Source organism: Ananas comosus, linkage group 23 (genome assembly GCF_001540865.1).
Source record: "Ananas comosus cultivar F153 linkage group 23, ASM154086v1, whole genome shotgun sequence".
Lineage (NCBI taxonomy): Eukaryota > Viridiplantae > Streptophyta > Magnoliopsida > Poales > Bromeliaceae > Ananas > Ananas comosus.
In genome coordinates this window covers 2,486,969-2,547,916 of record NC_033643.1, presented here as the reverse complement: position 1 = coordinate 2,547,916, position 60,948 = coordinate 2,486,969, and the positions used below count along the sequence as shown (strand labels likewise).

At 37.1% G+C, this 60,948-nt stretch overlaps 11 protein-coding genes across 11 annotated transcripts in view; 6 read left to right on the top strand and 5 right to left on the bottom strand.

Moving 5' to 3' along the window:
• LOC109728211 (AP-1 complex subunit sigma-2) lies at nt 326-3,518 on the top strand. The gene is made up of 7 exons (XM_020258574.1): nt 326-483; nt 1,545-1,631; nt 2,212-2,303; nt 2,419-2,527; nt 2,615-2,650; nt 2,740-2,826; nt 3,146-3,518. Exons 1-7 carry the CDS (start codon nt 481-483, stop codon nt 3,215-3,217), a joined length of 486 nt encoding a protein of 161 aa, XP_020114163.1. The 5' UTR covers nt 326-480; the 3' UTR covers nt 3,218-3,518.
• On the bottom strand, nt 3,727-8,160 carry LOC109728209 (rhomboid-like protein 20). The gene is made up of 8 exons (XM_020258572.1): nt 8,118-8,160; nt 7,891-7,991; nt 6,243-6,383; nt 5,924-5,990; nt 5,665-5,816; nt 5,472-5,573; nt 4,838-4,963; nt 3,727-4,320 (listed from the first exon to the last, which is right to left on the bottom strand). Exons 1-8 carry the CDS (start codon nt 8,140-8,142, stop codon nt 4,150-4,152), a joined length of 885 nt encoding a protein of 294 aa, XP_020114161.1. The 5' UTR covers nt 8,143-8,160; the 3' UTR covers nt 3,727-4,149.
• LOC109728208 (F-box protein At2g32560-like) lies at nt 8,786-11,822 on the bottom strand. Its single transcript, XM_020258571.1, has 5 exons — nt 10,686-11,822; nt 10,479-10,558; nt 10,082-10,260; nt 9,755-9,829; nt 8,786-9,482 (listed from the first exon to the last, which is right to left on the bottom strand). Exons 1-5 carry the CDS (start codon nt 11,310-11,312, stop codon nt 9,295-9,297), a joined length of 1,149 nt encoding a protein of 382 aa, XP_020114160.1. The 5' UTR covers nt 11,313-11,822; the 3' UTR covers nt 8,786-9,294.
• Nucleotides 20,405-21,413, top strand: LOC109728210 (protein MIZU-KUSSEI 1-like). Its single transcript, XM_020258573.1, has one exon. The coding sequence runs from the start codon at nt 20,557-20,559 to the stop codon at nt 21,367-21,369; it is 813 nt and encodes a 270-aa protein (XP_020114162.1). The 5' UTR covers nt 20,405-20,556; the 3' UTR covers nt 21,370-21,413.
• LOC109728207 lies at nt 21,821-27,039 on the bottom strand. Its single transcript, XM_020258569.1, has 9 exons — nt 26,819-27,039; nt 26,645-26,736; nt 26,447-26,518; nt 25,926-26,032; nt 25,724-25,779; nt 25,028-25,178; nt 24,280-24,363; nt 23,393-23,698; nt 21,821-22,854 (listed from the first exon to the last, which is right to left on the bottom strand). Exons 1-9 carry the CDS (start codon nt 26,963-26,965, stop codon nt 22,004-22,006), a joined length of 1,866 nt encoding a protein of 621 aa, XP_020114158.1. The 5' UTR covers nt 26,966-27,039; the 3' UTR covers nt 21,821-22,003.
• Nucleotides 27,759-28,570, top strand: LOC109727915 (acyl carrier protein 1, mitochondrial). Its single transcript, XM_020258128.1, has 2 exons — nt 27,759-28,024; nt 28,128-28,570. The coding sequence occupies exons 1-2, from the start codon at nt 27,800-27,802 to the stop codon at nt 28,302-28,304; spliced, it is 402 nt and encodes a 133-aa protein (XP_020113717.1). The 5' UTR covers nt 27,759-27,799; the 3' UTR covers nt 28,305-28,570.
• LOC109727914 (peptidyl-prolyl cis-trans isomerase CYP22) lies at nt 30,926-34,083 on the bottom strand. The gene is made up of 7 exons (XM_020258127.1): nt 33,743-34,083; nt 33,630-33,653; nt 32,814-32,901; nt 32,237-32,329; nt 31,778-31,810; nt 31,501-31,557; nt 30,926-31,291 (listed from the first exon to the last, which is right to left on the bottom strand). The coding sequence occupies exons 1-7, from the start codon at nt 33,985-33,987 to the stop codon at nt 31,181-31,183; spliced, it is 651 nt and encodes a 216-aa protein (XP_020113716.1). The 5' UTR covers nt 33,988-34,083; the 3' UTR covers nt 30,926-31,180.
• On the top strand, nt 35,228-39,603 carry LOC109727913 (putative disease resistance protein RGA1). The gene is made up of 2 exons (XM_020258126.1): nt 35,228-39,147; nt 39,279-39,603. Exon 1 carries the CDS (start codon nt 35,759-35,761, stop codon nt 39,113-39,115), a length of 3,357 nt encoding a protein of 1,118 aa, XP_020113715.1. The 5' UTR covers nt 35,228-35,758; the 3' UTR covers nt 39,116-39,147; nt 39,279-39,603.
• On the top strand, nt 41,812-45,488 carry LOC109728457 (putative disease resistance protein RGA4). Its single transcript, XM_020258875.1, has one exon. The coding sequence runs from the start codon at nt 41,852-41,854 to the stop codon at nt 45,200-45,202; it is 3,351 nt and encodes a 1,116-aa protein (XP_020114464.1). The 5' UTR covers nt 41,812-41,851; the 3' UTR covers nt 45,203-45,488.
• Nucleotides 46,517-53,262, bottom strand: LOC109728445 (transcription factor TGA2.3-like). Its single transcript, XM_020258858.1, has 11 exons — nt 52,914-53,262; nt 51,439-51,539; nt 51,044-51,117; nt 50,450-50,647; nt 49,609-49,683; nt 49,469-49,528; nt 48,891-48,968; nt 48,736-48,787; nt 47,782-48,053; nt 47,398-47,646; nt 46,517-47,095 (listed from the first exon to the last, which is right to left on the bottom strand). Exons 1-11 carry the CDS (start codon nt 53,030-53,032, stop codon nt 46,949-46,951), a joined length of 1,425 nt encoding a protein of 474 aa, XP_020114447.1. The 5' UTR covers nt 53,033-53,262; the 3' UTR covers nt 46,517-46,948.
• LOC109728446 (somatic embryogenesis receptor kinase 2-like) overlaps nt 59,188-60,948 on the top strand; it is a 3,070-nt gene continuing 1,309 nt past the window's right edge. Inside the window, exons 1-2 of the mRNA XM_020258859.1 lie at nt 59,188-59,482; nt 60,237-60,308. Of these exons, the coding sequence (XP_020114448.1) occupies nt 59,241-59,482; nt 60,237-60,308 (314 nt within the window). The 5' untranslated portion in view covers nt 59,188-59,240. The remainder of the gene's footprint in view (nt 59,483-60,236; nt 60,309-60,948) is intronic.

The following is a 60,948-nucleotide window of genomic DNA, read 5'->3' as shown; positions in this document are numbered from 1 at the left end:
ATGCGCTTGATTTATGGGTGATACGAGTGTTCATATTCTCACATGTGAGTAAATACTACGCTTACAAATACATTTTACAATAATTTTCAAACTTATTTCTATGGCTGTATATAATTGTTAAGAGAATATCAATTACGAGGTGATTATTGTAATTCACAAGATAAAGAATAAACCTAACTACTAAAGTTTAAATATATTAAATTATTGTAGAAATTGTTTGTAAGAATATCATTTTCCATTCACAGGCTTGATCACGGGGGTAATTTTTTTTAAAAAATTATATTAAAAAAAAGAAACTTGGGCCGGGCCAAACCGGCCCGACGTGGCCCAGTCACTGCACCGGTCACTCGGCTCTCTTCAGTTTCCTCCCGTCTCTTCCCCGAGTGATATATAAACGGGAACGAGCCCGATTTCTCCTTCGACTTGTCGAGTTCACGAACGCAAGGATTCGGGGCGGATCGCGAACCGCAGCGGCAAATCATGGTAATAATCCGATCTACCTTTTGTTCCTGGAATTTTTGCTATTTCTCGATTCGAATTGTTGAAAGGTTTGTGACCAGATCTGATCATAGTTGATCTTGCGTCAAATTGGATCTCATTTTCATGCATTACGAGCAAGAATTTGGTAGCGGGATCCCGATGTTTTGAGGTTTGGGAATCGGGATTTGTTATTTGTGCTGATTTCGTAAGATCTTGCTCGGGGTCCGGTCGGTGTTTATAAGGTTTAGATCTTGGAGTGGAGTAATGATTGAGGAGTAATTGGTTTGATTCGATTTAGGGCATCTAAGTTTGGGTGCAAAGTGTGCCTTGATTTGGGGTTTAATGGGGGAAATTTATTTGGTTTAGGGTTATTCATCTTTATGGTGTTGAAGGTGTTTGTGAAGTTCCGATATTGCGGTTGAATTTGTGAGTTAAATGGTTAGGAGAGTTAATGGTTAGGAGTTAGGTCCAAAGGAATTAAAACAAATTTTCTTTGTTCGAATGAGTACATGAATTTTCGGGTTTGGGAGTTTTATTGATCATAGGGCTGTGCATGTTCCTAGCTATCATTGTCTTCTTGTGAATTATCTTTTAAGATTTCGCAGCTGCTTCTGGATTGCTTTTAATCAAAATGGTAGAACTACGAAATTCACGCTAGCTGTAACACAATTTGGTGGGATGATAGGATGATAGGATGATAGAGAGTTGTGACCATTTAAAATGTAGAGAATTGTCTTGTGGTCTCGTCTGATTGAGTTATTGAGTTATGCTTACTATTTTGTTTCGACATTTCTGAATTGACAGTTAATTGGTATCTATTTCTCGTTGGTGGTTTTCATCTGTCTTTGTCTTTGGACTTAAAAGCATTATCTAAATTATTTCAGATGCTGCAAACCAAAATTAGTATATATTTCATTTGTTCGTCCATGCTCGGTAATGTGAGGAAAGTATTTTTGATTAAACTTTGGAAAAACAATTGTTTTCTTAAATTTTTAGCTTGGTTAGAGCTTTGAAGCTATCTTCAAATTTTATAAGATCATAATTATATCTTTCTCCTTCTGTAGATCCATTTTGTGATTCTAATTAGCAGGCAAGGAAAGGTGAGATTGACAAAATGGTACTCTCCTTATGCACAAAAGGAACGATTAAAGGTAAACACTGAAATGTAATCTTCTATTTCCTTTTGATGCTTTGATACTAATGCCTTGATATGCTATCACATATGGCAAACAGAGTCCAGCGTATAGAGCTCTCTCTCTCTCTTATTTCTTGGAGTCATGCTTGTTGTCCTTGCAGGAAATAGGAATTTATAAATGTATATTATACTTCTTAAGTAAAACATCTAGTCATGATGTTCTTTTATCATCTTCCTATTACCATCAAAACTTTAGTTATTTAAATAGTTGAAAGGTTTGCATCATAGAATACAGCTTTAGTTTTCTGGAACTGATTATAGAGGAGGATTTTATAGCTAATACCAAAAAGGTGTAGTATAAGGTTTGAGTCATTTGACTAACATTCGTCTACTTGCCATTGCATTATCTTAGGAGTATGAAAACTTTGTAACTAGATAGAAGATCGGTGATGTTTGGTTTATTTTGTTTGGTTGCTCCGAGTCAAAAAGAAGGGAATAAGAAGAAATGTGTAGCTTCAGTTTGGTGCTGCTGACTATTGTTTTTTATTGTTATTTACTGACTGATTGGAACTAAATGCATTATCCATCTTGAATAGGTCATTCGAGAATTGAGTGGAGTCATCCTAACACGGGGCCCAAAACTCTGCAACGTTGTCGAGTGGAGAGGATACAAAGTTGTTTATAGAAGGTACTAGATTTAACAAAAGAAGTAATGCTGCCGCTTAAGGTGCATGGTGAATATGTTTAACTTACGATAAAAAAAGCCATTATCACCGAAACCATCTAAGAAATATTATTTACAGGTATGCCAGCCTTTATTTCTGCATGTGCATTGATGCAGACGACAATGAGCTGGAGGTCCTTGAAATCATTCATCATTTTGTTGAGATATTGGACCGCTATTTCGGCAGTGTAAGCTAAATGACACTTTATCATCTGTTTGTTGAATGTAGTATCAACCACATTTCTCTACTGAAACTCTCGCCCCTTTCTTTCCAGGTTTGCGAGCTGGATTTAATCTTCAATTTCCATAAGGTATTTCAGCTATACACCCGTGTGTGTACATCTATCAATCATGCTTGTTTTAGATTCTTTTTTCTCATTTCTTCCGTTTATGTGGCTAGGCCTTCTATATATTGGATGAGATTTTAATTGCTGGTGAACTCCAAGAGTCGAGCAAGAAAACAGTTGCACGACTTATAGCTGCACAGGTAAAATAGTACCTCACAGATTAAAATAGTGTTTGCATGCGTTCTCGTGATATTTATTAACAATCCGATAACTTCTCATTTTGTTGCCATTGCTATCTCCCACCATTAGCACGGAGCTCCCAGTGTTCTTTAGAAGAACATAGACAAATGTTTGAACAATCAAACATAAATACGTGACTCCATGTTGAGATATTCTGATCTCAACATAATTTCTCGTAGAGCCACCACACATAACGCAATTCACATAACATGCAGATCACATCTACATTAGCTCGACATGGTGCGACATTGTTCTGAAGCAATTGAATTTGTTTCGCAGGATTCGCTGGTAGAAACTGCAAAAGAGCAGGCTAGTTCAATCAGCAATATGATTGCTCAGGCCACAAAGTAGAAGCGCTACAAAAACACTCCTTTTGTGCTCTGTTCGTCAATTTAATTTCTTGTTGCATTATGTGCTGGCTTTGTTGTATTTCTTTCGGCCTTCATGTTGTGTTATCAGATAACTTCTTCAGGGGAATCCGTTATTGCGTTGTTTGCTGCATTCTAATAGGAGATTTTTCGTATTTAAGAATCACTCATAATGTACAAAAGGTTTATCTCATCTTCCTCTGCGGACAATCATACTATGTTACGCACTCTTCATGCTAGCTACAATTTATTTTCATGTTGTGGGGACGTTTCTGTTGGTTGAAGATTGCATGGTTAGGTGACTAATGATAATGTTGTTTCTTGGAAATTCATTTTTGGTTTGCAGATTTCTCACAGCAGAAACTAATGAATATGAGCAAGAATTTATTCCCTTCAATTTTTGAAAATAATAATAAAAAAAGGGCTTCGTTGATGGGAAGTAACAGCTGTTGATGGTGGCAGCTGTTGATGTCCTTTGGTAAATTTTAGTATAGTGAAAAACAGTCTCCTTCCTCTTCTTCAATTTTTCATGATATAAGTGATACAAATATAGGCGACAATGGAATAGTAAATTGGAAAGAGAACCCCAGGATCAAATCCTAAATACTGCACATGTACGGAGTGAAAACATAACATTTGGACGCGAGCCCTGTAGAATCTAAAACCCTCTCCAAAGGCATTTTACAATTTGAAATCTTTGTTGCTTGCGACGAATGAACTTTCACATCACTTAAACAGGGGAGCTGTAATGCAGAGATCAGATCAATAATAAGTGAGTATTTGAATCAATGAGTAGGTTATCTCAGCTGTACTGTTTCCGTGCCTCGTGATTTACAAGCTCAACTCCTGATTCGAATCAGCAGGAGTATTACAACGACTGTGCTCCAGGCGGAAAGTTGGTAGCCACATTGGCTACTACCGCGACTGCGCTTCAAGCAGAATGTTTGTAGCCACACTGACGTCGTTCCTCGACTGCATCAGGGCCAGCCTAGCTGAATCTATATCAAATCCCATGGAAACTAGCGTAGCAATAGAACTTTCCGGAGGCTCTGGGATGGCATCATGTGTAGTAGATGGATAATTTCCCTGGTCAGAACAAAGGTGTAAAAAATCTTGAAGCTAATCAGGAGTTTTTGAGTTTCTTTTATTTAATAGAATCACAAAGTTGATAAATAAAAAGAGTAACATCAACTATAAAAAGACGCGCGCTTATCTTTACTTGTTTGGTAAATTCATTAACATTATCAAAAGCTCCCTACTTCCATGGATCAACTACACGTTATGTTTGTTCAGTTTTTGTGTTCATCTGATCCAACATCGAGTCTCAATAACATCTTGAGCTACTTGGATCTTTTCAATGCTGCTGTGAGGTTTTCCTAGGTTTTTCACACTCATTTTATTCATCTAATAGGGTATTTGAGGTTCATCCCAATACCAAACTAAATTTTATACGAGACAAAGCTGAAATGAAGAGCTAGGCTAGCATGCTTCCTGAGAACAATGGAGTAGGTACTTTGAAATGTATCTGGTTGTTTTCTCAGCCAAATTAAAAAATAGCAAAATAATAGACTTATTCAGAAGAAAAATGTGAATAGATACTTGCCTCCACTTGACGACCCGGATAAGAAGGCATATTTCCAATAGTGCCCCCACCCGATGATGCTTGAGAAGAATTGTTTGACGAGGGCCATGACAATCGTGAGAAGATTGATGTAGCAACGTCCGGAAACTGCAGAGTTTTTGAACTTTCTATCATGACATGGTTGGTTAAAACTAAGAACAAAGTTATAAAGGGGATGTAATATACAGAATAGAAACAAGACTATGTAACAAGGCTTGTAAACTATGTTTTTAAAAATTGAAAATTTGCTCAAACTTGATAATTCATGGTCTTGGTTGATCATCTAGGCTGTTGCATTTTCTTGTAATGGAAAAAGAAAAACAAAAAGGAACATTATGTCCTACTTGAAGTCCTTAATCTTAGCCATGATAATGTTGGAGGATCACCAAAGACGAACTTTTCTACTAATCCCTTTGTTTCCCACTGATTCTCTCTCAGGCCCTAACTGATTCTCCATTTAGTTATTTGCATGTTTGCAAACAAAACTGTCATATCCCAAAAACCAAAATTCTAGTTTGTTAAAAGCAAAGTAACAGGAAAAAAAAAAAAAAATTGCATGTAAGCATGATCATACATACAACCTTCCTAAATAAGTTTGAGGTATCCAGATTGTAACCTTTAGTTTTCGGATGCCAAATAAGTTTAGACGATACAAGGATCCAGCAAGAATGCCACAAATGCCAGGGAGAATCGATTGCTTCCAGGAAGAAAAGAGAAGCTAAAGATAAACATGCAAATAGATAAGTTGCAATAGACATGAAAGATCTAACACAAGCTAAAGACAAACAAGTAAACATATTAGTATTGACCTGAAGACCAGCCAAATATATGAATGACTTGTCACTTAAGTGTAGTCCAAATATTCGAAACCGTAAGGATATTGGAATATCAAAGAAGAAAGGAACATAGGATGCAAATATAAGACCATACGGTCCAGACGCTAGTGGATTTAGGGATGGATCTGCATGAGGACAATCAAGATGTTAGATGAAAAGCGATAGCCACCTCGTCAAATATGAACACCTAGCAAAAATCTCCCCATCAAAGCAGCTAAAAGGTTTTCCATACCTTTGAGATATCCCAGAGCTAGGATCTGAAACAATAAAGAAACTACAACAGAAAAGAGTATGAATACCTGCATGTTCAAAGTTTGAACAACAGTATTAGAGAAACTTACTTTTATATGGATCTAAATATCATACACATATACGCAATTTACAGGAAGTTGCCGTGTTAAGAGAGAGGCAAACTATGGACAAAAAATTGAGATAAAGAATTGAGATAAAGAAGTTACCAGAGTGACTAGAACAATATCTAACAACAAATCTAATAGAACCTCCTAGCTAAATAGCATTGACCATATAATATTGGCGTAGGATGTACTTACCGAGTATTTATTAGAACCAATTTGTCTCTCAAACACCCTGAAGTAATAGAGAAGACAGAGTCCGAATATCAACTCAGGAGTTGATTTAAAAGCAAACACCGAAGAAATGAGCTTCCAAATTCGTAACTTTTGATAAACATCCTGCCATAAGATGAAATGTATACTTAACCTTTTATCTGGTAGAACTACAGAACTCTAGAGAGCTAAATACAGCAGTCAATATGAGACAAAGAAAACAAACTATTTTATATCTCAGAGGAAAATTTAAAACACGCTCATTGCTTCATTCAAGTTCCTGATTTAGTTATACCTATATATGTTAAGTAGCAAGATTAACAAATCAGCCAGTTGAACTAACAAATTGAATGTTATAACAATCAAATATCACAAGTCAGTAAGCTTCCACTTTTAGGCTTTAGCAATCAATTATCAAAGAGAACAAACATTAACTTAATCATTTCTTCGAGACCACATTTTGCATCAGGTCCCCTTGGACATTAAAAACCTACAGTAAACCCCCCCTCAATCTCTGTGTTGTTATCACTTGATCCTCTTTTGTAACTTGATCATCCACAAACATGAGAAGAATTCCATATATCAGCATGTTGTTCATAGAAAAGTAATACGTAGGCTCAGTTCCTTCTTTTCACAGGTTTTTTACATTCCAGAGATAAATTGGAAATACGGAAACATTCCTAACTCGGGATTGTAGGAATAAGCTTCCATTATGGGAATACAACATTTCTTCCAACTTGCATTTCAACAAGGTGCAGGAATATCACTCTCATCCCAACTACGGTATACTGCATTCTTTATTGATGGGGAACCTTAACCTTTTCACTCATTCAACCACCCAAAAATCAACTTAACAGCATCCCCAGCCACATTCCTCTCCCTGATGTTCACCACCATGCGCCCGTGACCGTGAAACTTTTGGTTTCAACAAGCTTGGCTATGATGTGCTCTCTGAAGCACATGTAGTATAACCCATAATCTATCTGGCTCCACAGACTTCTCCACTCTGCCATTCCTCCAACCCTAACACTCAGAATGCCGTATGCGGGCTTACAGTCCCACACCCCTTGCAGTCTGCTAGTCCATGCTCTCACCACCCTAAGCTCTCGCAGACAGCTGTCGCAGCAACTCTACCAAATCCCAAGCCCTGCTAATCTACAGTACCCACATGCTCCATTGACATTAGCAATCAACACCCACAAACCTGTTCCCATCGGAACCACGTCTCCGCTAGATTTACTTACACCGCAGATCATACATTCTCGGAACTCGTTTACTACTTCTTGCCCCCTAATCCGTGAAACTTCCTCTTCTTGTTTTGTCAACAACAACAACCTACGTGATCCAACCCTGGCCAACAATGGCGCATTTGCATAGACTCAATTTTACATAGAGTGACCGATCATTACAATGAATTTCACATTAATCTTCTTATTCCTCATCAAGCACACTCTCTCAATCAAGCCTCTTCATGAATCAAGATTCCAGCATCCAATAATCTAATTATAATGCAAACACTTCAATCTACATCCCGAAACACAAGTAAATCCGAATAAAAACAATTTTTTTTAAAAAAAAGAGAAAAATCAATCACAATAATCTAACAAAATGATGAGGATTGGATCGAGAAAACCTCGTAGGACAATCCGAGCTTGAGGGATCGGCCCTGGATCCCGAAGGGCACGGTGAAGAGCGCGGTGGCGACGACTAGGGTTTTGGCGACGGGCGCATTGTCTGAAAAAAGAAACAAAAAAAAAAAAACACAAAAAGAGGGGGTGAAATTATCAGAAGAAACAAAAAAAAAACAAAAAACAAAAAAAAAGAGAACGAAAGCTCGTCGCGATCGGCGTAGCGGCGTACGGAAACCGGAGGGCCCGCCGTTCATCTCCGACGGCGAGCCGAGCCGAGCCGAGCCGAGCCGAGCCGGGNGTCCAACTTTTTTTTTTTTGTTTTTTTTTTCGGTGTTCGTGAAGCTTCTACAAGGAAGAAGGAAAAGGATGAGTCCAATACCCGAGAAAGGAAGTTGTTGTAGTTGTTGTTGTTGTTGGAGTTGAAATCAGGCGTCGGATTTAGAGGTGAGAGGCATCGTCGTCCGTTGGATCTGCGCCTCCTCCACTTCATTTTGTAGGCAAATGTGTTTTAGGTGGAATTTTAGTATACAGTAAATACTATGCATTTTATTATTATTATTATTTTTTAGCACGTTATCCGTTTCGGTTATTCTATTTAAAAATAAACTTACCTGAAAATATAAATTAATTAGAATTTGACATCGGAACTTCGAATACCAACCACTAAGCCCTTAGCTGTGGGTTGCATGTTGGCTCCATAGTTGTACAATTAATTGTTGTAAAAAAAAAAATTTATGACATTCATGTGATGATTTTTTTCCCGATCGTACACAGCTATCGATCACTAGCGCAAATTAATTGCGACTGCAGCTTAACAGAAAAGGAACAAACAGATGCGAAAATTATATAAAAAAGAAGAAGAACACAACAAGGATCTGTGATCGGTAAGTTAGAACATGAATTTGACAAGCAACCACCTCTGTTGTGGAGTAGAATCAAATAACAATTTCCATCTGAATTGTACAATTTGACATGATCTGATCCTTTCTTACTATGCGTCAATCGCAGCATAGATCTGAGTTTCACAAATGTATATAGTCAAACAAGAATTGGAGCTTAATATTTGTTCATTACATACTTGAGATCAGAAAATGACTAGTAAAGCGAAAATACTACTGAATCATGTGGAAACTAAAATAAATATTTACATTGAATCAGAATGGTTTACTCAGCTACATGCAGATCTCACGAAATGAGTAAATTCATCATATCTACCGGCCTATTAAAAATATTTAGGCTGCGGGCGTCTACCAAAATTTCTTCTGTGTTCTAAATCATGAGAGAGAAGGTACCGGATGCGTAGGCACATACCGAAGCGCTGCGGTGTGAATGATCGATAAGGCGCAATCGAAAACTACGCATTAAAAGCTATTTTAGGGTTGGGCAGAGTAGTGGTAATAAGATGGCTATTCCAAGACTTCACATGGCCAAAATCTTTTCCAAATGGAAATTTCATCTTTTCTTTGGAGTTTTCTGATTCCCCCATAAAAACCATCTGTTTCCTCCCCTTTCTCTCGATGGCTTTTCCGACTTATATCTTTCTTCCTCCATTTTGAACCAGGAGCATATTGCTTGAACTCTAAGATAATGGTATCTGAAAATAGAAAAAAAGGCAAACAATGAGTTTGAAATAGACATAAAAAGCGAGACTAATTTTACAAGCTGATGACTGAAAAAAAAACAACATATTACATGCTCTTATAAATTATTAAGGAGTTCATAAACTACTCAGCAGCATAGAAAAGATTCGCAAATTCTTAGTAAAACCATCAATAGGATAAACTCTGATCATTCTACAAGTTCAAGTTATCTTAATGTAATCATCTAAATAGAAGTATAGACCTAAATTTGATTGAAGGTTCTTACCGTCTTTATGACAGCAACAGTGATGCTCACGTTCATCGCATGATTCCAGATGACCAATGACTCCGTACCACCATCCTACCAGGCAAAATAAAGCATAATTAGGTTATATGTTTATTATTCTAGTGATTCAGCAACATAATATTATATATAAACATTTACAGAACCAACTCTGATTCATAATTACGAAGAAAACAGCGCAGAAATTCCATAATTGTAACAAGAGGAAAGTTCAAAAGTAGCAGCACATCGAAAAGGTTAAAAAAAAGAAAAAAAAGAAAAAAAGAAGACAGAAATCAAATATTTGTATTCCTGTTTCAACGCGCATACCATATGGGAATTCTTTGCTTTTCCTCCACTGAATCTCGAAGTGATCCCCTGGTCTCAGGTCATTCAAACAATCAGAAACATGAAGATCGTGCGGAGAAGTATCAACCGGTGAAGCTCGTATCCTGCTCCACTCTATTCCTTCCTCCATTTTAACAGGCTTTCGCCCATGCGGCGGGTACCTACAGAAAGGGCAATTATTTATTAACACGTAGGCGACGGTGCCCAATCAATTTAAACCTACAAAAATGCTCAACTACATCTATATCTAGGTGACCGACTCCGACACTTATGGCTGATATATTTATGCATGGGAATAAGTAGCAAGTTATTTTATCTGCGAAAAATCCAACATTAAACAGGAATTTATTCATGCTAGTATAAGGATCTCCTCATGTACCTTGCATAGAAGGTGTCTGTTTGCCGATCGTAACTTAGTTGAGCATCGTAACACGACAACACAAAGCCGACATGGCCGTTCTGTTCAAGAACAAAGTATTAAAACATTACAATAACAAAAACACCACTAGATAATGATTCTATCATTACAACAATGATATATTATATCAAAAAAGAGAGGGAAATTTGGGTAAAAGAGTTCGGCAACCTCGCGATTGTAGACCTGAGCAGGGAACCAAAGTTTGCCGCTCTCGAGCGCCAAATACCAGAACATTATCGAGTCGATCGGCGAAGGATTCGTCGCGGCCGGCCTATCACTACTACTGGAATCAAGCAGAGGCTTAATCCAGGAAAGAGGCCAAATGCAAGAAATAGACTCAATCAAGCTCTTTGGTCTCAATCTCCTCTCAACTCCTTGTAAATAGTTCTTCCTGCAACTAACATAGCATTCCCACTCTCTCTTAGCCGATCGGCCGAGCACTCGGCCCCACTTCTCCCTCATGTGCCTCTCCCACAGGTGATCACTCCAGCACCTCTCCTTGAAATTTCTACAAACACCTGCCATGCTGCACAAAGCAGCTGGGGGGAGCTTCTCCAGAACACACTCCAGGGCCAACTCAGGCAAATCCAGTATTGAGCTCTCCACTCCAACCTCAGCCACATTCTCCACTCTCTGAACACACCTCATTTTGGCACACACAGCAGCTGGTGAGAACCCAAGGGGACTCCTCACCCAGTGCCACAGAGAATGAGCAAGCTCTTGGACAAGCAAGAAGATGAGGAGCATCAGCTCATGAGCCCATTTGGGGAGTGTGAGGGAGAGGGGGAAAAGCATCAGAGATTCCTGAGGAGAGCCCAGTTTGGCTCAAAAAAGCCCCTACAATGATAAGAAATGGATTCTTTTGTTTGGTGTTTTTTACTGACACAGAAAGTATGAGCAGAAGGTTTTATTTGCTGCTTGCTGAATCATGCAGTGAGCACAATTGAGCATGCCTTATTTCTGAAGCACATGGGTGTGTCTCTGACAGAATCACAGAGAGGGTTTCTTAGAGAGGGGGATGTGGGTGGCTGTGTGGAGATTAAATTAGGTGTAACTAATGCCAGTTTTGTGTCAGAAGATCACAAATGTGAATAATATTTAATAAAGGGAGTAGCAAACAATGAGGTTCACAGGGGATCTTGAAGAGCAAAGCAGGGAAATAGGAGGAAGTGGGCCCCATTCAGCTCATTTTGAATCTTCAACATGGGAGCATCCAGCTACAGTTGCCTTATTATTATTGTTTCTCATCCAAGAAAGTAGAAAAAAAAATGTGTGAGAAGAGAGAAGGAGAAAACAAGAAGAATTTTTCTGGAAAAAAAAAACAAGAGAAAAAAAAAGGGAAAAAAGAAGAAGCAGAAGAAGAAGAAGAATGAGTCCTAAAGTTGAAGGTTCACATGGAGAATAGAGTGTGGATTGGAGAATGAAGAGCCAATTAGGAGACAACCACCTGTTTCCTGCAGAACTCCCCACCAAACTCCTACCCTCCCCAAACCTACCAAGAAGGTAAAAAAGACACATCGATATTGACCATAATTTATGGTGTTAACTTTGATCATATTTGGCTAAGAATCTGATAGTTGATATTTAATATTTCAAAGTCGAAGCCTAATAATTTTATATTTTTTATTTAACTTTATTTCTAATATGAATGAAATAGATAGCTCACTACTATCTTTCTCTCAATAATAATAATAATAATAATAATATATCAATCTGATATAAATTGCGTACGCTACATATACAGGTACATCAGTACCATCTGTAAGCCAGAGATTTACCCAACAACTAATAATTATGTCATTCGTCTCATCTTGTATTTCAATCCTATCATCTATTTACATCTATCTAAAAAATTTGGCTTACATGGCCGCTTATAATGAGAATAATTATCCAACTTCTAACTAACCATGGATTGGTTTTTAAACCCATGGGTAAGTAATTTGACAACAGGCAACTATCACCATATAAAAAAAAATGTTCATTTTTTTGGATTATATTTCGCTAAACAACAAGTAAGATTAGTTATAGTCAGGATTGGAAGGTGAATCTAAAGATTGACAAATTAGCAGCCAAACATCCATCATGTTTAGGTATAAAGTTCGGTAAGCTAACTACTAAACTGAATCGATATCTACCGAAGATTGCATACTTTTTTTTTTTTGGGAAAACTTCAAAAAACCCCCCTGTGGTTTCGTAGTTTCTCACTTTGCCCCATGTAGTTTAAAATGTATCAATTTGTCCCACTGTGGTTTTGTTTTTCTCTCTTTCTTATCAATTTCATTATTTCTTTTTCTTTAAATCAGTAATAAAGTTAAAATTAAAGGGTACTAAAGTGAATATTTGATAAATCTAGATAGATATCTGAAGTTTTTTGTATATAATTTAACGAAATATTAACGAAAAGCTACCGAAAAGATAAAAACGAAACCACAGGGGAGCAAATTGATACACTTTAAACCACAGGGGGGCAAAGTGAGAAACTACGAAACCACAGGGGGTTTTTTTTGAAGTTTTTCCTTTTTTTTTTCCAAATTTTTATTTCCTTTGAGAGTTGCGTAAACGTTAGCATATGTTGTGAGTTTGCTAGGTTAGGACTCAATAGAATTGTTGGGTCTAATTCCAAAATGAAATAAGATGAAGTAAAATAAATATAAAAACAAAAAAGAAGATTATAAAAAAAAAAAAAAAATTCTTGAATCAATCATCTTAGCCTCATGATTCAGCAGCAATTAGGCAAGACCCCACTAAGTAGCTGGCCCTGAGGTCTCATTTGTGATGTCAAATCTTCCTCAGTGAAATTACAAAAATACCCCTATAGAAATCTATTTACATATATAACCCAAAAAGAAAATGGAAATTGTTATGCATGTCCTCCAAATCCAATGTGCATATGTACACACACTGTGGAAGTTCAATGTTCAAATGTTTAAAAATATCTTTTTATCTTTTTCTTTCATTTTTTGTGAGAGTACCCAATGAATTTAGAAATACAAACTTCAAATTTAAGCTTTATATGGTTGCGGATACCGTACTACTAGATCATTAGTATAGTTTGATATAGATATATTATTGAAATATAAAATGACACCCCAATAATCCTACATCAGATAAAAAAGATATTTTGATTGAGAATATAAGAGGCTACACACTCTAAGAATAATAACTAAACTTAAATATTTTAGACCGGCGGTTTAAAACTCAACGAGTTATTATTGTCAGTGGGTCGAGTTGTTATATTTGGTATCAAAGCCATTGCTATTAAGTCGGATCGTTATATTTTGTATTAGAACTAAATACCAGTTAGAAATGTAAAAACTAAGTGCTATGTGAGTTTGGTCCCGAAGATGACGTTTGAGACCAAACGGAAAGAGTTGGTAATACACCAATAATTTCAAATCAGATGAAAAAGAGGTTCAAATTAAAAATATAAGTCTACTCAAGTTGGATGTAGATATTCTGCGCTGCTGGTCTAAGGTACAGTGAGTTATCATCGTTAGCGGCTCGGATTGTTACACATACAATTGAAAGCTCAATTTCCTATTGATGCACTCCTCTTTAAAGGACAATTTTGAATTTAAATCAAGTACCCTACTCAATTAATTTTTATAAATGACTGTCCAACTCAGATAGCAGTACCTTTCTATAGTTGAGTAAACTACAATTTTGAGAGGCATAAAAATATTCCAAATTTTACAAATTAGTAGATAGATGTATATATCAGAAGATATACACCTGTTGAAGCCCTATAGAGTGAGCTGAGAATCTGCTGTGATTGCTTGATAATAAAAATATGAATTGTTGAGAATCATTGTTATTGCTTGATTAAAGATGATGGGGATTTTTAGGGCCTATATTTTTTGTGCACACAGGAGGCAGAAGAGATTCTAGAGCTTGCAATTGACTTCATTGTAGTTTTCTTGTGATTGTAGGAGCAGCACACAAAAAATATCTTTGTAGAAAATTGAAGGTTAAATAAAAAATTAATTTACGAAGCCACCAGTAGTTTAGTGGTAAAGTATTCAGAAGCCAACGTCGAAATTAAAAATTTGGGTCTTGGGAAGGATCAAATTTGTGGGCTGACTGACTGTCTGCTCTCGTTTTTAGATCTTTCACTAAAATCAATAACAGCAGAAGTTTCAAATTTGATTCGAATTTTTTTCTTCAAATGTCGCGCTACTATTTTTCAGAGTAGAAATACTGTTGTAGGAATCAGCACAAATTGTCACTGATTATGATTGAGAATGACCCTTGGGTATGGGAATATTAGGTCACAATCTCAACCTAGGGCACATTATTGGCCGCAAAAGGAAGTAGAACCAATAATGCTAACAACAAAGAATGTCAAAACTGTCATAAATAGGGGTATCATGATTTATGGTCACAAAAGTTTTTTCAATATTTGGCCATAATTATTTTAGAAATATTTAAAGTTCTTGGGCTAACTTATAAATGGTAGTCCTTATTTGCTTCATTACTACATTAGCAGGAGAAATTTAAGTTCCTAAGAAGAAAAAAGAAACAATAGGATCCTGATAACCATCATCTTGCTCTTATAGTTTTTTTTTTATTTAAAATTCAATTTCTAAATTCTTCATCTTTACGCACAGATCCGACAAAATTATCGTAACAAATAAAAGTTTAAACAAATCTGTTAGAAGTTCGCAAAGATGGTTAATATATTTGGAGTGGCCAACAAAGATCATGGAGGCCTTGTATGATCGAATTATAAAGTGTAAGTACTATTCAATGAAATATAATCTACATAGCACAGATAATATATATATATCTTCAGCAAATTCTCTCTACTATATATGGAAGTAGAATAACTACATTATATCGTTTCTTCTTTTAGGCCCCAGAATCTCAATTCTCTCGTAACCACTATATCGGGAGTACTGTTAGAGATTATTGTTGTTGAAAGTAAAAGAATAAGAAGCTAACGCTTTAACTATAGAGTGTAAAAGGTGTTGAAAATTGGAGCAAGTTCTCTTTAAATGTGGGCCATTAATGCAACACATGCCCAAGGAAAATGATGAGAGTGAAGAGATGTTGTTGGGGTTAAAAAAAGGATGGTAAGGGGCCAATGTGCTGAGGGATCAAGCTCTGTATATAAAGTTTAAAGTTATGCTTTGATTTGATGTGGTTGGTCTCAATAGTGGGGTGGCAAGGAGTGACACCATGAAAAGCATGTCTTCCTCAGTCAGTGCAGCAGCCCCATAAAAGAGAAAGGAAATGGCTCACTCTTAAAAAGAGTCTAATAAGCCCCATAAAAGAGGAGTTGGCAAGTTGCAACATGGTTAATGCATGACATGAAGGATGAAGGGGACTTCCAACTCATAGGTGATGTATGAGTGGGCATGTGGATGATAATTTAGTTTTGGATCTTCTGTTATCAAAAATATTTATCTCATAAGAAAAAATTAATGTAGGCTTATAGTCAGAATGAGTCACGCCGGATATATATGTCGGTAGGAGATGTAACAAAAAAGGTAAAGAAATGGAAGTGTAATCCATGATCTAATCATATTGATTTAACACGAAATGATTCAGAAATAGTGCTAACATAAAAAATAGTCATTAGATGGACTCTCTCTCTCTTCCTGCTAATCGCTTATATCAAATTTGCTAGGAATGATTCATGTCCAAGTCCAATGGATATAGTTTAGGGGAAAAGAATTATACATGTTAATTTGGAGAGACTTCAATCAAAACAGAGGAACATAGAGTAAAGTGGTTAGTATAGTAGAGAGCATCATATTAACAAATATTGGTACATATATAGATATGGAAAATATTATTTTTCAAAAATAAGTGGCCCAATTCGAAAACCTTTTCTACCGACTCAAATGAAAATTTAGTGGGGACAGATACTAGCGCAAGACCTTTCTATCTATCATTTATTACAATCAAATACAAATTTCAAAAAAAAATATAAATAGTGAATGAAATAGTCTCACATTAAAAATTCCCCACCCCCACCCCCCCAGTAATTGCAATTTTAAAAGAATATATATATATATATATATATATATATATATATATATATATATATATATATATATATATAGAGTTAGGCTTCTATACTTTCGAAAATACGGAGGCCTCCATACTTATAAATTATTTTCAATGATGGGACGTCCGATTCGGCGATCGGTTCCATTAAACATGATTTACGTTATTGGAATTATCTAGAAACCAAATCTCATAATTTTTTGGCTTCGCTTGCCTAGTGAACGAGTAACCTCAAAATGAACGGTTGAAAATAAAAATCTCATAAAAACAGTGATAAATGACTCAAATTTTAAATTGGAAGTATTGTTCTTGTTCTTGATGTTAAGTAGAATTTTCTATTAAAGTTTCATGTAATTTGGATACTTTTACACCGTTGAACTTAAAAAAGTGCCACATCGGCCGTTAAAATAGTCATTTTTGAGACCCTGTGATCGCTTGGTAAATGATGTCGAAAAATTATAAAATTTGGTTTTTAAATAGTTCCAATAGTATAGATTATGCCTAACGGAGCCGATCGTCGAATTGGATGTCCTATCATCGAAAACAACTTACAAGTACGGAGGCCTTCGTACTTTCGAAAGCACGGGAGACGTACTCTCTCTCTCTCTCTCTCTCTCTCTCTCTCTCTAGCACTTGATGCTACCAAGTTTTCCGCCGTTAGATCTACCCTTTGGATCATTTTCACTCGTTAGATCATACTATTCAACCAACCACCCACTCAACTCTAGAGGGCCCACATCATTTTAACAGCACATTTCTTAATCCAATAGCAAAAAACTTGGTAGCACCAATGACTTTGTGCTATTAATAGCACAGTAACCTAGTTATATATATATATATAATTAGGTTACTGTACTATCTATAGTACCGGAGTTTCGGTACTATAGTCTTGTTTTTGAATTTAGGATGTTCAAATTAACGATTCACACCGTTAAATATGATTTAGGGTATATGAAATTCTTAGGAATAAAATTTTAGTTTTTTTGACATTGTTTACTTAGTAAATAAATTATGTCAAAATGGACGGTAGAAATTGAATAATCTTTAAAATTTGAGCATAGGACTTTTAAATTCAAGATTAAGAATGTTAACCTTAATCTAGATAGTTTAAAGTATTTTCTATCAAAATTTGAAGAAATTTAGATTTTTCTACACCATTAAACTCCAAACTCGCCATAGTAGCCATTAAAAATTGACAATTTTGAAATGGTTTGATCATAAAGTAAACTATGTCGAAAAAATATAAAATTTTGTTTCTAAAAACTTTAAATATCCTAGATCAGTTTTAACGGTGTGGATCGTTGATTTGAATACCCTAAGATCGAAAACGAGACTATAGTACCAGAGCTCCGATACTCCAGATAATATAGGAGACTAGCTCTATATATATATATATATATATATATATATATATATATATGTATATATATATATATATAGAGTCCGGCTGGAATACTATCGATAGTACTAAGGATTTGATGCTATCGAGTTTTCCACCGTTAGATTTAACTCTCTGATTATTTTTACCCGTTAGATTATACTATTCAACCAACCACTCACTCAACCCTAGGGGGTCCACATCATCCTAACCACCCATTTCTCAATCTAAGGGCTAAAAAATCAATAGCACCAATAGCTTGATGCTATTGATAGTATTCCAGCCTAGTTATATATATATATATATATAGAGCATGACTGCTGTGCTCTCAGGAGGACGGAGGCCTCCGTGCTCCTAAGCTGTTTTCGATGATGGAATTTCCGTATTGATGATCGGCTCCGTTAGACTTGATCTAGCGTATTTGAAGTTTTTAGAAAATAATTTTTAGAATTTTTCGATATCATTTACCTAACAATCGAAATGATTCAAAATCAATAATTTTTAACGGCTGAAAATAAAAATTCTAGAAAAAGTGGTGATATAGCACTAAAATTTTCGATCAGAAATATTGATCTTGTTTTAGATAGTATAAAGAATTTTGTATCAAAATTTTCATCTGATTTGAATACTTCTACACCGTTAAGCTTGAAAACGGTAGATATCAACCCTTAAAAATTATTGATTTTGAATCCTTTCGTTCACTAGGTAAATGATGTCAAAAAATTACAAAAATTATTTTCTAGAAATTTCAAATACCTTAGATCAAGTCTAACGGAACCGATCATCAATTCGAAAATTCCATCATCGAAAACGGCTCAAGAGTACGGAGGCCTCCGTGCTCCTGAGAGCACAGCAGCCCTACTCTCTCTCTCTCTATATATATATATATATATCTTACCAGAAAAGTCATCAAAATTACATTTTTTCCATTTTCCCATTTTCTTTTGGCAAGAATTTTGAGTTCATATGGTATACATAAGTGAATTTTGACTTCTAAGGGGTACATATTATTCAATTTGTTCGAGCTAAAAACATGTTATTGTATCACTTGCAAAAAGCTTAATCATTGATAACTATAATCATAAAAAGATAAATTGTGTTGTTTTTGTTAAGTAGCTTGGCACATCATTTTCCATTGCTTTCTATTTTATAATTATTCAATGCATACCCACTGTTCTTAGAGCAAGTGACAAAGGACTTAGTGGTTGGAATCCGAGGTCCCAAGTTCGAATCCTAATTGATTCATATTTCTGGCTAAGTTTATTTCTAAATAAAATAAATGAAGCAGGTAGCGTGCTACCTATTTCTCAAAAAAAATAAAATAAAATTATTCAACGCGTAAACTATTGCAACGTGGAAATTAGAATTATAAATATTTTCGATAAGGTGATTTTAGATATAGGTACATGAACTTGACTATTTAATATATCCAATGGCATCATAAAAAACTAGAATAATAAGTATCGTTATATCCATCAATAAATAATTTACGTCATGGAAATGATAATGTGGAACCACGATGTGCAAGCCTTACTTAAAATGTCATAGTTATAAATAGTTGGATTTGTACCATTTAATGTGATCTGAATTTGATAGTAGTTTAATTTATGAGGCCCATTTTACATTCAAATTGGACATAGATAAACATACATTACTTAGAGAGAATAATAATTAAATATTAAAATTTATTTTACCTAGCCATAGTTACCTCTTCCAGCAAAGAATCAGTGCTTCAGTGACAGGTTATGATCCTGCATATAAAGTGACAAATATTGCAATTTTTAATTATATACAACTAAATATAAATTTTTAGTTATGGCACCCTCACTTATGTGCATCTAAAAAGGATATACCATATATAGATATAAACGCAACTGCTAAATATTCAACTGCATATATCTCAAACATGCATAATCAAATTAGGTCTAAGTTTGGAATTTATGTTACTTCATATAAAGACAATGGTATTCATATCTCGAAAAGCTTAAAAAATATCTTAAAGCATTTTAGACACAATGCATAATCCAAAACTAAGGACATGTTTTATTCATAAAATTAAAATGACGAACCATCGAAAATTACTTAGTTTATTATTGAAATAGTAATCGTAATAAATAATTTAGATATCTAGAATTTTGAAATAAGATTTTGATTGAGAGAGAAAATGATGAAGGAAATGAAAGAGGAGACCGGAATCAAATAAATTCATTCCTCTAAAACGGACAACAACTATCGAAATTAGTAAATTTTATTTCGATTGGAGAATCAGAATCTAAATTAAGTTATCCAAACAAACCCCAACTGCTTCTGTTTAGTGTCACCAATATAGAGAAATTTTCAAAGATAGGGAGAGTACTTTTCCAAGCTGTAGTTACTGCTCATCCACTACTCATCTCTAGCCCCAGAAAACATATATATTCCAAGGAAAAAAAAAANATTTGAGGAGATGTATCATATCAGTTGCATCAGCAAGCAAATTCAAAACACACTCTCTCTCTCTCTCTCTCTCTCTCTCTCTCTCTCTCTCTCTCTCCATTTTTATTTTCTCTCTCTTGTGCTCTACGTGCACTCCACAACCCTCTCTTTCATAAGAGAAACCCCTAACCATGCAAATGCACCACCACCACCACCACCACCACCACCACCACCATGTCCATGTCCCTCCCTCCACTCTCCCCTCACACTCCGACGAGCCCGTCCCCCTCGTCCCGTCCTCCTCCGTCCCCTCGCACCCCTCGCCCCGAGATCACCCTCACGCCGCCGCCCTCGTCCTCCCGGAACAAGAAGCGGCGCAAGTCGCTCCGCACCGCCCTCCGCTCGCTCTTCCGCTCCCTCCCGATCTTCACCCCGGCCGCGGCCTGCCGCTTCCCGTCCGTCGGCGCCGCCCTCGCCTCCCACCCCGGCCGCGCCGACGGCCACATACACGGCGCCAGCCGCACCACCGGCACCCTCTTCGGCCACCGCAAGGCCCGCATCACCCTCGCCATCCAGGACTCCCCCGGCACCGTCCCCCTCCTCCTCCTCGAGCTCGCCACCCCCACCGGGAAGTTCATGCAGGAGATGGGCTCCGGCGAGCACATCCGCATCGCACTCGAATGCGAAAAGGTAGCCGAGCATAAGAAATCCACGACGACGACTACGACGGAGCGGCGGCGGCAGCTTCTGGAGGAGCCGCTGTGGACGGCGTACGTGAACGGGCGGAAGATTGGGTACGCGGTGCGGCGGGAGCCGACGGAGGACGATCTGACGGTGATGCAGCTGCTGCACACGGTGTCGGTCGGCGCAGGGGTGCTGCCGAGCGACGTCGTCATGGATCCGGCCACCGCAGGCGACGGCGACCTGGCATACATGCGCGCGCACTTCGACCGCGTCGTAGGGAGCAGGGATTCCGAGTCCTTCTACATGCTCAACCCCGACGGCACCACCGGGCCGGAGCTCAGCATCTTCTTCATTAGGATCTGAGATTTCTTTTCTTTCTTCATCTTTTGTACCTTCTTTTTCTTTTTTCTGGAGAAGTGTATGTAGGTTTCGGGTGAACAAAATCAAAATAGAGTGCATTTAACTCTGAAATGGAGATGCAGTTCCAAAGACCATACAGAAGGAGAACCAAAACAGATCTAAAATAAAGTGTTTTTAAGTGATTTGAAAAGAACATAACAATCCCGCATGTAGAAATGGCCACGACTCATTTGAAAAGACTAGAGCCATATTCTGTATAGATAATCGCATTAACAACAAAAGTAATCATCTTAAACAAGAGATTTGACAATCAACATAGAATCTAATCTAATTTACTCAAAAAATTAAAAAATATATATATAACCTACGATGATATTCTAGCAAGGTAGTTTGAATACCAAATAACTACTCTCTAATTTAAACCAAAAATGCTCGATCTCAAAACGTGAATCACCTTTCTGCCACGTCATAACTGAAATTCTTGTTACATCTTCCTCGGATCCCAATTGGATGTATTATCTGCTGCTACGGGAGTCTCCTGAGAGATTATTGATCGTCATCGCTGTCGTTGAAATTTTCCAGTTACGTAAAATGCCTCAGTATGCCCAACAAACAATGGTATTTTCCGGTTAATTAGCTAAACACCACTTCTCAAAGTCGTCACGATGGATACTAACTCTTCCTTGCTCACCTTCACCCATGCGCCATTGATAAGCAATCTACCTTCAATGGGGTCCGGCGATTGTCGCAAATTGATTATATGAACTTTCTCAGGGGATGGCCTTAACTTTTTAGCAGCTCTTCCATTGCTCAGCAGCGGCTCGTCATGAGAATCAGAATCACCCCCATCATTGTCATGGTGATTATCAACTAATTGCAAATCATCTGTCGGAATTGTTTTCTCTTCTAATCTATTGTCATCTACCAGATCAAGAATGGGGAGAACTGCAGTGGAGCTGAATGAGCAGGGCACCATCCCGATAGGACACGGAACCCACGACTTTGCAACGGTCCATATACTCGCTTCACCTGTATCGCAATTCAATGAACCTAAATTTTTTAACCTTCTTTTCTCTAATCGTTGCTTGAGGAATTCGAGCTTCTCTGCTGCTTTCTTGATTGAATCATCTTCTTTTAACAGCATAGGGTCTTCAGTGGGCCAATTCTGCAATCTTAGCAAAATGAGCTTCTTAAGCTTTTCTTTTTGAGTATCGTCTTCAATCATGTCAAGAAGCATTGATACTGAATCTGCAAGATACTCGTCGCCAAGGAATGACAAAGTAAGACACTTTCTGAGGAGCTTTTGAAGAGAAAATTTCGGGACGGCATTTTTGTCCGAAGAGAGGGCTCCATTCTCATTAATGAGGGATATATCGCCAGAATCCTTTGATGCTTTAAGTTTTGTAACAAGCCAACTAACGAGGAAGCATAAGTGGTTTACTTGAGATGGCTCTGTCTGATATTGGAATGGAAGTACATGACTCCCCTCTGCAGAAGTGAGAAGAAATAAAGCTATGAAGCTATCCATCTTCGCAAAATTAAGAGAAAAAAGGAGATATTTACATATACATTCCCTGCAAAAGAATATCTATTTACATGCATATCTCTGCAAAATCTGGATTTTCATGCGTGACCTTTCAAAAATGTGTTTCCATGTGCTTACAAAAGTAACCACCCTCTCGGAAAATCTTTTGCTAATGAGAAAAAGAAGTTCCATCTTGAATTAGATTACTTTCTAGCTAAATATGAGGGTAACTTTTTGACAGAAACTGCACTTCAATGGCTAGTTTACATGGGCATATATGTAAATAGATGATAAGGCAGGGATGTATATGTAAAAGCCAAGATGAAATGGTCGAAACCGAAAAAGGATAAAAGTACATAACAATAACATATAAATTGGGAGACTAGTCATGAAAGGTCAAATGGAAATAACGTTAGGCTGCTCAGAACACAAAAAGGGATACAAGTACACAAGTAAATGGACGAATTAGCAAATAGGAGAGGGTTAGAATGCGAAAAATACCATTCTTAGATCTCAAGGATTCTATGGCCTCGATCTTTTCAAGGACCACCTTCAGTAAACTAAGCAGTAACCTCGGTTCCTTGCTTGAGAGTTTAGTAATGATAGTTTTCAGAGTATTATTTGAAATCGCGAGGAACCTTGAATCACCATTATCTGGATTCTCTGAATGTTGCATGGGGCCGGCACCAAAGAAATCAGGTGCTTGAGACTGGAACAGCTCCAACAGAACAGAAACGACTTCCAAGGAATATGTAGCATAAAGTCGAGTGATGATTTTCACTGTCCTAGAAATCTGCTTCCCAGAACCTGCAACATGGGGATCGCAAAATTAATATCCACCATAGATGTTATGTAATACCAAATTTGCTGGCTAATATTCAAATTAGGATAGAAGCATTAAAAGGGTGGGATAAACAACCGCAAAAAAAGATGTCCAATAAGGAATAAGGATGGTAACTAGAATTGGTTTACGAATAGAATCCTAATTTTAATCAAGAATCCAGTTCTAGCCCTTTTTAAATTTGCATTCTTTGATTATATATCTTAAGAAAGATTCCACAGCCATTGAAATGTACGAGTTACAGAAAAACAGGGTCGAGCCATACCATTATGCCACTTAAACCAGATACAGTCTGATTACTCTTATATTATATCTACTAGTGGTAAATAGATCCATAAGGATATGCGATCCATAAGGATATGCACAGAGAAAAATATTAATTCTCTACTACTCTATCAAAAATTTAAAATGCATTAGATTTCTAGCGACTTCAAAAGAAGATCAGGTATTAAAGCATGCCACGGGATGTTAAACTATTTTGGTATGTACACTCAGAAATTTTTGGAGCAGAAACAAGTTAACTAGAAACTGCTGTTAGCATTAGTACCGCTTGATCTAGAAGAATGCAACCTTCCAGCTACTTGGGAAGAAAGTTTATTACATGGTACAAGCAAACCAGACCTCTTTGTACCTACAAAAGTGAAAGAATTCAATCATAGGAAATTAACAATAGTACACAAACAAGCAAATGAAGATTTGCTAGCAAGAAATGAAGCTGAAACATGCCTAGAACCACACCTTTAGAGGGGGAAAAAAAAAAAAAAGGAAAGAAAAATGTTTCATTAAGATATTCCAAACACTGTCAATAATTCATGGTAGCTTCCCGATACTAAGTGTCTAGAGTTTTGCTGACGCCTAACAAACAGACTTTAACATGAAACCAAAAACCATCTTCGAGACTCGAGAGATAGAATCTTGATCCGTCCTAATGTTGTCATACAAGAAATATAGAAACCTTCTATTTCCAAAGTGCAAAGAAGTATCTCTGTCTACACTTTTCAACTTTCGAGTTATCTTGGAATTATCTTCTTTCATATTAGAACATATGACGTACAATCATAAGGCGGCATGAATCAATTATCAAAAAACAGCAAAGGCTATTATGCATTGCACCAAATTTTTTTTTTTACTATTTTTTTGCTCTATAGGAAGTTAATTTCACCATTTGTCTAAAGCTACCTAAGCACCTCTTAAACGTTCTTTATTTCTCCATTATGGCACTGAGTATGTTACAAAAAAAAAGTTTAAACATCACAAAACTGGTCTTTTTCCTGAAATATGGTTTATGTACTTACGATTGCCTTTGATTTCTAAACTCGATTTTTTCACATTCTTGATCTTCAAATAGTAAGCCATCTCACGCAATCTTGTTCTTATCTCTACCCTTACATCCGGAATTGCATTTTTCTGGGGCTCCCAGTAATTTGATTTCAACCAATCAAGTGCCTGAGCAATAATTGCAAATAATGACGTGGATAGATTATTAAAATTACCCAAAGAAACATTAAGAAAAAATAATTAATACTATACACAGAAAAAAAGTAAATTGATCTTTTATGAGCAAAAGATCAAAAAGCACCAGCAAATCGAAAGGTTTCGACCAAGATTTAGCTTGCTCATTTAAGAAATGCAATGCGTCAACATACAATAACAAGATAACTGTTTTGAATGCAATAGTAGAATTAATATAAGGGCCTAATACATCAGAAAAGTATAAAGATCAAAATCAACTTGATCTTCAAGTGAACAACACAAAGAAGTCTAAGGAAACAAATCAAACAATCAATGAAATAAGGGCTGAATATTGACACCCAAAAGCATCGAAACAAAGAACTAAATGAGCAACACAAACCCCATTTTATCAAATAATACTGACAAATTAACTATGTCAAGATGGAGAAGGAAAAGAATAACAATTCTACCATTCCAGGGTAAAATTATACATTGATATCATCATGCATGGGTTAATTAGGGTTGAAAAACTAATTTACCTTCATACTGGCCAAACGCACCAACCGCAGTGAAGGAAGATCACGGTGTGAACTCTCTAAATCATTCAAACCGAGAATAAAATGTTATACAAACCAAGATTAATTAAAACTGACTAAAGTCTGATTTGGAATCATAGAATATGGACAATTCATATTATTTTTAACGGAAAATATTATATATGCAAAAATGAAGTTCACTAACCATGACGAATGTCGACCAATACTCGTGGTATACCAACTGCATCAGCTAACTCAGATATTGAGCGCCCTGTTTTCTTATGTGCATGCTCCACATAACAATTTACAAGCCTTAAAACCAAAAAAGGAAAAAAAAGCTTGATTAGATTGGTGCCCTTTGCAGCAGATAAAAACACATTACAACGGACTGAATTAAAACAGTACTATAAACCAAACAAAAGGTTCAAAGACTAAATTACAGGATCTCAAGAGTCAAAAGTACAGGGACTATCAATAATTACATTTCACCTAAAATAACTATAAATCTTCACATAAATACATAATATAATTAGAATGTAGCAAATGAATAAGAAAAGTATCTACCTATGTATGCAAAAGGACACAGATTTACCATTAATAGCTTCAAATTTTTACCACTAAATGAACATCAAATGAAATAACTACAGGTAGATGTTCTAAGGAAAAGGAAAAGATAATGCGACGAAACTGATAAAAAAAAAAAAAAAAAAAAAACCCCACACCAACCTCATAATTGCCATGCTATAGAGGCTCGCTAGCATCTCCTCTGATGTTAGAGCATCATCTACTGGCCCCTTTCTACAAAACCCAACAGGGGGAGATGAAAAAAAGGATTTTTGAATCAATCTAGGATCACAAAATCACTTACCAACAACTGAATCAATCAAAAATACTCAAAACAAAGAATATTGATCAACTTCGTACCTAAAAAAGGGATCCTTTTGCTGAGCCTCGACGAACGCGGCAGTGACATCGATCGGGATCGGAAGGGAACCCCTACTCCGCCATGCCGAGATCTTCAGAAACCACAAAACGAAGAAAAGGTGAGGATACCTCGGACTAGGATATAGGGTTAGGGTTTAAGGACAAAACTCTTACACGGCGGAGCGCGGCGGCAACGGAGTCGGGTGAGGAGGAGAAGAGGTGCTCTCGGACGAAGTCCCATTGGTCCCAGCTCGACCATGGCACGAGCTTGTATCCCGAGGAGAGCTCTCCCTCGGAGCCCATCACCTCGAGCTCCTCCATTGTCAACGAGGAGAGGAGAGGAGAGGGGAGGGGGACCTTAAACCCTAGGCTTGGCTCGGAAGAGGAAGAGGCCGATTCAAGCCCCAAACCCTTTTTTCTAATTTAAATTTTTTTTTAATCTTTTTTTATTTTGTTTTAAATATTTTTGACTCGTCACCAGTAGGCCCTGGATCCGAAAGGCCCTAAACCCGGCCCATTTTGCCTGCAACTGAAGATAAGCCTCTAATCTAGTGGGCTTTACGGGTCCGGCCTAGTCATGCGGGCTAAGCAGTGCTCGATCCAAAATCCGACCCGTTTGACACTCCTCCTCGAGGCTCGGTCCATTTGGTGCAACGTTACTACGGTCTACGGAAGTGAAAATGTTTGGATACCCCCTCAACTATAGGCAAATCTGAGAAACCTCCTCGGGCTTAGTTTTAAAGTAAAATATGTAGAACTTACCACAACTATACTTTTTTGGACCCGACTATCTAATCTTTAAAATATTAATTTATCATCTAATCTTTTAATTTATTTAATTTGAGCTAATTAGTAATTTTTCTTACTTTTACAGTTTGGTTAGTATATTAAACATAATTTAAAGGTTTTGTTAATTTATTAGCTTAAATTATGTATCAAAAAATCGTAAAATTATTTAAATTAAATAAATAAAGTGAAAATTTGGATGCTAAAATAAAATAAAAAAAATTTGGGGTGGCGAGTTAGAGGAATTCTGTGCAATTTCATTACTTTGTAGGGTTATATAGGCAATTAAACCTATTCCGTCCTATTTACTGAGTTTAAAATCTAAAAAGTGAGATTTTTGGAAGGAAACGAAGGGCGAAGACGACGACAATGGCGGCCGCGCTGAGACCGGCGATCCTCCGACACCTACGCATCCCCGTCCAAACCCAAACCCTAGATCGCTACCGACCCCTCCTCCTCTCGCCCTTCGACCCCCTCCGCTTCTCTCCGCTCCGATCCATGTCCTCCCATGGCGACGAGCACCTCACGAAGGAGGAGGTCGTGGAGCGCGTCCTCGACGTCGTCAAGAGCTTCCCCAAGGTCGACCCCTCCAAGGTCCCGCCAATCCAAACCCTAACCCTGATATCTCCCCTTCTTCTCCTTCGTCGTCGTTATCGCTCTCCCCCCTCACCGTTTTCGATCGATCGATCGATCGCAGGTGACCCCCGAGGTCCACTTCCAGAGGGATCTGGGACTGGATAGCTTGGACAACGTGGAGATCGTCGTGGCGCTGGAGGAGGAGTTCAAGCTCGAGATCCCCGACAAGGAGGCCGTGCTGATCGACTCCTGTGACCTCGCCATCGAGTACGTCGCGAATCACCCCATGGCGGCTTGATCCCGAAATCGAGAACGATGGGTGCGTTTTCGTTTTCCTTGTAATTTGTTTCATCTCCTTTTGTTAGGACTCGATGATCTTCGTGTTTACCAGGTCCTCTTTTCCGAGAATTGAACCTTGGAATGGATCGAAAATAACCACCTTATTTACAGAACAAAAGCGCTTGAAGCTGTAGAATTGCATAAAGTTTGAATTTTTGCAACAGTACTGTGATGTTGATCTTAGTTTGCGGCATCAATGTGGGATTTGTTGTTGTTGTTGTCTCTTCTTGTTTCAGTATCTTTTCAGCTTACTCTACATTTCAGCTTCTCTGGTTCTTTAGCACTTTTAGTGTGCCTTGAAGTATATGGAGTGTATTAGAGTTCCCTTTGCTCACATTGCTCACAGGAGGAATAGAAATTTGATTCCTTTAGTTACTATGTAACCTAATTTTCTTGTGACTTAGTTTTTCATCGAACATAATGACAAGCTAGTCATTATATCTTCCTAGTAGTTCGGAATCTGCTGTATCGTCCATGGCAATGTTAATCTTCTTGGAAAGTGAAAATGTTCGTTCTGTTGTTCAACTAATCGAACCTGATACTACCTTTCAACTTGATATGTCGGACTTCTGTTTTATTTATAGGGAGCTTTTGGTAATAACCGAGGAGCATTGTCGAGATAAGTTTGGTCATTTGCGAGGGGCCACTTGGTCTGGTCCTCTCGATAGTCGTTTTATTTGCCTAAATAGTGGAGAATCGAATTTGTGCTGAACTTAGCCAAGCCTTGCCTAAACCTTTTCATGGATAAGTACATTAGCAAATAATCATAATACTAGATATGCCAATTCTTCTTCGTCGTATCAGTTTTTCCTCTTTGTTGATGTATGTTCCATTATGCACCTTTTATCTTACAACTCTGATCATATTTCTCTCCTTCCGTATCAGCCTTATATTCTTATCACATCTTCCTCTTTAACCTGGTCCCCTTTGCCATGCTCTTAACTCTGAAAGAGAGGAGGTTTATAGTTTAACTTAAACAGACAATAGGCAATCTTTCTAGGCAATCTTTCTAATCTGTTACAATTCATTGAATTTGTTACTGTTTTCAAGGTACAATTAGCCTTAAAACAGAAAAGGTGGTTCTGTAAGTGATCCCTGTTAATTAGCAATCTACTGAACCTGTGATACTGTTTCAATTTTGCTGCCAGTTTGCGCTAAACCTGATGAATAGTGAAAGCAAAAAATCACCTTGTATGCCATGATCACTAGCCTTACTAGTGCTGGAAATATTGTTTTGAAATTGGATCACTTTATAGAGGTCTTGGAGGGCTTTTCGAATTCAGTACCCACAATATATTGAAGGAAGAATCTGGTTAACTCTCTTGAACTTTATCTTCTTGCGATTTTACTTTGTTGAAATATTAGATAGAAGTAAATATTCAAGTTGAGTCTCTCTTGAAAGGCTTCATTTGTTTTCCTCGAAGCAGACTGCAGATGGATGTTTTCCTCCAATATTTTTAGCTTATGATATAAAAAATAAGGCTGCAATAATGCTCCTCCCTTCCGTCGACTCTTTAATAACATGATATTTATCCACCTGGATATGTAGCTTGCAGCGGTTTTCACTACTTGTTTTCCCCCGTCTTTTGATGATCACGATTTCTATTACTGGTGGATTATGTAGCCTTATTGGATCTTTGCGTTGCTTTGATCCTTGCTTTCGCAAGCCAGAGGATTTCATGATCCTTCATTCTTTCATGCTTTCGTTGTTGGTTATTCCATAGTTGAACCAAAAAACTATTATTGTGTTATGGTGATCTCAGTTGTTCCTAACAGCATAGTTTTATTAGGCCATGAAGAACTTCAGAGTGCCCAAATTATTATACATGATGAATACTTGGATTATTTTTTTTTTCTGATTCTGAAATAGCCGGATATTACTCTGATCAAAGCTCTTTTTTGCCAGATGTCAACAAGGAACAAGGAAGCTATGATTTTGTTTAAAATTAAGGTATCTTGCATAGGGTTATTCCTACAAAAAGTGTTATTTCGTTGAACTCAAAAGTAAGAACTAGGGGATTAATAACCTCTTGTTAACGATTTAACACTTTATATACAGAAAAAGTCAAAAAAAACTGACCAGCTAACGTATTATGAGGGAGAAATCAGTTTGAGTTGGTGGTCTTGTGCTTTTGCATCGATCGCATCAGCAAATGGGTTGATGCATTGTCCTATATAAGATTTTGGCATTTTGCTAAGATTTATCCTTTGGGTTGTCATATTTCTAAAACCTCTTCTTCATAATGATTTTGATGAAGAAAAGATTCTTATCATCTATGAATTGGAAGCCCATTTTCATATGTTTGAAAGTGATGGTACTTTGTGTTGTATTATTTTTGCAGCAATTTGATGCATAAGAAAAACCTCCAAGTATTTCACCTTCCCAAAGTTAATGGGATGGATTTTCACTTTGGATTCCGTAATGATGTTTTCAGATCACTCATCCACACACACAAATCCCAAATGATGTTTTCAGATCACTCATCCACACACACAAATCCCAAAAGTCTGGTTTACTTTCGCAGCAGCCTCTAACAGGTAGAGGGTGAGTAATGCATAAAAGCAGAAAGACGGACGGCGTACAGCAGATGAAAATCCAATTTGGATCTCTTAAAAATGAAGTCACAGATCGACCAAAATCCCTAATACAAAAATATAGGGTCATGCAGTCTATCATTACTTGTCTCGGTGAAAGATAACTTTCAACTCAGCTTCACCGTCGGAATGTTATCATCTACAGTTCTACTGTTAAGTTGTACAAGTGATAAATCAGTCAATAAATGTAACTCAGTGAAACCAAATAACGAAAAGCGATGGTTTTACACATGCCGCGTTCTACATCTCGCCACATTCAGCTATTACACAAGCAAGTTTCGGCCGATTGTTGGGTCCAGTCGCCACATTCTCAATCTTTCTGACAACAAGAAGTCCTTCCCCCAAAACCCTCTACAGTAAATTTTGATCACATAGCCATTAAAATGCAAAAACATTGATATAGTAAGACATGTTTAACGAGAAGTGATATCAACTCATTAAGATATAATTTAAAAGTAATAACCGTAATGAGAACATTCAAAATCTACATAGATCATAAAATTTCACAAAAATAGAAAGTAGTCTTGGCTATCACTAAAAATCTAAAAAAGCAAACTTACCCCAAAGACCACATGCTTATTATCTAGCCACTCGCACTTTGCACATGTTACAAAAAACTGCAGAAAACGATGAAAGGAGAAACAAATTACATAAAGGAAAGAGTAAAGATATGAACACATGATAATAAAATTAGGACAAAACTAATTCTTCAACAATGTTGTTGTTTTACCAGCTTAAAGCCCGAACAGATTGAATTAGCAACACTGAAAAGACATTGTTGTCCTACAGACACCCAATTGCAACATTTACTAGAATTATAATCAGCTAATAGTATACCTGACATCCATTAGAGTTTGGCCCACTATTTGCCTGCCAATAAGAAATAAAACATTAGAATTAAAGAGTACATTAAAAAAAAAAACATGAAAAGTGTTAAGACGGTAAATAACTGGAGCAGTCAATAGAATAAAGAGTAAAGGCTACGATTGTCGTCCTAGAGTAACATATCATGTCTGCACATGCACTGTTTCCCTTCCACTTTTTTTTTTTTTTTGCAATCAATACACAATTCCGATGTAGCAAGAACTGATGTTTTCAAGGCAATAAGCTGTGGATTGAATTCCATCTTCTTTCTTCCACATCCCATAAAAATGGGACTGGAAACTATCTTTATGTTTCTATAATGAAATGAAATGTAAATAGATGGGAGAGAAGTGGGACTTAGAAAAGATATAGAGATCCAAAAAGGATGGGAAGCATCAAATTGAACACTGTTTAACAATGGTTTTCACATACCATAGAAAGTAGACCAGGTCCAGTATGCTTTGCAATGAAGTTCTCATCCTCAAACTTACTGCCATAGATACTTACACAGCCACTGCCATCGCCCTGAAAAGTGAAAATCCAACAATTAAAGCAATGTAGCTGGTATCTACCATCTGAAGGCATACTTGTCAGTTCCTTGTTTTCAGATGCAAATTCCTGCAACATTGAATCCAAGATAGAAAACCTGTTTCCGAACTATGGTAGATGGCAGTTCCTTAGATTGATTATAAAAAAAGATTGAAGCGAATGCCTACCAAGTATCTTATATGGTGTGTGTTTGAGCTTATTATAAAATTGAACAAGTACTAAAAAGAAACTTAGAATCATCATGCATTAGCAATTCATGCACGATAATGCAGGAATCATACATATGTTGCACTATGAAGTTAAAACAATAACAGCAGAACCTTAATAAATGGTATATACATTGTCAAAGAAGAGAATTTGATGAACCGTATGATGATATACACAATCACCCTAAAGCTTCAGGATTAGGTATGTTAAAAGCACAAAATTTTTCCAAATGTAAAAAAGATGATAAACAAACCTTTAGGAAATCACCCGCTTGAATCATGAAATCTTTTATAACTCGATGAAACTGACATCCCTTATAACCAATTGGTACTCCACCCTTTCTGCAAATCACGTATCATGTTCTTTTAAGAAGAGCATTTCACAAAACTACAATACATCTGCTTTTAGGAAAATACGAGATATTACATTTCTTTTATTCTTCAATGTCCATAAAATTTATAAGCCGTCGACAATTTGGCTGTCGACAATTTGGCCCAAATTTCAATTAATTCATTTCTAACGCTGATATTGGCTTAACTGCCGATACCAATGGACCAAATACAACATGTAGATAGTTAAACTTCTAGCCATCTGTTCCACATGCTTACTTATGTCTCCACTTTCACAGATCAACAGGATCTGATCTGGGAAAGATATTTAACTAATACCTTTCACAAGATACATTTTGAGATCATTCCCTAATACCATATGCATGAGTTAAAACTTTGTTTGGGATGTAATAACTAATAATCTCCACCAAATAGCCAAACCAAGGAACTATAACTGCAGCATCATACACAGAACAAAATAATCCTCATTTTTCAGTCCAAAGAACTCAAAGAGTTAAAAGGCCTTTCACTCTAAATCTCTCCAACTTAAGCAATTCACCAATTTCATCTCTTCCATCTTTGTTAAGAATCCTAGTATCTAACCCTAACATCCAAATATCAAAAAGGAGCAGTAGTAGTAAACATTTGCAATCAATACTTAAAATTTATCAAACAAAAAACCTATATTAAAAAAAAAAAAGGTAGAGTTTTCATAGCAAAGAGGATCCAATTCCCCGTACCTGTACTCGCCCGTACAAAACTGCCTACAATACAAAGGAAACAAAACTAGGGTTAGTGTTTCCCATTTCCCTCGATACAGAGCAGGAAGAGGGCGAGAGTAGCGATCCGATACCTGAAGTTCTCGGCGGTCTTGGGGGCGAAATCGGCGAAGAGCTCCATCTTGATGCGCCCGGCGGGGATGGTGCCGATGGTGACGTCGAAGAAGACGATCGGGTTCTTAGGGTTCGGCGGCCGCTGGTGCCACTCCACCGCCACCGCAGGAGGAGGCGGCGGCAGCGGCGGAGCGGGAACCGCCGCGGCGGTGGCGGCGCCGCCGCCGGCGCCGCCGCTATTGTTGGTTCCCGCGGCGGAGGCCATGGGGGAGACGAGAGCGAGGGTTTTCGGGGCTTTTGTGAGTGCGTGTTGAGCGCCAAAGCTCTCCCGTAACGACGATTCTAGGGTTTTGATGGCAAAAGTACGTAAAAATGTACAGCGAAACCCCTAAAAGTCAACTGATTTAAAATACACCCCCGATCTAGGAATTCTTTTAAATAAACCCTTGAAAATTTTACAATTTATTAAATGCTCCTATTAAAATTTTATTTGTTCAAATAACTTTATTTTATCCAACTAAGCATCTGTGTGAAAGAACAACAGGAAGAGAGTAAGTTGACTAAATAAAATTTTGGAAGAATTATTTGATTAATTAAAATTTTTGAAAGATTATTTAAAAAGCCCCTATCTACTTTTTTTTGTAAACAGACAACCATTTTACCTAAATTCGTTCAGAAATTTCTAAATTAAAATTTTGTTAAATCGTAGTCCAATTAAATCCTATTTTATTTTATTATTTAATAAAAACACAAAATTTTATTTTAATGTGTTTATTTTTTAAAAAAATTATACACATTTATATAGTAAAAAAGATATTATAATGAATTCAAAGAGAAATAATTTGCGATTTTTCATAACGTATATTAACTATAAATGAAATCTCATCAAATTCGCCTCAAATTATGCAACGCGAATTTTGCGCGTCTATTGGCTAATATTTTATAAAAAAACAAAAAACATAAATATAATTTTTGTTTTCGTCTTTCATTTACGTAGATCAATTCTCAACCACATAAACTATTTGCATGCCTTATTTTCCTTTTTTTTAATTCTTACTGATACTTAATACCCACCAACTATAATTTTTTTGCCACAAATTAAGAAAGATCTTGTGTTCCTTAGCTCAGATTAATTTTCCTAATTGTTTGTTGTGGTTGCGTATTTCTAACCGCTTGAGTTTTTTAGACTAATGATTAGCGTCAACGATCTGATAACTGGTATAGAGTCAGACGTCATGAGTCCGATTTTCACATTTTGTACAGGTGCTGGAAAAGGGGTTGTTGACTTAAAAAAGGCTAACATCCTGTCCTGTGACGGTAAGCCAGGTTAGGCGAGTCACGTACGAAATTGTGTAAGTGGCATGAGGTTGGGTTGGGCCGAGTCACAATCGAAATCCATGATGCTCTGTATCTGTACACTTTAAGTAAATTTATTGTGTATTTCTAACGGCTCGAACTTTTGAAATTAATGGTTAGAGCTAACGGTCCGACAATTTAGTAGTCGTCGATGTGATTTAGACCCTTTGGAAGAATCAGTTGGGATGATTTTGCACTATTTGCCTTTCCTCTTTACAAATTGTTTGTAGCAGCATTGGTTATGGAGAATTACTATTACTATCATACAATAAAAATGGACCTCTCTAAGGACTTGTTTTTAACAAGTGAAGGTAGATCCCCAGCCGACAAATAGATCCTTCTTTTTCCACAGCTGACTGGGACCATCACCATGACTCTCCACACAGCACATGCATGGAAACTACCAAGCAATTCAATAAATGATATATATATATATTTTTAATGCAAAGCATCTTGACTGAACAGGACAAGTCTTTTTTGTTTTTGTTTTTGTTTTTCTTTTCCTTCTCTTTTGATCTTTTATGGTTTTGTCTGTAACATGCTGCAGCAGCAGCAGCAGCTAGTAACCAAGTAGAGATGCCACAGGATGGAGCTTCCAATCCTATCCTTTCCAGTACTCTTGTTTGAGTTCTTCGCCTCGTGCTTGGCAGACTGATACCGGATTGATCGATTGATCGATCATGGCCGCAGCCACGGTCTTGTCCGCATTCCTGCAGGTTCTTTTCGAGAAGCTGTCGACCGTGGTTCTCGACGAGCTCAGGCTGCTTCGAGGCGTCGGCGGGCAGCTGAAGGACGTGTCGGACACCCTGTCGACGATACGAGCGACAGTCGAAGACGCGGAGGAGAAGCAATTTAAAGACAAAGTGGTGAGTTGCTGGCTCTCGCGGCTTAAGGATGTTGCCTATGAGATGGACGAGCTTCTGGACGAGTATGTGACCGAAGACCTGCGACTGAAGTTGCAGCAACAAAGGCAGGAGAGAAGCTACTTGCGCTGTCTTTGCCTGCACAATCGTTTATTCGACTACAAGATAGCCAGACGAATAAGAAAAGTTCAGGAGAAGTTAGGTAGGCTCGTGAAGGAGCGCGACATAGTTGGCCTGCAAATGTTTTGCAGGACGAGCCAGCTGGAAATCACGGAGCGTACAAAGAGCAGTTCGTTAGTGGACGATTCGAGAGTTTTCGGCAGGGAAGAAGACAGGGAGAAGATCGTAAGAATCTTGTTGAAGCCAAATAAGTCCGCGTCTACCGGCCTTTCGATTCTCCCAATTGTCGGCATGGGGGGGTTAGGAAAGACCACTCTGACTCAACTTGTGTACAACGATGATCGGATAAAAAGGCGTTTCTCGCTGAGAATGTGGGTGCATGTGGCTGAGACTTTCGACGAGATAAAGCTAACTAGAGAGACGCTCGAATCGGCTTCTGCAAGCGGGTTTTCTTCTTCGACCACAAACCTGAACTTACTGCAAGAAGATCTTTGTACCAAAGTAAAGGGTAAAGGGTTTCTGCTCGTCCTGGATGATGTGTGGAATGAGGATCCTAACAAATGGCGAACTTTTTACAACGCCTTGGTCGCCGGTGGAAAAGGAAGTAGGATTATCGTGACAACCCAGAACGAGAACGTCGGGAGAATGATGGAGGCAATGCCGCCGTACCATCTGACGGAGTTATCAGACGACGACTGCTGGAAATTGTTCAGGAATCATGCATTTGTATGTGGTGACTCTACAGCATATCCGAAGTTGGAAGAGATAGGAAAGGAGATTGTGAAAAAGTTGAAGGGGCTACCGCTTGCCGCCAAAGCAGTCGGGTGCCTGCTATACTCGAAAGTGGATGAAGAACATTGGATGAACATCTTAAAGAGCCAGATTTGGGACCTACCACCAGATAAAAATAACATCTTACCAGCTCTAAGACTGAGTTACAAGCACTTACCCCCACATCTAAAGCAGTGCTTTGCATTTTGTTCCGTCTTTCATAAAGATCATGAATATCGGAAGGAGAGTTTGGTGCAAATTTGGATGGCGCTCGGCTTCATTCAGACTCGAGGAAAGGAACGGATGGAGGACGTCGGGAACAGCTACTTCGACGATTTGGTAAGTAGATCCTTCTTCCAATTTCACAAAGGGAAATATGTGATGAATTACGCAATCCACGGTCTAGCGCAGTCCTTCTCCCTTGATGATTGTCTTAGGTTAGAGGATCTTGTGAGAAACAACAATATTGCAAGGGTTAAACATCTCTCATTCTCTTGTGACAATTCCAAGCATACTTCATTTGAATCTTTCTATGAGTTTCGGGGAATACGAACGCTTTTATTACTACATGGATACAAATCTCCCACCAGTCCTCTCCCTAATGATCTGCTCTATAAACTGAAATACCTACGCGTGCTGACGCTGCACCGTCGAGATATTAGTGAGCTGCCAGATTCTATTGGGAACTTGAAACATCTTCGATTTTTAGATCTATCTGGGACAGGAATCAGAAAGCTGCCCGCGTCAATTAGCAAACTGTACAACTTGCAAACACTGAAGCTAAGAAACTGTGAATTACTAGATGAGATAGAGAATGGCGTGACCAGGCTCGTTAACCTGCGACATCTAGAAGCGCACACAAGGTTGGTCACTCCGATAACCAATATAGGGAGCTTAACATGTCTCCAACAGCTGGAGGAATTTGTCATTCGCAAGGATAAAGGATACAAGATAAGCGAGCTAAAGAATATGTCGGATCTCGGAGGGCATCTTTGTATCAGAAATCTTGAGCATGTAAGCTGCAAGGACGAGGCGACTGATGCGATGTTAAGCGGAAAGGAGTACCTTACCGGCCTAGACCTTGTGTGGTCAGATGAAACGCATAGTAGGACAGACGCAGAACATCTACATGATCATGTGCTCGAAGTCCTGCAACCTCACAATGGACTTAAGGAGCTGAAAATCAAGGGCTTTGCAGGTGCGAAGTTTCCAACGTGGTTGGTTACTCTACGCTATCTTCATACAATCAACTTATTTGATTGTGAAAGATGCGAATCCTTCCCACCTCTCGGACAACTACCTTTACTCAAAAACTTGGAAATAGGAGGGTTGCATGCTGTGGCTCGAATTGGTCGAGAGTTTTCGGGTGATGGAGGTGTCAAGGGGTTCCCGTCATTGAAAGAATTAGTACTTGCTGACATGCCCAATCTCAGAGAATGGATATGTGAAGATGAAGGCGAGTTTTTCCCTCGCCTCACTGACCTTGAAGTGCAAAACTGCCTGGCGCTAAGAGAGTTGCCGCATCTTCCTCTGACGTTGAAAAGGCTCAGAATATCTGAAGCAGGACTTCATGTTCTTCCAAATGTTCGTGTTTCAGACTCGTTGCCCTCATCATCTCTATCGTCCTTGTACATTGATTTCTGCCCGAATCTTGAGTCCTTGGAGGGAGGACTATTAATGCAACAATTGAGAGTTATCAAGAATTTGACAATTGGGAATTGTGAAAAACTTGCATGTCTTCCCGTAGAAGGGTTTGGAACTCTCGCCTCGCTCAGAAGACTTCATATTTACAACTGCCCGAGGCTCAAACAGTTTGAAAAGACAGGAAGTTTGTTGCCTTGCTTGCTCAAAGAACTCCAGATCAGATCATGCTCCAAGCTAATTAACTCTATACTTCTAGAGCTCCATGACCTCTCCTCTATTGCGAACCTCACTATAGCTGATTGCGACGACCTTTACCAGTTTCCAGAGGAAGGCCTGTCGGCTACGATCGAATTCCTATCGATATCTAATTGCAAGAACCTCCAAAACATACCTGCTCGTCTGAAAGAACTCTCTTCTCTTAAAACGTTTACTATCTTTAACTGTCCTCAGGTACCATGCTTGCCAACTGAGGGCCTTCCCGAAAGGTTGCAAGAATTATACATCAAAGACTGCCCTCTGTTGACAGATCGCTGCCAGGTAAATATAGGAGCAGACTGGCCCAAAATTGCTCATATCCCCAATATTGATGTCGATGAGGAGGGCATTGTGCCAGAGAGGAGTATATACAGAAGAAGATGACCTTCTACACTATCATCATGCCTATTTAAACGGTTTGTACGCCGACTGTCCTCCTACTGCTACTTAGGACTGTACACTCTCTCTCTCTCTCTCTCTCTCTCTCTCTCTCTCTATTTATGTATTTATTTACCCATCTTTAATTGTTTTTCCAAACTTTACGTAGGTGGGTCGGATCAGTTAATGTTGAATCCAGCTGATGTTGTGATTGGCATGTTCAAAAATGCGTCTTGACCTGGAATTAGTGCTATTGTTTCTTCAAATTGGCATCCGTTCGAGCTTCGAATTAGCCTTGTCTTCAGACAGATAAACTTACTAGACAGTATAAACGATAGCTTGCTTGTGATGTATATTCTTTTAATTGCAGTATATATGTATAAGAATTACTGTAAAGCGGTTCATTCGCGTAACAGCTCGGAATGCAAACAATGTACTTATATTATGCTATTGCTTTTACATGATGTTCAAGTACTCATCATTGTTGGCATCCAGTGAGTAGCGGAGTTTGCAGATGCTGAACTATTGCAGGATACTTTACCAAAGCCTACTTCAATACTTTCTATCTATAATGCTTGGGAATTTAGTTTTGAAATTAGATTGAGCAAAATCCACTTGTTTACATTTTATTCCTTTTTCCACCTAAGAATATTTTAAGAAATTTACATTCACTAAGATGTATGATTGAACAAGCTTATTTTCCCTTGTGCTCTCAATGATCTTTCTCCAAATTTTCCTTTGTCTCGAATATTCAAAAGTTGAAGCATCCGACAAACTGAACTATTTGGTAAACTTTATTTGAAGTTGTTTTTTTTTTTTTTTTTTGACTTGTCACTTTTGCTAGGCCCCAATTTTAAGTATTGATATTTAAAGAGAAGCTTATGTTGTAGTGTTGCTGTCAATCTATTTTCTGTTACTTCTTTTAAATTTTCTTCCTGTATGGCTGATTTTTATCTGTTTACACCTTTGGTGCACTGCTAACCATTAACATTTTTTTTCTTTTTAATTATATGTTGAATCAATGAGGCAAGCTTGTATTTTGCAACATGGAGGTAATATTGGAACTAGAAAAGAAATAGCAGTTAATTTAAGAGAAGTTCAAGATATCGGATCGTTGGCACTAACCATTAATTCAAATTAGAAATACGCAATCAATTCACTTAAAGCGTACAGATATAGCGCCCACGGGTCTCGATTGTGACTCGGCCCACCTGGCCTCACGCCACTTTGAACATAACTCAGCCCAACCCAGCCTCATGCCATTTCGAACATGACTCGGCCCACATGGCCTCCCGTCATAGGGCAGGATGCTGGTCCATTTAAGCCAATAATCCCCCCTCCAGCACCTGCACACATTTGCAGCATGCGGGAATCGAACCCGTGACCTCTGTCTGTAATAACACTTGTCGGATCGTTGGCGTTAACCATTAATCCCTAAAACTCGAGCTGTTAGAAATACGCAACTAATTCACTTAAAGCGTACAGATATAGCGCCCACGGATCTCGACATGACTCGGCCCAACCCAATCTCACGCCGTTTCGAACATGACTCGGCCCACATGGCCTCCCGTCATAGGGCAGGATGCTGGTCCATTTAAGCCAATAATCCCCCCTCCAGCACCTGCACACATTTGCAGCATGCGGGAATCGAACCCGTGACCTCTGTCTGTAATAACACTTGTCGGATCGTTGGCGTTAACCATTAATCCCTAAAACTCGAGCTGTTAGAAATACGCAACTAATTCACTTAAAGCGTACAGATATAGCGCCCACGGATCTCGACATGACTCGGCCCAACCCAATCTCACGCCGTTTCGAACATGACTCGGCCCACATGGCCTCCCACCACAGGGCAGGATGTTAGTCCATTTAAGCCAACACAAGAATCCTAATAAGTATCTAGTGAAGTCCCTTATAAGCAGAATTCACTGCAGGTGCCAGAGAATCTTCTCAAGAGAATCTTGTTGGATTGGCAGAATTATTACTGCTCAGATGTAGTGGTTTATTTTTTAACACAGATGTCTACAAGAGCTATGTAAAATGTTACTTGAATGAATAGAATTACTCATGTGCTTGATTTTTTCTCTCTCGCTTGATTCTCTTTCACTCTTATCATAATTAGATAGAAACAGTAATTCCTATCTTCTGAAAGATTTATATATTTTGGATGTACTGTCATATTGGTTTGATGGTTTAATGGTTTCAAATGTTAATTTGCAGTTAGCTACATACACCTTAAAGTTTTGTGACTTGGAACAAACGCAGCAATGTTTGTTAACATTTTAATTCTTTGAACTCGGACCAAAAGTTACAGATTTAATTCCAAACTCAATATAAATATGACCAACCAAATCTTTGAAAGAGACTGCATTGTATTTTCTCCTATATTTAATGCCTCAAAGAGTGTTCTCTTTTTCTCTCCACAAATAATTGCAAATACTAGGCTAGAACTAGACAATGCACATATGAATTGTTGACTCCATTGCCTTTTTTAAAATCAGTCACCTTGTCAACAAAGCACAGCTGTAGTTGGGCCATCAATGTTCCTTTCACACTTGACTCTTATCTCGTTTTATTTAAAAAACAATTAGGAAACTTCTCAATACAAACTAGCCTAAAAGGACAGGTTCTTGTCAAACAAACTATGGAAATTTTAGAGAGAAATGTCATAGAAAGAACTCACATTTCTGAACCTTTGGCCTTTTATCCTGTAGTCCAAAAAAGATAGTAAAAATCAAGATCATGGCAGGAACAGCAGTTTTGTCCGCCTTCTTGCCGGTTCTTTTCGAGAAACTGTCGACTGCTGCCCTCGACGAGCTCAGACTGCTTCGAGGCGTCGACGATGATTTGCGGAACCTCTTGGCCACTCTGTCCATGATACAAGCTCTTGTTGAAGATGCAGAGGAGAAGCAGTTCAAGGATAGAGCAATCAGAAGTTGGCTGTCGAAGCTGAAGGAAGTTGCGTACGAGATTGACGAGCTACTTGATGAGTACACGGCCGAAGCACTGCGGTTGAAGTTGAAAGGACAAAGGCATGTAAGTGGCTTCTTCTACTGTCTTTTCTTGCGAAACGGTCTATTTAACCACAAAATAGCGAAGCAAATAAAAGCAATTCAGGATAAGTTAGATAAGCACGCGAAGGATCGAGATGTTCTCGGTCTGCAGATGTTCGGTTCTACGAACCGAGTAGAAACCACAGAGCGAACAAAGAGTAGTTCATTAGTAGATGACTCGAGAGTTTTCGGCAGGGAAGAAGATAAAGAGAAAATCATAAGCATCTTGCTATCACACAACAAGTCCACTCAAATTGGGCTGTCTGTTCTTCCTATTGTCGGCATGGCTGGCCTAGGGAAGACTACTATAACACAACTTGTCTACAATGATGTTAGGATAAGAGAGAACTTTCAACTAAGAATGTGGGTGCATGTCTCAGAGAATTTCGATGAGATAAAACTGACCAAAGAGACCCTCGAATCGGCTTCTGCGAGCGGGTTTTCTTGTGCGACCACGAACATGAACTTACTTCAGGAAGATCTCTATAACAAAGTAAAAGGGAAAAGGTTTCTTCTTGTCCTGGATGATGTGTGGAATATGGACTTCACCAAATGGCATACATACTGCAACGCGTTGGTCATCGGTGGAAGGGGAAGCAAAATTGTAGTAACAACACAGAATGAGAACGTCGGGAGGATGATGGGCGCACTGCCTCCGTACCATTTAAAGGAGTTATCAGATGAAGATTGCTGGAAACTGTTCAAGAATTATGCATTTGTAGATGGCAACTCTACTGCATATCCGAACTTGGAAGAGATAGGAAAGGAGATTGTGAAGAAGTTGAAAGGATTACCACTTGCAGCAAAAGCACTTGGGTGCCTGCTCTACTCAAAAGTGGACGAAGAATACTGGACGAACATCTTAAAGAGCGAAATCTGGGAGCTGCCGCCAGATAAGAATAACATCTTACCTGCTCTAAGGCTAAGCTATAAGCACTTACCCCCACATTTGAAGCAATGTTTTGCATTCTGTTCTGTCTTCCCTAAAGATTACGTGTTTGAAAGAGAAAAGTTGGTGCAAGTATGGATGGCGCTCGGCTTTCTGCAAACTCGAGGAAAGGAACGAATGGAGGAAGTGGGGAACAACTACTTCGATGATTTGCTGAGCAGGTCCTTCTTCCAATTTCACAAAGGAAAATACACGATGCAATATGCAATCCATGGTCTAGCACAATCCGTCGCCCTCGATGACTGCCTAAGGTTAGAGGATCTTGCAAGAGGCAGCAATACTGCAAGGGTTAAGCATCTCTCATTCTCTTGTGATAATTCCAAGCAGACTTCATTCCAGGATTTTTACGAGTTTCGGGGAGTACGGACACTTCTATTACTACGTGGATCCAAATCTAAGACTGCTTCTCCCCCTAATGATTTATTCAACAAATTGAGATACCTACGCGTGTTAGAGCTACACCGTCGAGATATCAGCGAGCTGCCGGATTCTATAGGAAATTTGAAGCAACTTCGGTATTTGAACCTCTCTGGTACTGGGATCAGAAAATTGCCTTCATCAATTAGCAAGCTATACAACTTGCAAGCATTAAAACTGAGACATTGCGGCGAACTAGATGAAATACCAAAAGGTGTGACCAAGCTTGTAAACCTTCGACACCTTGAGGCGAGTACCAGGTTGATCACAGCCATTGCCAAAATAGGGAGACTAACAAATCTTCAAGAGTTAGAGGAATACGTCGTTCGCAGAGACAACGGGTTCAAGATAAGCGAGCTGAAAAAAATGTCGGAGCTCAGAGGACGTCTGTGCATTACGAATCTTGAGGAGGTAAATGGCAAGGATGAGAGCAGTGAAGCTATGTTGGGTGGGAAGGAGTACCTTACTACTCTAGACCTTGCATGGTCAGAAAATCGGAGTGTGACTTTGAAAGAAGAACATTTGGATGAGCAAGTGCTCGAAAGCCTTCAACCGCACACCAGACTAAAGGAGCTAACAATCAAGGGCTTCGCGGGTTGTAAGTTTCCAAGCTGGTTGGATAATCCATGTGGTCTACATACTATTCATCTGTTGGATTGCAAAAGATGCGAAACCCTCCCGCCCCTGGGGCAGCTACCTTCACTCAAGTGCTTAGACATAGGAGGGCTGGATGCTGTGGCTGAAATTGGCCAAGAGTTTTCGGGTAATGGAGCTATTGAGGGCTTTCCATCATTGAAGGAACTAGTACTCGACGACATGTTGAATCTCAAAGAATGGATCTACCAAGGAAAGGACGAGTTTTTTCCTTGCCTCACCGACCTCGAAGTCCGAAACTGCCCGGTTCTAAGAGAGTTGCCACGGCTTCCTCCGACACTGGAAAGAATCTGGATATCTGAAACAGGAATACACGCACTTCCAACTATTCATGCTTCGAGTTCATCATCACTATCATCGTTACAAATACACGAGTGCGCACAACTCAAATCCTTAGAGCAAGGACTGTTAACCCAGCAATTGAGTGCTCTCAAGAATGTGACCATCACAGATTGTGAAGAGCTTGTTTCTCTGCCAGAAGAAGGCTTCAGATCCCTGACCTTGCTCGCAAGCCTTCATATCTACAATTGCCCAAACCTCGCTCCTCTTGCAAAACACAAGGGAGGTACACTGCCCGGTAGTCTCGAAGACCTCCAAATCAGATCATGCTCCAAACTTATCAACTCCCTACTTCCAGAGCTGAAGAACCTTCCCTTCCTTGCGCATCTAAAAATAGCGAATTGCAATGACCTTCTCTTCTTTCCTGAGCAAGGATTGCCGATTGCGCTCCAAATCTTAGGGATCTCTCATTGCAAGAACCTTCAGCACTTGCCTGATTATTTGAGTGAGCTCTCTTCACTCAAAACTCTATCTATCCTCAGCTGTCCTCAGATACCATACCTGCCAGTGTCAGGCCTTCCTGCAAGTTTGCGAGAATTGTACATCAAAGACTGTCCTATGTTAACCGCGCGTTGTCAACAGAATGCAGGAGCAGACTGGCCCAAAATTTCTCATATACCCAACATTCAAGTCAGAGAGGAGGGATTCTTGCCAGAGATGACAGCAAGGAGAAGAAGATGATTCTCATTGCGGCCATCTACTGTTAAAGCCAATTATGTACTCTTCCTTTTATGAATTTCCCAAGCCAAATGATGCTCACTAAGATTATATATGCATGCCTTATTTGGTGATAGTACAGATATATGTTCTAACTAGTATTAGATGATCAAAGAATTGAGATATATGAATGTAATAGTTTAAAGTAAGGATTTAAGTGTCTATCGGTAGGGGCTGTATCTATTATGTCGCATCGTGCCAACAAAATATCGACATAATACAGCCTCTGTACTGATTGCACAGTTCAAAACTCTTTTTTTTAATATTGGCAAGTAACTTTCTCTATAAAATTTAAAAAAAAAAATTACAAAGAAATATAATAAGCAATTAGAATATTTAGTTGCTAAAAAAAATAAATATTTTATGCCACCATATGTCGTCACACATTTTTTTTTTTTTAACTGGCACATACCTTACCAACAAGTTTTTGGCACGATCTCATATTACGGCACTTAAATCCTTAGTTTAAAGTGAGCAAGACAGAAAACTAATTGAGGTTCCACAAATGGCAAAATAGGATAAAATACAAAAAAATGAGAAAACAAGTTTAAGATGTGAAATAACAAAAATAGAGAATAAAAGAGGAAAAAAATACTTCTCGGGCATGCATTACGCATGCAGCTCACGCACAAAAGAGAATGAGAAGGGAACTCGCATTCAAGAACAAAACTTACTCCATGTAGATATAAAAGCACTAATAAATTGTGATAGTATTTGAAAGATAACCATCAGCACATGTTTTTAACATTTTAGATAATTTATAAAAGGAAAAAAATGTACAAAAACGCCCTGAATATTCGCTCTTCTGTAAATAGGCACCTGAAGTTTCAATTTTTGTAATTATACCCCTTAAAGTTTATTAAATAGTTAAATAGACCTCTTTTCTTCAATTAAAGTTATTAATTACATAATTGTTTTGATCCTATATATTGCATAAAATTTTATAAAGCTTCAAAAAAAATAAATTATTTTTTACATATAAAAAAAAGATAAAAAATAAGTTCCATACGACCTATTCTTTGAGCATCATGCTTTGTTATCAAAATTGGAATAAAAAAAAATCCTTCATATTTTAATATCTTAGAGGATTATGTGAACAAAAAAAATATTAATCACAAATACATCTAAAAATTTTTCAGCATTTGTAGACTAATTGTACAGAGAGTATCAAACATGTTTGAGGAAAATGTAATCCAACATATTATCCTTCCTAAAAGCTCGCTTCAAGGAAAAGCAATGTAAAGAAAAGTATAACTCTCTTCACGGAAAAGCAGAGTCTAACAAAGTATAAAACACACTGCCCAAAAAAATCACATTATCTTTTACTACAGACTATAATAACAATAGCTGCCCATGTTTCATTTTACCCCCTTATATTGTAACTTATTCTCCTCAGGATAATTAACACAGTTCAAAGCAAAGTAAGAATAGTACAACCAATGCTGAAACGACCTATTACATAGCGAGAGCATATCACTAACTTAACCATAATAAATAATGAACATTCACATGTTACCCTACATCTAAAGATACTACACATGAGATATGATGCAGGATTCGGAGACATAAACAGAGATTGAACCAGAGAAACTATGGAACATACACAGTTATCTTAGTGATCAGTTGATTATCTCTAATCAACATTTTGACTACGCACTCTACCCAATAAATTGTTGCTTGTAATCTCACATGGATCAATTTGGTTCGCTTTTATTCCCTTGGCCGAGCGAGCCAAAGAGAGCTTAGTGCACGCAATCGCGAGAAGTAGTCGCTTATGGCAAGTAGTGCTCGTGCTGATTGGCGGGTGGTTAATATACGAAGCATTTGTTGCAGGGTTTGCTGCCGCAGATTGTCAGCCTGGCAAACAGTCACATAGCCAAGAGTTACGAAAACAGGTTATCATGTTCAAGATACGTAAATTCTTGATTTAGGTTTCTGACATCAGTCTAGGTCGTAATGGCATTATAATGTTCATGGACAAAGACAATGTTCATAGCAACCCATCAACTGGCCTTCTGCGAATTCACTAGTATTCATATCTTTGCATCAGTAAGAAATTCTGGTTCCATCAATTCATTGTGAAGACAGTATGAATAAAAATTATCCTATCCAATCCAATTCTGGGTAGGCTAATGAAAGAAAAGGAGGAGCATATTTACCTGGCGAAGGAAGTTTTCGAGCGTGCCAAGCTTTCCCATGGCCATCGCCATCTGGCCCATGTAATTTGCTACATTACCTGATGGCCCTGCAGGCCCCGGGGAGCCAGATGTTAGTGTTTCAGCCAGCGACTGCTGCAGTGCTTCCATTCCTTGGGAAAGCGCATCTTCCGCTTGTTGGGAGGACTGTTGCAGGTTGCATATCCCCGCGACCTGCTGCTCGCTAAGAGGTTCTAGTTGACCCGTGAGTAACTACAATATTGCAGTTTCACTATGTAAATGAACTAAACATTAAGAAGGTTTAGATGCAGGAAATCCCTATGAATATCATGATATTCACTTTGTGAACTTGAAATATGGAAACTTAAATCTGTAGGTATTTTGTACCTTTAGAAGTTCAGATGATCGGAAGCCCCCCAGCCACAGAAAGCACCTCTCTGCGGGTGTTTTCCACATCCCGGACAGCATGTGGAAAACATCCGCTTTGGCTGCGATGCCCTTAAGCCTAAAAATCTCATCATAGTGTGCCATAACACCGTCGACGATAGTACGGAGTTCAGTATCACCAGCGTGTGCATTCACTGCAGCTCTCAACTCACTAATTTGCCTGTTCTGCTCTTCCAGCCATCGTGCATATTCCATGTCAAATGCCAGAGCACCTAAAAAAGTGGTAGATAGTTGTCTACAGTGAGAAAGATTATTTGCATCCAAATCAAAGATCATACTCCCTATTGGTGATATGGATAGTTAAACACTACTTTGAGCATTCAATTGCATTTAATGATGTTTAATGAAGCTAGGCTTGCAATGAATTTCACTGCTGCATGGCTGTTTGATTTTCTTTTGTCTGCAAGTCACTACGAAGAAAGTCAAAATTCAAGGTCTAGTCTAGCATTAAATAGCCGTATATTTGTTGCTTTCTTGATCTCCACTTTCAATAACATTAGAGAGCTTCGCAAATCCTGGACGATCCTCGAAAATTTTATTAGTTCATCAACCTCCATAATAATGTATCAAGTATGCGGTTTTCCTCACTCTTTTCTCGAAGCTCCTTAAAACTTTCCTCCAATGCAGTGGATATCAGAAGTTAGCCTATAGAAAGCATTGAAGCAGCCCCTGGCCTCAAGGATTTATACTGCAACCTCATTTGAAGTGGCACAGGTCTGATTGGGACAAATATCCACAAGTTCAAAGGATAACAAATAATACATGGAAGATGTCAATTTTGTTTAAATTGTGAAAAGAGGCCTACAGAATTTCTCATCGTGCTTATTATGGTAGATGCTCACTAAAATTTTTTTTAAAAAAAAAGTAGAGGAAAGAGATTCAAAAAGAACATACCATTTGCATTCATTGAATGGGACTGATCCCCTGAGCTTGAAATGAAAATGCCCTGGAAAGAGAAGCTATAAGTCAAGATAGCCATTGCACAATCCTAGCAACAGAAATTGTCGGAACATATGGAAGTTAGAAAGTAGTTGGGCAAATTATCGTACCTGCTGGCGAGCTCTCTGAAGCTCCTGCTCCAATTGAGTAAGCTTCAGCCTACTACTCTCTAGTTGCTGGACATAGGCCTGATAAAATAAATGACTTTTAGCGAGGTGATATCAATCTAGTGAAACGATCATTAGAAAATATCACATTCTAACGGTCCTGTAAGTAAATCAAGTTCCAGTAAACCAGCTGCTTGTATTAGAAGCTAGATATTTGTTCTAGACCCATAAGACTAAGTTGTGGGTAATGCAGTACTTTGAAAAAAATTGTCGCTTAAGTTGTAAATACAAGAAGACTATATCCAGGTATTGTACTGAGGACGTGCATATTTAATCTTTTATCGGAGATATCGATAAAACAAATCAATGTTTATGAAGAGTATGGATAAGAGAGAGGAATCAGGGTATGGGGAAACTCCAAAATGCAGAAACTGCACGTGAATACTCCTGGAAAATTATGCACTGCTATAAAAACTGGTGAGAAGTAACAGATATTAAAGGCGATAGCTGCCTATCATCATTATGTAGATGCAAAGTCAAAGAACTGAAGTAAGTCAAGGAAATAAATAAAATCAAATTACCTTCTTTCTCAACCGGCTTTTCCTAGCAGCTTCACGATTTTGGGCAAGCCGACGAAGTGTCTGTAAAGAAAAAAATATTTCTCATTTAACATAAAATCTAGACAAGACTCATTACAGGCAATTTATACTTGATTGAGCACCTTTTGATCTAGCTTATCCTTTGATTTGACACTAGAGTCAGAAGCAGCAATTGTCGCACCTTGTCCTTGCTCAAACTGGCAAAATAGTCTTGTTAAATATCAGGCATTAATGTATTGTATACAGCAAGACTATCTACTAAGCACTAATCTCAAACAAAATAACAAAAAGATCAACAATAAAACAACAAAGGAAACATATACATATGCGGCAGAAGGTCAGAACAGCCAAATCAGGGCCGAAACAGGGAAAAGATAGAAGAATGTTTTCAACTAAATGATAATCCAGTCAGATATTTATATTTTAAGCTAAATCACAATCAACCACAACGTTTACAAAGAGAAATAGGCAAGAAGACTTAAGAAAGAAGGCATATGATGAGAAAGAAAAAAAGAAAGTAAAGAAAATGATAAACAAAAACTAACTACTTCACTTTGTAAGGCATAAAAATGAAGCGCATCTTACATACAGATACATCACAGTATTTACTAAAGTAGATAGGGTAGCATGACTAGTTGATCTTTGTAAATTGCATAAGTAGCACATCCTAAAATAAACTACTCACACCCACAAAGAGTGCATTCAAGATAAACTGAAAAAATGCAGAGTTTCATAGTTTGATCAAGCAGGGTAAGATAAAAGAGAATTCCTAATCGTAATGCGAAGGAACAAGTTTCTTATAATAAAATAAAGTATTACAAAAAGTCAAACCCATATTTCAAAATTTTAGGCATGCAGAGAACCACAGAGAATATGTACATCTCAGACCCATCAATGAAAAGATGCAACTTGAATTGTTTAACCAACATTAATAGCAAACGGTAATTAAAGAAGGAAAAATACTCTTTGGTTCTTGTCATCAGTGTCCCCATCTGTTGATGTGTCTGTCCTCGGGCTGGTGTCGGGCATCGTAGATTCTCCCCAATTCTCAACATTGCCACTGGCTAAAACTACTAAATTTGATGGTTGCCCCTTATGTTGGGGCAATGTTGGGAGTGGAGCTCCAGTTGATGAAGAATTAATATCCGTTGAAGCAGGCAGCTGCTATTTTATAAGTGATCAGCATAACAAAAAAAAAAAAGAAAGAAAGATGGCATTTACACCCCTGCAAAATTGCACTGCAAAATCTGAATTTCCACATATATTCTTCAAAACATATTATTCTTTTTACATTTGCATACATATCCTTCTACAAAAATAAAATAAAATAAAATAAAATAAAATAAATATATCCACTCTTTCTATTATAAAACCAACTTTGCTCCATGAATTGTGTGAATGACCATGTAAAAATAATTGTATTTTGAGGTACCATACTTCACATGAAAAATCAGATTTTACAGGACTATATGAATATATCCTTAAATAGATGAGTTTGGAGGGATATATGTGTAACATTTACACAACCTGAAATATTGGAAGCACACTGTAACTTACCTTATTATAACCACCGTATTGAAGAGAATCAGAAGTAATGGGTTGGGCAACTGATTTTGGATTAAACAAAGTACCTAAAGGAAAACGAAATAACATGTAAGCAATACCATCAATACTGCAAGTCTCTATATCACCTGCTCTTGGTAGTTGTTGTATAATTATCAGTTGTTGCAGTAAATAAAACAAGATGACTTCAAGATAATCAGAAACAAAATCATATTTTGGACCACAACAGCAAAATCTAACAAAATAAGCATTATTTAGCTCCAAGGTAGCATTAAATTAATGTTCCTACAAATTGAAGTTAACTGCTGAAAATAGAGAAAGAATTTACTCCATACATCATCACCTAGGGTCCTTGAAAGAAAAGAAAAGAAAAGAAAAGATCCACATACTCGTTCTTAGAGCAGCAACATCCTCTATGCGAAATCTGGTGGACTGATCAGGCGCCCCAAAGTCTGGGATTCGAGAAGAGCGCATGTTATTTCCTTCCGTGCTGTAACGTAAAATTATTAGCTTAAACGTCGAGATCAATGGATTGAGAAAAGCGTAATCAACAAATGCAAGTCTCAAGAAAATCATTTCTACTATGCAAATCACATCTGACAAGACAGTAATAGACGTCCATCAGGTCACAATACATTGAGTTCCTGCAATCCTGCTCTACAATCTTCTCCATAAAACAATTGGATCTCTTCATAGTTTTCTTTGTTCAAATCTACTCTCTAAAAAAAATGAAGCATTTGTTGCTGTCTATATCAAAAATTAAATAAAGGCGACTTACAAGTCAGCGTATCTGCTTTTTTTTCCCCCATCAAGTCATTGATGTTTTCAAAATCTGAATTTTTGGTTAGGTAAAAAGAATTATCTTCAAATGCAACCTTGATCAATTGACTCATAATATCAGGACGAAATTAAATTTTCAACCTTGCCTAGCTATTCAAACCATCAAATTTCAATACACCATAAGCCCATCTCAATAAAATAGCACAATTCAAGGTGTATTATGTCAAAAATGAACTCTATCTTGAGGATTTCAAGTTTGATAGCCCATAAGATGCAATAATAACATCACAGACAATTTTCTAGTATGATCAAAATGGAAGAATAGGACAAAACAAATTTTTAAAAAACGATATCGTTAGAATAATACTTTCACTCATAACAATTGCAAAGAAGCAGATACGAATTTGTGAAAATGCTGAAACAAATTTCACTTCTCGAATCAAATTTAATTGAAATTGAAAAATATTTAAACATGTCGACACTACCACCTACTTTTTCCCCCTTTTTGGTTCCACTACGCCTTGATTTCAGTAAAGTTAACTAAAAGTATCAGCTTTTCCAACTTCATCACCACTTAATACATTGCAATATCAATAAACATTGAACCCAATAAACTACATAGCATCACACACTTTATCCAACAAAAAGTTTTCAAAAGTACAACAATACCAGAAATTATAACACAATAACAACCAAATTCACATAACATAGCCGATGAACGAAGAATAACAAAAAATAAATAAATAAATAAAATAATTGAAACATACATCGGATTTTTCATTCCTCAAATCAAATTTAGTTTAAAGGAAAAAAAAATCAAACACGTCAACTACAACCTGCCTTTTTCCATCTTTTCATTCCATCCAATCTTAATTCCAGGAACCTTACCTAAAAAAATCTCACCTTTTTCCAAGCTAATCACAACTTAATACATTTGAGGATAGAATCGTTCCCAATTGAACTATTTTCCACATAGCATCACAATCACACACACACACAAAAAAAAAAAACAAAATTTACACGGAAACAACAACTTAATTCAACGAACAAAGCAAAAGAGCAAGTAAAACCGATCAAAGCATACGTCGAATGATCCCCGAGAAACGGCGAAACGAAGCTCGGCATCGCCCCCGCCGCCGCCGCCGCCGCCGCCGCGGCACCGGTAACATCTTCCGCACCAATCCCTCCCCTCCTACTCCCCATCCACCACCACCACGACCACCATCTCCGTCACCACCACCAACAAAATCCCTAAAAACACCTCCGAATCCTTCTCAAACAACCCCAAATCCCTTCCTCCTCCTCCTCCTCCTCCTCCTCCTCCTCAATTCAAAAGCTACGAACTGATCAAATAGCACAACTCTCTCTCTTCCCGATCCTTCTCCGACCACTTTGACTCTCCTCTCTCTCTATCTACTCTCTCTCCCTCTCCCTCTCCCNAAAAAAAAAAAAAAAAAAAAAAAAAAAAAAAAAAAAAAAAGCCTCTCTCGCTCCACCAGCCTCGAATTTCGACCATTTTTTAAATTTTTAATCTTTTAATTTAATAATTTTTAAGTCTCTCTCGGAAGGGGAGTGGCGTTTGGACCGTTCCAATCTCTAGCCGTCCTTTTCTTTCTTTTTTTTTTTTTCTTTACTCCCCTGCTATTAATTTATTTCTCTAATAATAATATCTCTGACCGTCCCCAACGCAAATGGCAAAAGGGCTCGATGGTTGGTATTCGAGACCCAAATTTAAATCTTAATTGATTCACATTTCCAGCTAAGTTTATTTCTAAATGAAATAAATAAAGCGGGTAGCGTGCTATCTATCTCTCAAAAAATAATATCTCTACTGATAACTATCCATCAACTCTGATTAGTAGTTAGAGTGAGAGAAAGAAGAGAAATTTAGGAGAAATTTAATGTTTTAATTTCTCTTCACTTTGAATTTTGGGTAAATTATAGAAAATCTCCCTGTCAAAATTCGATTTTTCACTTTTCCTCCATGTCATTTAAAAACCTACACTTTGCCCCCTTATAAAATGAAAAATGTTCACAGGAAGGTACGGTGTGAACTGTGATGATAAAATGACCATTTTGCCCCTCACCATGTTCACAGAAGAGAAAGCCGAGGGCATTTTTGGCATAAAAAAATATATAATAATATTTTATAAATGGAACCCTAACGGATTACTAACTGTAGGGAGCAAAATAAACATTTTTTATTTTATAAGGGAGTAAAGTGTAGGTTTTAAATAATATGAGGGAAAAGTAAAAAATCGGGTTTTGACAGAAGGCTTTACGTAATTTAGCCTTGAATTTTTTCCATTTTTTCTTCTCTCTCACCCTAATCATCTATCAAAATTGATAGATGGTTAAAAACTTATAAGGAGCACACGGACTGTTATGCTTCTAATAGCACAATAGTCATACTTGTAAAGAATATATGCGTAACTTATTTGAACTATGGATTATTTTGAATTAACTATTCAATTTTTTAAAATCTTAATTTTGTTATCCAATAATCTGACAATATGAAAATTTATAATAATTTATAATTTAAACAACGGCTGTACTCTAAAAGTTTAAGCTGTTAGAGAACGGTGTTATTTAAATTTATATTTAACAATAACAAGTGAGTTATAGAGATTCGAATGTCGGAAAAATTAAGAATTCACAAACGTCAAAATGTTGCCTATAACTTTTTTAGCCTTATATTTCTCCAAAAAAATAATAGGTAAAAATGTATGAAACTTATCTGTACTATAGATCATATGAATTTGACTGTCCAAATTTTTAAAATTTTAATTTTGCTACATAATCTTTCAATTTGTTTGATTTATATCAGCCAACAGTACTATGACTTCAAATTTTGAATATATCGTTTACTTCTACAGCTCTAGTTAGTATATCTCATGTAATTTTCATAACTATACATTAATTAAAATAAATAATTAACTTAAATTTTAAAGTTAAAATATTATTAGATGACTCAACTCAAATAAATTAAAAAAATTAGACAGTAAAATTAAAATTTTTAAAAATATAAAATTTAAATCTAAACGGTTCGTAGTTCAGATAAGTTTGACCAAAATTTTCTTACTTTTGTTTTTTTGCTTAAAAATTATATTTTTCATGTTGTTTTTATTTTTATTTATTTTTTTAATTATTTTTTTCTGCCGTGAGGTTCAGATAGGACTGTGAGAGATCCCCTGAGCGAGCGGAATCAGTGTACGGTCTTCTTGAAATAGGAGCTGTTTTTTAACAAAATTACAGCCATGCCACCACGCGCTGACGTGGCAGTTGTACGGACTATATGCTATACGATCTGTCAATGATGGAGTTTCAACGGTCCAGATGTCGTGGCGGGACCCACTTTCTCCACGCGGACGACATTGTCCCGGTCAAAATTATTGGGCGGGTCAGAGTCGTCGCTTCCGCTTTCAGGTGGGCCCCACACTGCCGTGGTGACACGCGGCGGAAGCGGATTGGGAGATTGAGTTGGTAGAGCAGGGTGTGGGACCCTGCCTAGTGCCCAGGTTCGAAGTTTTTTGAGTTTTTGGATTACGTCACAATTGTTATTTTATTTTATTTTATTTTAGAGTTAATTTCATACAAATCCCTACAAATATCGTAAATTGCAAATACATTCTAACAAAATTCAATTTTCATATATTATTCTTTTAAAAGTACTAATATTTTTAAATATATCCCTCTATTTTGTTACCGTTAAAGTATTATTTATTTTAAAAGTGAAATAATCTCTTTGTCATTACAGATATTGCCTTCCAAAAATCTCAACTGTTAATTGAATAGGAGTAAAAAAGTCAATTCATCTAATTAACTAACTAGGGTTAAGTATTTTACCTATAGTTAACTAATTTTTTTCTAACGAATCTTAACGGTAGAGAAATATTTGAAAACATCATAACTTTTGTAGGGACGATATGTGAAAAGTTGAACTTCATAGAGATATATTTGTAATTTACTATATTTACAGGGACCTGTATGAAATTAACCTTTTATTTTATTACAATTTTTATTTCCAAACTATATAACTCTTGACAGTTTAATACTCAAAATTTTTATATTACGAGATTCAACTCCTATAATTCAAATATATTTAATTAATTATTGATCCGTCATTAGTATACAAATAATATAGCCTCGTTATAATTGATACCTAACAATAATTAAAATGTCACGTAACTTTCACATCAGGGACACACTAATACTTAATCAATAAATTAGCTCGTAAAACATAACTGTAATAATTTACAAAGTTCGGATAAGAAATTAAAAAAATTAAAATTCAAAGATTAAAATATCACACAACAAAATATTTGGGGGCCAAAAAAGTTATTTAGTCAAATATATTTATGTAAATTGGAGTTAGTTTAAGACCACGTGCATAATGTGGTGCAGTGCATGTTACAATGATCCTATTAACGTGTTAGGCCAAATTCCAATTTTTTTTTCTTCATTTTGACTAGTAAGAGAAGTTGAGATATGAATATCGCGATATAGTACGTAAATGTATCTGAAAAAGATCTTTAATTTGATCCGATGCGATGATATACAATTTTATGGAACTGTATTATCAAATATGCTTGCAGAGTAGAGTTTTCGTCAAGATAAAAAGGCTACGAGTAGAATCAAAATATAAAAACTAAAAAAAAATTTAAAAAATTTCAGCTAAACACAAGAGTAGATATTATTTATTTATTTTAAAATTCAGGTCTAATTGACTGGCCGAACTGGTTAGATCCTAATCCAGTACCCAAACCAATTAGATTAAACCAATAAGTTTATTATTAAATACTTAAATAATAAAATTTATTAGATTAAAAAAATATAAATTAAATATCTATAATATTTAGGGCAAACTTCAAATACCACTCAGTTGGTTTCGCATTTACTTACTTTAGTACCCCGTGATTTAAAGTGTATCAATTTAATACTCTGTGGTTTTATTTTTCTTCTTTTGTCAGCTACTCTATTAACATTTCGTTAAATTATATATAAAAAACTTCAGATATCCCACTTAGATTTATCGAATTTTTACTTTAATACTTTTTAGTTTTAACTTTGTAACTAATTTAATAGAAAAATTTTAGTAAAAAAAATAAAAAAACATATAAAATTATGAAAAATGAAATCGATGCATTTAAAAAATAGGGTATACCAAAGCGGAAAAGTACGAAATGATAAAAGTGATATTTAAATTTTTTTCTAACATTTATGTCACCTCGTTCAACCAATTATTTGGAACAACAAAATTTGACACTTTTCGTTGGATAGTTTTGTAAATTCGAGGAACTTCGGGGGGGTAATTGTCGAAGCGAGAAACGAGCGTGCGAAATGGCACGTGCGCGGGATCTTTACCTTTCTGAAGTGTTCACACCTGGGAACTCCAACCCCTTTTATCTTTTTCTCCCTCGGTTGCCTTAAAATTCGTAAAAAAATATGCTACATTTTATTACATTTAATTGAATTATTTTAATACGGATTCGGTAACTATGTGATTACCTTATTATATATCTGAGCCGCACTGCAAAAGAGGATTAGGACATCCACGATAAATCATTAAATGATTAATAATAAATTACTTAATTGTGAAAGGACAGATTTACCCTTAGATTAAGTCAACTCAGAAAGGAAAGAGAATTTATTGCCTCCACTTTGCACATGTACGGTTCATTCACCGTATTTAATATATAATAATAATATATAAATAAAAATACATAAAATTTGTTTTAATTATTATTCATTTTGCTTTTGCTATATAACTTTTAAAAATTTTAAGAATAAATTATAGAAAATTTCTGTAAATATCCACTTTTCACTCTTTTTTTTCCACTTTCAAAAATTTATATTTTGTCACCTTAAAAATTTATAAATATTTTCCGAAATGTATAGTGTTGATGGAGAGGATAAAATAATCAAATTATTCTTACTTTTTTTCTATAAAAAAATAATTTTTTAACATATTTCTGTAATTTTTTAAAGAGCATTTTCAGTATAAATTATAAGAAATAGACTAAATGGTGATGAAATCCTGACGGATGGGAGGCTAAATTCAACAACTTAAAATATTGAAAGGGTAAAATATAAATTTTTTAAAGTTTAGGGAGGAAAAAAAAATGAATATTTATAAGAAATTTTTTTTTTATAATTTAGTCAAAGTTTTATTTTACTATATGCACTTTTTAGTTTAGTTGATTTGAGACAATTAATGACTTTTTAATTTCAAAATTTGAATGCATCATTTATCTTTTCAGTTCAGTTAATATATTTTATATAATTTACGTTATTAGAAATTTATTAAAATAAATATTTTGCTTAAATTTTGTATTAGAAGAGCTAGTAGATTATTTAAACCAAACAAATTATAAAGTTGGATGATAAATTTAAATTTTGAAAAATTAGATAGTCAAATCAAAATAATTTATAATTCAAATAAATTTTATGCATTTCTACCTACATAATATTGTGAGTAAAAGTGAGTGGAGTCTGATTAGTTCCGAAGAAGCGCTGTTGTTTTTATTTGAATCAATATATGTCGATCACAGAGTCGGCCCGAGTCAAATATTTTAAAGCCATTTTAATTTTGTTTTGACACACAGCCAGTTTTTTTTGCCACCTCTCTTAGTATATCCATAAAAATCGTGAACTATACTGAGCCTATTTATTTTATCAAAGGTGAAGTTCAAGTTGAAATAGATTCTCAGATAAATTAGAGTTTATATGAAATTTTTTTTTCTTTTACTATTTGTTTATATAGTTGTAAAGTTAGTTTGTTGTCTATTTGATAAGAAGTGAACAACATAAAAATCTGAAGTGTGAGAGATGTGTTAATATTTTACTACATTTTTGTCATTTTTTTCTGTGTACGATATTATGGAGAGTTTGAGTTTCGACCGAATGTAAAGCTACGGTGAGATGAACCAAGCAATAAAATATAAATTTACGGTCGTAAATTACTTTACCCCTCTCCAATTTTGGTGAAATAGAGTAACAAACACACCTCGGGTTTGGGTTCAGTGGAGTTTCATGCGGATTCAAATTGGCCGGAACCGGGCTGAATCGAGTAGAATTTATAGCTATTTAGGCTCGGGCCCGGTCCAAACAATCGGGCCGGACCCTTTTGATCAATTAGAAATATTATGTGCTGAGCGGGGTGAGTAAGATTTTTGAAATGAACCTGGTGTATTATTTCGGTCGTGCACCGAACAAGTCCCTCTCGCTTCATTGGTTCTTACCGTTTAAATCCAACGGTCCAGATCAAATGGTACTGCGGTTCACGGATGATGTAGTGCACCGGGGTGCAGGCGAATAGTTCGTCACCAACTTCGTCTTCGAAACCAGATCTTGGAAACCCTAACCCTAGATTCGATCGCCATCCCCTCCCCGACCCCGCCGAGGAGGAGCCATGGCCCTCTCCGCTGCCGCCCCCGCTGGAACCCTAACCCTCGCCCTATCCGTTCCCCTTCTCCTCCTCCTCGTCCTGTGGGCGCCGGGCGCGTCGAGCAACTCCGAGGGGGACGCGCTCTCCGCGCTCCGCCGAAGCCTCTCCGACCCCGACGGCGTGCTCCAGAGCTGGGACGCGACCCTCGTCAACCCCTGCACCTGGTTTCACGTCACCTGCGACCGTGAGAATCGCGTCACTCGGCTGTGAGATCTCTCTCTCTCTCGTAACATCGTTGTGTGTAATTAGTTTAATTTCGAGGGTTATATTGCTGGGTGCGTTGGATGAATAAGAAGCATTCAGTTGAAGTCGCTAATTTATGAGAATTTTTGTTTACGTCGGATCGATGGGTATTTTCTGACTAATTATTTGCCTGAAAGAGCTGTATTTGCTGAAAAAAAAACTTGATCTGAGTTTCAGCAAATTGGATAAAGAAGAAACAGTTCAATGTAAAGTTTTAAATTTGTGGACATGTGAGTTTTCTTTGGATCAATGGTTGTTTTCCGGATGTTTAGTTTATTATTGCCCCGAAAGAGCTAAGAGTATTTTTAGTAATGGTTAGTTTATAGAAGCATCGACCGTAGAATTAATTTGACACAAAAGTAAAGCATCAAGTGAGTGTCGATTTGGACCTTGTAAATCGAAGCTTAGGAGTATACTGGTTTGTCCTATAAAAGGCTTGTTGATGTTGCAGCAAATGCTACTTGTGCATAGAGTTTGGAACTTATAGATTTGAATTGCAGAGTATCTAAAATTATTATAGAAGAACTCGATCGATAAGTTATGGCAAATTTAGTTTGCTCAAGCAGGTAGTGTCATATTTAGTTTATAGTTAGGAAAGTAATAGAACAAAGAAATTTCATTGTACTAAGATGGTGGTTATATTTAGTTTATATTATGAAACTTGGTGCCTTTTTTTGGGCTAAAATCATATTATTTAGTGAGTTCTTGTTTCTACAGGGATCTTGGCAATTTAAAATTATCTGGCCATTTGGTACCTGAACTTGGAAAACTGGAACATCTGCAATATCTGTAAGCCCTCTTCAGTTGCTTATGACTGAACTTATGTGTATCACTGTCCACTTGTTGTATTGTGCTCAATTACGCTACACACTATTGCATGTTGGCTTCAGGAGTGCCATGCATGTTGGCAAGTTATATGTGCAAAGCTATTCTTACTCGCATAACCTTTTCATCTAACAGTCTTTGTTACAAAATATCAAGAAAAGAATAGGCATGTCCTAGATATTTGCAATAACAGGTCTATAGGATGAAATGAATAATTATATTGATCTCACACCGAGCTACTTAATTCTGCTTGCATGTGCTTAATAGTGTTTTTTTTTAAAAAAAAAAGATGCAGTAATAATATGTTTGAAACTTTCATAATTCCAAACACGACATCTGAATTATTGATTTCATAACACATAGAAGATGATGAAGTTGCTTAAATATCCTTTACACCATCAGTTTGTAACCTCTTTGTTCTTTTCATGATGTATGAATTTAGTGTACTTGATGCTTCATGCCTTTAAGATCATTGTCTATTTAGGTTTTATTAGTATTTCTTATTCACACTCCCATTCACGGAATTGATAAAGTTAAGTAAATCGTTGTTATCAAAGCTGCTCTCAGAACTAGAATTTCACGTGTTAGACCTTCAACATACCTT

Coding starts and splice junctions, on each gene's coding strand:
- LOC109728210 (XM_020258573.1), top strand. CDS start 20,557: ATGTCCATGTCCCTCCCTCCACTCTCCCCTCACACTCCGACGAGCCCG.
- LOC109728211 (XM_020258574.1), top strand. Junction 2,651..2,739: donor TAATCTTCAATTTCCATAAG/GTATTTCAGCTA, acceptor TTATGTGGCTAG/GCCTTCTATATATTGGATGA. Junction 2,827..3,145: donor CACGACTTATAGCTGCACAG/GTAAAATAGTAC, acceptor TTTGTTTCGCAG/GATTCGCTGGTAGAAACTGC.
- LOC109728457 (XM_020258875.1), top strand. CDS start 41,852: ATGGCAGGAACAGCAGTTTTGTCCGCCTTCTTGCCGGTTCTTTTCGAG.
- LOC109727915 (XM_020258128.1), top strand. CDS start 27,800: ATGGCGGCCGCGCTGAGACCGGCGATCCTCCGACACCTACGCATCCCC. Junction 28,025..28,127: donor CCAAGGTCGACCCCTCCAAG/GTCCCGCCAATC, acceptor GATCGATCGCAG/GTGACCCCCGAGGTCCACTT.
- LOC109728208 (XM_020258571.1), bottom strand. CDS start 11,312: ATGCTTTTCCCCCTCTCCCTCACACTCCCCAAATGGGCTCATGAGCTG. Junction 9,830..10,081: donor AAGCAAAGAATTCCCATATG/GTATGCGCGTTG, acceptor TTTGCCTGGTAG/GATGGTGGTACGGAGTCATT. Junction 9,483..9,754: donor CTGTTGCTGTCATAAAGACG/GTAAGAACCTTC, acceptor TTCTATTTTCAG/ATACCATTATCTTAGAGTTC.
- LOC109727914 (XM_020258127.1), bottom strand. CDS start 33,987: ATGGCCTCCGCCGCGGGAACCAACAATAGCGGCGGCGCCGGCGGCGGC. Junction 32,330..32,813: donor AAGCGGGTGATTTCCTAAAG/GTTTGTTTATCA, acceptor TTCACTTTTCAG/GGCGATGGCAGTGGCTGTGT. Junction 31,558..31,777: donor CAAACTCTAATGGATGTCAG/GTATACTATTAG, acceptor CGTTTTCTGCAG/TTTTTTGTAACATGTGCAAA.
- LOC109727913 (XM_020258126.1), top strand. CDS start 35,759: ATGGCCGCAGCCACGGTCTTGTCCGCATTCCTGCAGGTTCTTTTCGAG.
- LOC109728209 (XM_020258572.1), bottom strand. CDS start 8,142: ATGAACGGCGGGCCCTCCGGTTTCC. Junction 7,992..8,117: donor CGGCGGGCCCTCCGGTTTCC/GTACGCCGCTAC, acceptor TTCTTTTTTCAG/ACAATGCGCCCGTCGCCAAA. Junction 6,384..7,890: donor AGCTCGGATTGTCCTACGAG/GTTTTCTCGATC, acceptor ATCTTATGGCAG/GATGTTTATCAAAAGTTACG.
- LOC109728445 (XM_020258858.1), bottom strand. CDS start 53,032: ATGGGGAGTAGGAGGGGAGGGATTGGTGCGGAAGATGTTACCGGTGCC. Junction 51,540..52,913: donor TTTCTCGGGGATCATTCGAC/GTATGCTTTGAT, acceptor TTTACGTTACAG/CACGGAAGGAAATAACATGC. Junction 48,969..49,468: donor AAAGCCGGTTGAGAAAGAAG/GTAATTTGATTT, acceptor TTATTTTATCAG/GCCTATGTCCAGCAACTAGA.
- LOC109728207 (XM_020258569.1), bottom strand. CDS start 26,965: ATGGAGGAGCTCGAGGTGATGGGCTCCGAGGGAGAGCTCTCCTCGGGA. Junction 23,699..24,279: donor GCATTCTTCTAGATCAAGCG/GTACTAATGCTA, acceptor CCCATGTTGCAG/GTTCTGGGAAGCAGATTTCT. Junction 22,855..23,392: donor ATCCTTGAGATCTAAGAATG/GTATTTTTCGCA, acceptor TCACTTCTGCAG/AGGGGAGTCATGTACTTCCA.